The 72,089-nt window shown below is 34.9% G+C and overlaps 1 protein-coding gene and 1 non-coding gene across 2 annotated transcripts; one reads left to right on the top strand and one right to left on the bottom strand.

Moving 5' to 3' along the window:
- Window positions 1–23,132: 23,132 nt before the first annotated feature.
- On the bottom strand, window positions 23,133–23,239 carry LOC121213115 (small nucleolar RNA R71). Its single transcript, XR_005908483.1, has one exon. It is a non-coding gene; the product is annotated as a small nucleolar RNA R71 (small nucleolar RNA).
- A 6,221-nt stretch (window positions 23,240–29,460) lies between these two features.
- Window positions 29,461–30,003, top strand: LOC121212302 (uncharacterized). Its single transcript, XM_041084761.1, has 2 exons — window positions 29,461–29,758; window positions 29,915–30,003. Exons 1-2 carry the CDS (start codon window positions 29,461–29,463, stop codon window positions 30,001–30,003), a joined length of 387 nt encoding a protein of 128 aa, XP_040940695.1.
- Window positions 30,004–72,089: the final 42,086 nt, after the last annotated feature.

Consider the following 72,089-nt stretch of genomic DNA (forward strand, 5'->3'; position numbering starts at 1 on the left):
CAATTTTCGGTGGAAAAGATGGAGAAGAAAGATGACCCCTTTGATTTTATTTTTTTATTCATTTAGCTAATGTCATCAAATACCAACCCTACTCAATTTTTGACTTTTTGATTTTTCATTTATTACTCTTCATGTACATCCATACACATATATAATGGCCTAATTACTCATTAAGGGCCTCAACTTTTAAGTTCTATAGCTATTTAACACCTTTAGCTAATAGAAAACAACTTTCGCATTTATTGAGCTATTATACAATAAAATTAGCTCACGAAATTTTTACACCTACATATTCACATGCTATAAAAACTAAAAATAATATTAAAATAATTTTACAACCTCAGATTTGTGGTCCCAGAACCACTGTCCCGACTAGGCCCAAAATCGGGATGTTACATAAAAGCTATCTAAGAGGATGACAAGTATCAATAGTTAGTGGATAGACTTAACCGTATCAAATCTGTAATTAATGCACAATTTATAGGTGGAGTAGACAAACCGCTATTCCACTATATCAACAATCCTGCTGAGGATATGAATTATATCAGAAATAGGGGTGGGAACCCTTATTTAAATACTTACAATCCCGGCTGAAGAGATCACTCGAATTTGAGATGGAAAGGAAATAAAGGAGGAAGTAATAGTTTGAATCAAGTTAAAAATACTAACTATTAACCTCCTAATTTGTAGAAACCCCAGGATAGGGTCAACCTAAGTGACCATACTCCATGTGGTCAATGTTTGGATAGTATCAAAGGAGAAATGCAGTCAATAAGAACAAATGTAAAGCAGGTGTAGCTTGAGTGCACCAATTCAACTAGAAAATTGAAAAAAATTGATGATCAAATGAACCAATTAATGAGCATGATGGGTGACATCAAAAGACAAATTGGTATCGGTATTCCCAGTAATATATAAAATAATCCTCGGGGGGATGGTAAAGAGCACGTGAAAGTAATGGTGATCCGATCGGGAAAAGTACTGAGTTTCCCAAAAAACCCTACTCTGGAGGTAAATTTGGAGAATGCTGATGACCCTGAAGAGATATCCCTAGAGGCTAAAGATGAACCAAAAACAGAAGAAGAAACTACATCAGCGGTTGAGCCAAAAAAATAGATAACTAAAGATTTTGTTATTGTACAGATCCCATTCCCTTCAAGGCTAGAAAAAAAATAAAGCAGGATGAAAAAGAGTTTGTAAGTTTTCTAAACTTGTTCAAAACATTAAATATTAACCTACATTTAATTGAGTTAATTGAGAAAGTTCTTACATACGCTAAATTCTTAAAGGAAATTATGTCTAGGTGTAGGAAAATTAAGGTAGGTGAATAAGTTAATATAAACACTTCCTGTAGCATTATTATTTCGAGACAAGTTCCCCAAAAATCGAAAGACTCGGGATGTTTTACTATTTCTATAGAGATAAAGAACATTCATTTTAATAGAGCACTATGTGACTTAGGAGCTAGAATTAATTTGATGCCGCTATCCATTTTTGAAAAACTCGGGTTAGGGGAATCTCAAAGCTACTCAGATAATATTACAATTAGCTAACAGGTCTTCAGTACAACAGAAAGGTGTATTGGAAGATGTGTTAGTCAAGGTGTGCAACTTTATTATTGTAACGCCCCGTACCCAAGACCGTTGCCGGAGTCGAACACGAGGTGTTAACGGACTTAATTCATTTACTTACACAGTTCATTTTTAAATTTCCAGACAAGCTGGTTAACTGCATCACAGTCGCTTTAAAAATCATATCTCGAGTTCTGAAGCTCGAAAACCGATTCTGTAAATTTTTTCTGAAATGAGACTCACACATATATCTTCAAATTTTTTTCTAGAATTTTTGGTCAGGCCAATTAGTACAGTTTATTAGTTAAAGTCTCCCCTATTTCAGGGTTCGACTACTCTGACCTTCATGCATTAGAACTTAGATATCTCCCTGTACAGGGCTTCAATACTTATGCCGTTTGTTTCTAAAGAAACTAGACTTGAAAAGGAATCTGTACATATAGGGAATTACTTCTAATTATATTTGATTAATTTATAGTGAATTTTGAAAGTCAGAACAGGGGATTCAGAAATCGCTCTGGCCCTGTTTCACGAAAACTTAAACATCTCATAAAATACGGCTCATATGATCGTTTTGTTACTTTCATATGAAATTTTATTCATCAAGGTTCGATTACGTAATTTATTTACTATTTAATTCCATTCCTACTATTTTTACCGATTTTTCAAATCCACATCACTGCTGCTGTCAGCATCTTTTTTTTAAGGTAAACTTTACCGATTTCATGGTTTTCCATAGATCAACTAGAATTTTGTCATACATAGCACCAAAATGATCGTGATTAACCATTCCAATGGCTAATCGTTACCAAACATTTCCATACCACTCAATGAACAACATACAAAATGATTATAATGCTATGCTCAATATATATATAAGCCATTTTCGCATGGCTATCCAAATATATACATTACCAAAGGTACTTGACTAACAACAAAGGGCAGTCCTATACATGCCATTATCAGAGTTCAACTAAAAGAGTACCAAAAGGGCTTCGATAGTGTGGACGACTTCGACTTTGACAATCCCGAGTCCAATAGCTGACGAGCAAAATCTATAAAACGGAGAATCAAAGCAACGGAATAAGCATTTAATGCTTAGTAAGTTTGAGTAATGAAATTAGTTTTGACTAAAGTATAACATTCATATGGCTAAATGAATAACTTCATATATGCACATTCTCATAATCATACTTACTTCACGCTTCAACCAACATATTCATACACAAGGTATCAAACCTAACTAAAGGCCGAAAGTTCGTTAATCAATTGAACGAATACTATTTAAAACGAATCGACTTTTCCGATGCATATACGAAACATACCTTATCGTTTGGATTTTATGAGCGTATTAATTGAAATTATTACAGCAAGATCGCTCACTTCCAAGCCCAAGTATCTTCGGGATTTAGCCGGATATAACAACTCACACAAATGCCTTCGGGTCTTAGCCCGGATATAGCAACTCGCACAAATGCCTTCGGGTCTTAGCCCGGATATAATCACTAGCATAAATGCCTTCGGGACATAGCCCGGATATAGCAACTTGCACGAATGACTTCGGATCTTAGTCCGGTTATCATCCGAATAATCATGCACATATGTCCACAAATCATAACACATCTTTATTTCGTTTTCATTACTAGAACTCAGACACAAGGCACTTATCTACCATTACCATTTTCGGCACAATAACCACATACAAAGAGCATGGTTTTGATTCGCTATATAACATGATCTAATCGAATCATAATCTAAGTTCCATTACTCGAAAACTTACCTCGGATGTTGTTGAACGGTTTCAACGGCTATTCGATCACCTTTTCCTTTCCTTTATCGGATTTAGTTCCCCTTTGCTCTTGAGCTCCCTAAGGATTCAAGTGACCGAAATTCTTCCCCTCCTTTGTTTCTTCTATTCGGCCAAGTTGAACAACAAAGAGAGAACTTTGTTTTCATCACTAATTTCCTTTTCATTACTTTATTACTAACCATTTATTTTATTATTTCTAACATAAAACACTAACACAAAATGTTTATAATAGGCTTTAACCCATAGCATGGCCCGCCACCATCTTGGTTTTTGGTTAATTTGACATGCAAGTACAATTATTTGCAACATGCATAAATAGGCCACTTTACATTTGCCTAGCACATTTCTAAATTTTCTCACATAAGTCCTATTTAATAAAATTCACTTACAATTAACAAAATTCAAACATGAAATTTTCACACATGCATATATACATATAATAAGCATCAAATATGACGGTCAATTATTTTTATGACTCGGTTTAGTGGTCCAGAAACCACTTTCCGACTAGGGTCAATTTAGGGCTGTCACAATTATCCCAATAAATTTTGTGGTTCTTGACTTTGAAGAAGATCGAAAGATACTGATCTTATTAGGAAGACCTTTTCTAGCCACTTTAAGGCCCACCATTGATCTAGAAAAAAACGAATTAACCATGAAAATTAATTGAGAGACTGAAATCTTTAAATGTGGTAATCAAAAAAGTGAGGAAAGTAGAAGGAAGTTAGGAGAACAATGCAAAGAATTATTTGTTTCTAACACTCCCAAGTCAAGGGATATACTTCCTTTTATGTATATAGAAAGAATAAATAGGTCTAAGGAAAGGGACAAGCGAGCAAAGCTAGAATGGCACAACGGATGATAGACTAATACTGATAGAACAAAAGAATCGTCCATCAGTGAATTGATGATACTGTCAGATGAATTCGATAGTAAAACTTAAATTATTTGAATTGATGCTAAACTCTTGTAAATTATTGTATATGTAGCTAACTATTTAGGTCCCTATTGTTTAAGAGTTTTATGCATCCTTATGGGACCAAAAGTCTAGAAATACTGGAGGCCATGTATGGGAAATAGTATCTGTGTGAGGGAAGGAAGTGCAAATAACCACTACAATTATTTGTGATTTTTATAATGCTCCATATTATGAAAAAGATTTTATCGATGAAATTGATATAAAGTATTTTCAAGACATAGACATGGATAACATTATAAACTTTTTAACTGAAATAAGGAGTGAACAAAAATATTACCCAGGTACCAATATTCCCACATCCTTTCATCAAGCTATTATATTTCTAGAGGATAAAATATGGATCCAATTTGTATGCACACAAATCATCCTTGCTTTAAACGTCTCTTACATGAATACTTTTTGAGCTACTTTACTTAATGCTATTTTTCAGAAAAAGAAGGTATGTATTGGCAGATGGATCCACCAAAACATAAAAAAATGTATTAGTGGCCAGAAAGTGGGGGTTTTCTTTCCCTACTTAGTGACAGCTGTAATAGCCAGATTTTGGGCCTAGTCGAAACAATGGTTTTAGAACCACTCACCCGAGGTCAGAGAAAATATTTTTAATATTATTTTATGTGTTATAGCATGGTTTTATGAGTGCATGAAAATTTTGGTGAATTTATTTTAGCGATTGCATGCTTAATTGCGAAAAAAGACTAAATCGCATAAAGTGCAAAAGTCCTATTTTGATATCTAAGGGTGTCAAATAGCTAGAGAACCATAATTGAGGGTCTTTAAAGGGTAAATATACCCTTAAAAGAAGCTTGGCCAGCCATAGGGGACAAATTGAGGCATGTTGACTAGGTTAGGTGAGCTTTTAGTAACTTATTTGACTAAAATAAAAATAAAAGAAAGAGAAGCTATAGTGTCATCTTCTCCACCGATTTTTCAGCAACAAAGCGGGGTTTAGAGAGCTCAAAATATCAGCCATTTTTACCTCTTGCAAGGAAGTCATTTAGAAGGTTATTCTTAGTGATTTTTGTACTTTTAAACCCCTTGTAGCATGAGCTTTCTAAGAAAGGGACTATTTTGTAAAATGGTTGAAAATCTAGGGTTTTTCCATGAGAGTATTCATTATTTTTTTAGAAATTTTATGGAATAAAATGAATTATGGTTGTGAAATAAACAACTTTTGTGAAGTAGATTTCATGGAAACCCCAACTAAGGACCATTTTTGCATAAGCTATTAAATAGGTGATAAATGTGTGAAATGATGAGAATTGTGGGATGCTATAGTTATAAAATGAATTTGGTTAGGCTTGGATAATAAGGAAATTCGATAAAAATTGATTTTCGGGCTTAGGGGTAAAATTATAATTTTTGCAAAGTTCAAGGGCAAAACAGTCATTTTACCAAAGTATGAGCCTTAAGTTGAATTGAATGAATTGTTTATTAAGTAAGCTAATTTGTGACATTTTAGATCAAGAGAAATGTGATTCGAGTCCTGATTGAGGGAAGAACAAAATTTGCGAGGATTAGGCTCGTTCCCATCATTTTGTGCCGAGGTAAGTACATATGTAAATAATGTGTTATTGTAGCTTACTTTTAAATGTCCTATTTCTTTTATGTATCATAATCTTACTCGATACCATGAAAGTATAAATAGTGCGAAATAAGAGTAATCCACATTATGAACAAGTGCGACAACATCAGGTTAGACACGAGATCTCGTCGAACCTCGGAAATAGTATCGGATATAAAATATAAGTCATGAGAAATTGAGTGGTCTGAACTCATGAGTTGAGTCTGAGTTTATGAGATAAGTGAATTATGTAATGGGGGTCCGAGTACTGACTTTGTGTGCAGACCCGTTAGTAGCTCAATGAGCGGGCATTATATGATAGAGCTATAGGGTCCAGGCACTGACTTGGTGAAAAAGCCTATGAGTAGCTCAAATATGAAAGTATTACAAAGTACGGGGTAGCTTTGGCTGCTGGTATAGTACTTAAGAGTAAAATATCCGTGTATTCATTGGTATTTTCGACTGTTCAAAGGGGTAACATTATGAATGGATTGACGATACTTCCAATGAGGTATGTCAATAAAGAGAATGAACTTGAGTTATTTTATGGGTAATTACAGGTATGTATACTAAACTCTCGAATGAAGACCTTAGTATGTAATGAGATGTAGTAGGTATGCATAAAAGAAGGAAGAGCAAGATAGTGAGGTTAAAATGATATATCATTTAAGCATGATAAGCCATTGTTTTGTGATTGTGTTTCTAATAACACTTATTTGCATATATGTGATTACTAAGCTCCCGTGCTTACCCTCTTTCCTTTCCCTTTTCTTATAGTGCTGCCAAAGTAGTTCGAGGATCGTTGCCTACATATAGCTAGTTTTATCATTTTGATTATGGCATGTATAAGAACTTTTGATTTTATTTTTGTGTCATATTGTTTTGAGGCCAAAGGTGTTGGCTTGTTTTAGCATTTGACTCATTTTGTATAAGGCCATGAAAATGGCTAATATTGTAAAAGTCATTATATGAAATTTTTGACATGGTTAAATTTGTGAAATGTATATAGGCCTTAGCCATGGTTGTTGGTTGAGAACTTATATTAAATTAGAATTTGACATGTTGGTTGGTATTAAATTTTGTTTTAGGGTCACATAAGGCTTTGTAAATAGCCTTATATTATCTACATGGGTAGACACACGGGCGTGTGTCTAGGCCATATGTGACACACAGCCAGGCCCATGGGTGTGTTTTCTGGCTGTGTGTCCCCTACACGTAAAAGTTTCAAGTCAGTATGCATGGTAGTAAACACACGGGTAGAGAGACAACCGTGTGTCTCAGCCGTGTGGAGGAGACGGCCTATGGCCATAGGTGTGTGCCTTGGCTGTGTGCCCCTTATTGGATGCTGACGTTAGAAATAGAATGTCAAGGTTTTTGGACACGGGTGTGTGTTATGGCCATGTGAGGGACACGGGTGTGTGTTATGGCCATGTGAGGGACACGGGCATGTGTCAGGCCATGTGAAAACCCCTGTAGGTTCGAATTTATAATTTAAATTATATGGGTATGGGACACGGGCGTGTCCCTAGATGCTTAGGCTATGTGTGTCACACAGACCATCAGTACGGCCATGTTATGATGACCACACGGGCATGTGCCCTGTTTCAAGAGTCATTTTTATTTAGTCGATTTAAGGACTCGAGTTTGTTCCAAATGGTTTCCATGGAAAGTTTTAGACCTTGTAGGGCCATTTTAAGGAGTTTAAACAGAGTTAAAAATAGTTTTAAATTTGATTAAGTCTTGGTGACTCAAAAACGAATGTATGCATGTGGTTAAGTATGGTAATGCCTAGTGCCCAGTCCCGGCCTCGGACTCGGGTAAGGGATGTTACAACAGCCTTATGTAAAAAGGCAGGTGTACTTATAAAATCCACTAAGTAGTCATTAAAACCTTTCTGAAGTATTATCGGTGACACCTTGTTCGAATAGTACATAGAGCTAAGAGCAAAACAAATAAAAGACTGGAATAAACAACATCAATAAGTGACAACTACACCAACTTCATCATTGAGGTTGACATAAGCTCAACAAGAAATTGATAAGGGTAGTCATCCAAAGCTAGATTGGATGATACAATGGATGCAAGAGTCAGGGCCAACAATTCAAGAATTTTCTAGGTAAAATAACATCCGGGTCCCCAATTATACACTTTACATGTTTGGACTAAAACATCTGTAGCAGGAAGAAGAGGTGTATGACAGCAAAGAGGAAGGAGAAAATGAGGAAGAAAAGGGAAACAGAAGTGAGGAGATGGATTTTAAGAAGGACGATTGAAAATTAACTTTGTAGGAATATGATTCTTAGCTATATTGTGTTTTCTTTAAGTTTTCTATGTAGGAACCTGACACGAAGGAGACACAAAGAATTCGAGCTTCACATGACCGAAGGAGGAAACACTACCATTAGCAGTTGGAGCAATCACGATCAATCAGGTAATTTCTCTCATTATCTTTTTATGGCCAAAAATTGAGGACAATGTGCCAACTAAAGTGTGTAAGGGGTAACATAGAAAATTTCCTTTAAATTTTTATGTTTTTCTTTTACTTTTCTTGTCTTTTGTGTTCTTGAGCTTGTAGATATACAAGTGATTGGTTCAGAGCATGTACATAGGTTGCTTGTATTTACAAATAAAGTTGGCATGATGATAGGTGATTTTAAAATTTTATTATTATTATACTACTAAGTTCTATATGTCACACTGTAAATAGGCATTAAGTAATCAATTATACCAACTAACATAGAAAATACAAGGAAACGAGCATGCTAGTATAAATGATAAATGATTGAATTTGAGTTTGTTTGGTTAATTAAATTTGTGCAAAATGAGATATTTAAGGGGTGACCTAAGGCATTATTTGGAACATACCCAAAGCCAAAAAACTGACCCATAATTATTCACCTCTAAAACCAATTTTTAAGTCTGTTAAACACTTCTTAATGAACCTTATTATAAAACTCGAGCTTAAAACGTTAGTTTGTATTTGCCCTTTTGCTTTGGTCTTGAACTACATAACTTTAGATGTCTGGCCATATGTATTGAGGGTTAAGTAGATACATCACGATGGATTTTGTAAAAACAGAGTGAAATAGGAAAGATTGATGTTATATAGGAACTATAGGTTAGCCTAAAGTGCAAAACAAAAGAAAAATCCAAAAAGAAAATCAGTACAAGGGGAAAAATTTCTTGAAAAGCAAAAAGCATTCGTGAGTGAGATGAGTTGAAAGAGTAAGTGACAAAGTGACAAGAATAAGAAAAAAAAATGGTTCATTAGTGCACAAAAACTCGCAGGCTAGTCATAATTACTATGTCATGCTATGATTTATTATATGGAGAAACAATGAGGGTGAGAGAAGAAGAAATAAAGCGGTGAGCAGGTAAGGGTCACTAATGGGGAAGAATAGGGATTGATATGATGTGCCAAACTATTTTCATGTTTGTAACCCCTTTGATGCTTACTATTTTTGAATTCCATACCTATCATAAGCCTCAGAATGTTACAAGCAAAAAAGTCCTATGTGACATAAATATCCTTATGCATGGATGAACATTACATTAAACAATTGTATAAATGACTATTTGTATTCTACTAGGGTAAGCAAATTACTTGTATGATTTATTGATGGACCCTTACAGGTGAGACCCTTAATGTTTGTATACTTAGTAATTTATTGAACATAGATGGTTGTGGTCAAAAGTGGTAAGTTAATTATTCATCATGTTAAAGTTGTTCGTAAATATGAATTACAATTAATACTTGTATTATACTTCCTAACGGGACGTTTTTATTTCTTGTTTTTGTTTGTGTTGCTTGAGGACAAGGAATGACTTAAGTGTGAGGGAGTTTGATCTCTCATAATTCGGTGTAGCAGATTAAACTAATTTTCATTGTTTAGGAGCTTGAAAGTAAGCATTTTCATTAGGTTTTAATTATGCTATTGCTAGAGTTCTTGAACTTCATAAAATGTACAAATTGAGTCCTTTATTGACCTTAGGGGCTGAATGAGGCCTAAGGGGAGTTAATGAACTATGTAAGTGTGCAAGAGACCATTATAAGGCATAATAAATAGATGTTAGTCGCTATGTCGCAACATAGGGAGTAGAATAGAGAAATCATGAAACTAGCTTTGTTGTCCCGAAACAGACTAAGGGTGTTCTGAAATACCCTTAAAGATATCCCAAGAGGAGTATACTGACTCCTTCTTCATGACACAGGTCCTGGTGTCCCACGACATCGATTCTAGATAGAAACTAATACAAGATAGGGGGCATTTTGGTCTACACAATCAAACTTAAAGCTTGGGAATGTCAACTAACCTAGGGTTAAGGACGAAAACCACCTAAAATCTATAAATAGGCTCTTTTGTCACATGTTATAGACAACAATTCCTTAGTTTAGTTTTATTTTTACTTTTAATTCTAAGTTTAGATTTTCTTTCTTTTAGGTTTTTAGATTTATTTTCAAGTTGTTCTTGTTTTATCAGGAGATCTAATTTGTGAAGAGAATCAAACTCTATGGATCCATATTCATCTTTGATGCAAATCAGGCATTTTTCTAAACTATATACTTCAATTCACTCATCATGTCCTCTCTTTAGATCAATTCTATATTTTTGAAGAAAACCATGAGGAATTAATCCCTCTATGGGGGATTAACAAGTGAAGGTATGATCTATTAACTGTTTTGTAGGGTTACTGAATAGATCACTGTTTGAAAAATGAAGAACCTAAAACCCTAGGCCTGACAAGGAAGTCATCAAGGTGGGAATTAACCCAAAATTGGTATGGCCTATATGTGAACACTTTCACCCAAACCAGCTTGGACTGTGAGGTTGAAAGATAAGTTGTCCTTTCTGACTTATTATTTTGATTGACGAGGAACTCGAAGTGACAATTGATGTGGATTATCGAAGAGACCTAATCGCCCATAATCAAATTTGATTTTTTCTATTATTTGATCTTTTGAATTTTATTTCTTTATGTTATTTTATTTTATTTTATTATTATAAAAATCTGAAAAACTCGTTTTATTTTACCTTCGTACTATAATTAAATTAAAGCACTAACTAGGTCTTTCGATGTTTAGGTTAAAATTGACCTAACACTCACCTCCCTTGGGTACGATCCTCAGAGTACTCACCTGCTCCGTTATAACTATATTATAACTAGACCCATATACTTGTAGATACTGCCTCATATATCCATATCTTTTACTGCAGTATTCACACTTTAAATGTTAGTACATCCAGAGGTGGTCAAGTTGTTGGCGCCGTTGCTGGTGAGTCAATGTCAATAATTTAATTTTAACTTTTTCACTTCAAAGAATAATTAGGAAAGTTTTAGGTTGCAGACTTTGCGACCTTGTAACCAATCGATACTTTCATGCTCTACTGTTTGATGGCAAACACACATTCCGCCTTGTTATCGAACCGTTTCCCAATAAAAAACTCTTCCAACTATGAATTTGATGCCAATCTGTAAGCATGGACTATATCGACATACTTAAGGAACTCAGTTTCAGGCGTTGCATCTAGATCTACGCTCAACATGTTGCCGCTAGGGTCATTATAATGCCACGACTTGGGTTACTGAAAGAAAGGGCGTGAACATCTTCAACCTCCTCTAGGCCTTCATCATCAATATTGTTCAGATTCTTATCAATATCGAGGTAACTATAATCTTTAATGTTGTGATCAAAATTTTCACCAATATTGGACCCTTATTTGACATCTGCATCAGTGCTTATCACCTTCGGATGTATTTGCAGATGGGGACCTAGGATATGGTTGTTATACGAAATCCTACCATAATTTGAATTTTCAGGCATCTATAATGTCCCTCCATAGTCTTACTGATCTGTCCATCTGACATTAAGATCAAAGTCAAAACTGAAATGTTGACTTATTGGATCGACATTCTCAACGGGCCCTAATTTGGCTAACTCAGCAAATATCTTAACTAGTTGAGGGGTTCTCATTCCCTATCGACCATCATATTTCCAGTGTAATGCCCAAATCATCATCATCAAATAGTTGCATCTCACAAAATTTCAACGGATCTGTAGAGATTTGAATCTTGTAAAATAATTTGGACATCGCCCTTCCACAACAGTAGTTATTTTCGCATTGATCTTTCTTTTCATTTCTTTTAGTTTCATAGTTTTATTGAATCTTAACCCTACTCTCTGCCGACCATGAAATACACAACCAACTTTACCTTCTACAATTCCACCATAAAAAAGAACGTACACCAAAAAACTGAGTTGTTTATCTTCACCACAATTTCTGAGCTCTCCTACTAAACACAAAAATTTCTCTATTTTCTTCTTTTCCAATTCAATTGTTACAAGAATGATCTATATATGTAGCAAGACCAAGGTGGTCATGCAAAAGAGAATGGCTCCACCAAAATAAAAAAAAAAATCATTTTTATGGAAGGAGGTGGCACTATTCTCTATGGCACCACCAAATAAAAGAACAATTTGAATTTTGAATTTTAAAAAAACTTAAAAAAAAAAGGGTTGCATATTACACTGGTGGAGCCATTCTTTATAGATCAACCAAATAAAATAATATTTTGAATTTTGAATTAAAACAAAATAGTTGAAAAAGGGTGGCAAATTACACTGGTGGCTCCATTTTTTATGGCACAATCAAATAAAATAACATTTAAAAAAAGGTGGCAGATTACATGGGTGGCGCCATTCTTTGTGGCACCACCAAATAAAATAATATTTTTAATTTACCCTAATACAATAAAGTGGTGGCGCCATTCTTTATAGCTCCACTACCATTATTTATTTTTGGCCTTCTAATTAATGACAAATACAAATATTTCCTTAATATTTATATAGGTGGCGCCATTCTCTATGGCTCCACCAAAAAAATTATTTTTTATTGTAATAGCTGACGTGGCATGTTGGTGGCACCAAACTCTTTTGCTCCACCAATTTTTACTATTTAGTTCAAGTCATTTATGTACATAATCAAGAAAGTGGGTTAGTTTCATAATTTATTAAATTTTAGGGTCATTTTAATTAAAAGCCAACAATAACTGATTCACACTTATAAAACAAGAAAAATGAATGTGAAATTGTATTGAACATATCAAAGTGATGTTAAAATCAAAGTGATGTTAAAATGAACAAAATATCATAATAACAAAAAATACGCACTTAGATTAATACTAAACATAGTATTATGGCAAGTATAGGGACCTAAAACTTTAGCCCATAACCTTGCAACTTTTCTTTAGTAACTTGGTCTAGCTTTTCTATCATCGAAGGAGTCAAATGATTCTTAGCATCTCAAACTTCACCACATCTGGAAAATGCCTTGTACTCTACACCCGATGCCAATTTACTAGTTTTGGCAACCTCCAAATTGCTCAAACTCTCAAAGCTGCATAATATCAATAGACCATTGACCACAAAACTTGTCTTGTAACACCCCTATAACCCGTATCCTTTGCCGAAATGGGTTATGAAGAATTACTAATCTGAATTTCAACATTAGTACATACACATTTACATAATTTAATTAGCAGTTATACTTATAGCCAAACACCATCAAAGATAGAAATTCAACTTATATCGACATTCAAAAGTTGCCATATTCACATGGCATATATACAAAAACATCTCAAAATAACATTCAATTAAGTCTATTTATTACATGCCATACTAGTTCCAAAATATAGCAGTACAAAAAAGACAGATAGTGTGACGAGTTGCTGACAATCCCCTCCCCGAGCAGGTAACTGGAATCAACAATCTATAAAACAAATAAATATAACAAAAGGAGTAAGCTTTCATAAGCTTAGTAAGTTTTAAGTAATACAACAGACAAACTCAAATATACATCAATTATCCAATTTCTCAAAAGGTCATTTCCTATATATTTATTACCATTGGCCGAATATACACAAGCATATAATGCACACTTAGCATTCTAATTACACTTAATCTGAATTCATATGGCATAAATAAATCGAACATTTTCACATACATTCACACATTGACCGAATATATCATAATCATAGATATAAATTTATCATGTATTCACATATGTATCAAATTATACTCTTGTGATTCAATTTAAATCATACTCACATATAAATACATAATACGTACCTGGCGAACTTAACGTATAGAATGTATTCATTCGTCATTCTAACACTAGGTATCTTAGTTTTAGACTTTTATCAAATCACCGGCATTCAGCCTACTAGGTTTAAAAACCCGAATTCATTCACTGGTATTTCGCCTGCTAGGCTCAAGGCCCGAATAATATCTCACCGGCATTATAGCTTGCTAGGCTCAAAGGCCCGAATAATATCTCACCGGCATTATAGCCTGCTAGGCTCAAAGGCCCGAATAGTATTGTACAATATTCAAATCAACAAGTTTTATACAACACAATCACACCAATTTAGGTACAATCATCATACGAATATATCATCCTATACTTCATTCACTTTTATCTCATTCCATCACTCCCATTTAAATACATAATAGTTTACACGTAAAATCTTACTCATGTTCATCTAACACTATCATTTGATCATGAAAACATATCACTTTTTACTTCCAATACAAATTTCCATTCGGCCATGTACATATATGACAAGTAACACTTAATTCTCATAATCTGTCGTATCATTTTTGAATAATATTATATATATAACTACTTGAAACTTACCTCGAATATATTTGAACAGTCTCAGATCGGCTACTCAATTACTTTTTCTTTTCCTCTGCCCAAACTTGGTTCTCTATGCTCTTGAGCTAATTCAAACAAAAAATTAATTTATAAGGTCCCATTATGCTAGCTTATGACCGAATATGACAAGAAACTTAATAAATCATATAGCTATTCTTAGCTCAAATATAAAATGGTCATACACATTTTTAATCACATTAAGCCATTTAATACAATTTATTTAACATTTTCTCATGTACATCTTTATGACCGAATATCTATATTTAACAAGTAATTTGCCTTAACACATAATACATATAGCCTAAGTACAATATAACCTTAATGAACAAATATGAGCATTACCAAAATTCCTATGACTTAACTTATAACCTTCATAGCCGAGTATTCATTTCATATTTAGCTTACAATAAACGAACACAAAACTTATAAGACTGTTATAAAATTTGATAAACAATCACACATACAACTTGATATATATGTATATATATAGTGGCATGGTCGAATATACTATTATAATATCGGATACATATTGTATTCTTACCATAGCTTTCAATGCTACACTTAGCAATTGCATTTATTCCTATTAATAAACTTAAGCTATCATGGAACATTTTCCTAACTTATTACCTTACATTTTCGAATTTTCATAAATTAATATACATACACATCCAATTATCAAATCATGGACAAGTGCCGAATTACAAATTGAAATAAAATCAAAGCATAAATCTTGCTATGATATAATCATATTAAAACATTTTATTTATTTATTGATCAAATTCCGGTATAACAAAATAACCCTAATTACCAATTCTCTCTTACAACACATTGATTAAATACCACCACCTAATACACCTATATTATTATTCATGCATATCATAACCGGACTAGCCACAAATTCAACCCAAACATATTAACCTTTCTCAAAAACATAATACTTATCTCAAACTTACTCTATAACTATCTAAATCATTTGAAACATCCAACAAAAAATTCTTCTTTAATTTAACACATATTCGGCAATGACAATGGTAATTTAGCAAACCTTAATTTAACTTATAATTGTTCATAACACATTTAAAGCATCCACTCCATTCCATCATTTTAACCACAAGCATTACTCAACTATTATCTATGTTCACATTCGGCATTTTCACAATTATACAAGCCGATTTTTTTTCTATCATTCAAACTATCTATAAGAACATTACACTAGTTCAAACATCACCCATTCCTAATTATTCCTTAAATTTTCCCTTAAACATTTTCCATAGCCGAATACTCATATTACTACCAAATTCAAAATTTTGACATGGGCAAGTAAGGGGCTTAGTAACTAGCTTAATATATGAAAAAATTTCAAAAACTAACATGGATTTCATACCTTAATTCAAGCTCAAATTGACCGAATGCTATATCCCCTTTTCTTCTTTAAGGTTCGGCTACTAAGGAAGAAGATGAAACAAACATTTTATTTTTCTATTATCTATTCTTATTTTACTTAATTTTTTTATTTCATAAATTAAACCATTACCATTATAATATTATTATATAATACATATTTTACTTATCATCATTAAATGGCCGGCCACTACAACTAAAGTGGGAAATTTGACATGCAAATCCACTTATTTACACCATTAATTATTTGGCCACTACAAAAATAACCTACCATATTTTCACAAATTTTCACATAAGTCCTATTTAATAATATCACTCACAAATGACAATATTAAAGCATGAAATTTTCACACATGCACCTTCACATATAATAAGCACAGACTATAACATCTAATTATTTTTATGACTCGATTTTGTGGTCCCAAAACTACTTTCCGACTGGGGTCAAATTAGGGCTGTCACATGTCTCTTCTGCATCGAAAAATAGGCGTCTTAGGAACTGAGCTAGCTTCATCACCATTCGTTCAAGGTTTTCCAAACTTTTTTCTAATACCCTAAAACATCGTCCCAAAATGGTTCGTACACGCTCACACCTTTGGTAAACTTATCGAAGGCCTCTTCCAATGAAATGTTTTACATATCCTTGGTTCTCAACTTGTTTAAGTGCCAAAGTGATATAAAATTATCCTTTGGTTCCTACTTAAATAGAGTATTTGAGGAGTCAATCATTTTTTGATGGTGTCAATTTTTAACTAAAAAAATTAAAATAAATTAAATAGGATTTTATTAGATGACTGAGATTATTCTTAGATATTCTAAGAGTGTTGTTATATATAATTATAATATAAATAATCTGACTTGGGATTCAGCCCGATTTACCCATGATCCAAGTACTAAAAAAGGGATTTATCTTCATGACCAGGGAGAGGCTAGACCATCATTTTTGAGATCTTCTTGCTCTTTGCTACTTGAAATTCTCTCTCTATTTTCATCTTTTTTTGATATTATGTATCAACAATTGGTGCAATGAACGTTGATAGAATACTTGACCTTCAAATAGTTCCATGGAAAACCAAAAACAAAAGTCCCTTGAGCTCACGAAAACTCATATAACCTTTAATTTAGGGAAAATAAGTAATTGAAATTCTGACTCAACCATTATCGGAGCACCCATTTCAAATCCAACAAAATTATCCAAAGACTCGATAAAGACGATCATTTTAGAGCATTTTCGAACTGAAATCCAATCTGGAGGATCAATCGATGACCATTCAAGAAACATGCCCAACATTTGTTGATAAATTTTTTAGAGTAATTTAATTCAAAGGTTGAAGATGTTGTTTATTAGAGTACACATCCAAAATGTTTAGCTTGAAAATTTTTTATTTCTGCCACTTGCTCCTTTTTGGGGGAGGTTTCTTAAGGGGTACGAATGGCTTTATTCTGTCTATATTCATTCACTTCCATCATTCAAGGCTGAGTTTTCATCTTCTTCAGTATTTTACTGGAGGCAAATTGTAACACCCCAAAATTGGGCCTAGGAGTTTTGAGGGTAAATGGGGATTTTAGCTCCAGTGAGCTCGAGAATTTTGTTAGCATGGTATTCAGAAATATTTTTGTCTATGACATTTTGGAAATTAAAACAATTTTTCAAAATAATGTTCAAAAGAATTCCAATTTTGAAATAATGATTGGTTTGTAAAAGGGTCTAAATTATGAGTTTTTAAAAGACAATTAAACCGAAATTTAATTTTCACCCTATTTTCCCCCTTCATATTTATAAAACCAACATTAGTCCTTTCTCCATATTTTTGTTTTGCCGTCTATTGCATTCCAAAACTCCTCTTATTCAATTTTGATTCCCAAACTTAATTCTTTAGATTTCTATCATTCCCCAAGCCATAGATCTCCATAAAATTTCAAGAAAAACATCCAAGAACACCATAGATTTCTCTATTGTTGAATTTTTGGATTTTTCGAGTTTTTGTTCAAACATTCATTTTTTCATCAACTAAGGTAGCGACTCGAACCCTTATTAGTTTTTGATTTTATTTGATCCTTTAAATAGAATTTTTAGCCGTTAAATCGCATGTTGTAAATTAAAGCCAAAAATTGGATTGTTAATAGTGGATTTCTATATTTGGGTAAAAATATGGTTTCAATGTGTTTTTTAATTAGTTTTGACATGATAAGAAGGTTTCTATACTTGATTTAAATTTTTGTTGAATATTTCCAATTTTCTAATGAATTTTCGTGAAAATTACCATAAACATGTCGAAAATTTTAATACCATGAATTGGGTAGTTTTGAGTAGTTTAATGTAATAGCCCGTTTTTAGTCAAACCGAAATAGTGGTTTTGGGAAAACAAATCTAAGGTCAAAATATTTATTTTATTATTATTTTAATGTCTACAGTATGATAGTATGATGGTTTGAAAATTTCATTAAGAAATTTTATTGTTTAAATGCTTAGTTTGATAAAAAAGACTAAATCGCGTAACGTGTAAAAGTGGAGTTCTATTAGCTAAAGGTGTCTAATAGCTATGGAATCTTAAATTAGAGGTCCTTATGTGGTAATTAGCACATTTATGAGATAGTGGATGATAGTAGCCTGGTATTTGGTGTAATTAATAAGTATTTTAAAGTTTAAATATGTAATTAGGTTATTAATGATAAAAATAAATAAAACAAATTTATCATCATCTTCAATTATCATCTTCCACTGATTTTCATAAGGGAGAGAAGCCATTTTTGTACTTGATATTCGGCCAAGCTTCCATTACTCATATTGGTATGATTTTTGTCTCGTTTTTAATGATTTCTATGTTTTTTAGATCGTTGCAGATTAATCTAGCTAGCCCAGGGACTAATTTGCAAAACTGTTAAAGGTTCAGAGTTTTTCCATTGATGAATATAGGTACATTTTGATGTTTGATGATAGAAAATGTATGCTTGTTGTTAGATAAACAACATTTGTAAAGTGATTTTTAGTAAAATTGTCAATTAGGGATTAAATTGTGAAATGTGTAAATTTTGTGGCTAAATTGTGAAATAAATGAAAAATATGGGCTGCTATGGGTCTATATGGAATTCGAATAGCATGGGTAGGAACCTAATTGCATGAATTTGTGTTTTTATGAGATAAGGACTAAAATGCAAAAATGTTGAAATATTAGGGAAAAAAGTGTAAAGTTGCCATAATATGCATTTTGGGCTAAATTGAATAGAATGAAAATTAAATAAATTAATTTTTATTACATATAGATCAAGAAAAGTGAAATTCAGATTTAGATCGGGGCAAAACAAAGTGTTGGACTAATTAACTCATTTCATTATTTTTGCATTCAAAATAAGTTCGTATGTTAATAAGCATTAATATAATTGTATTTTAATTGCTTATTATTGAATTATTTGTGAAATACGACCTTGCAGGTATATTTGACAAAGATTCGGCATTGGGAAATCCCGGTTGAACCTTAGGAATAGATTAGGATACAAATGACATGTCATTAGGGGTTATGTGATTTGGGTGCTGGTCCGTACATCCAACCGGTGACTGAGTTATCCGACATGTGTTGCCGATTCTCATTAGCTTGTGTGAGCAGCACTGTGTAGCTACGCCATGACCGTCAACTTGTGTGAGCAAACCCATTGATAGCTCGAGAGTGAGAATTATATGTTATATAAGATTGAGATAGCTTCGACTATGTATTGGCACTTAGGGTGAGAGATTCCCGAGTATCTGATAGTATTCCAAATGGTTCAATGGGTATATCAAAGATATGAAATGGTGAGAAATAGATACGTATCAGTACAGGTATGTGCGGAAACTATACGAGAATTAAAACTATGGAAGTTATGAGATCTTGATTAAATTATGTGATTGAATATATGTTAACCTTATAATTACATGATTTTGAAGTTTACTATGTTATATTACTTGAATGGTGATTAAATGGTGAGTTTCACTTATTAACTATACGAGCTTACTAAGCTTTATAGCTTACTTTGTTTACTTTTCCATGTTTTATAGTGAATTTTGAAGCTAGCTCGAATTAGGAGTAGTCGGAGATTGCATCACACTATCGAGCTTTTACTTTGGTAGTTTTGAGTTTATGTATTTGGTTATATGGCTTGTATAAGAATTATGGTCTTTTTTGTTTATGGTTTGGTAATGAATTTAGCCATTTGAATTGCCTTGTAAATGTTAAGTGTTTGGTCTTATGTATAGCCACGAGAGTTGGCTTATTTTGGTATATTTGGTGATGTATATATATGTGCAAATGACCTTTGTTATGCATTTGGTAATTTGAGTATCATATAGTTGATAATTGAAAATTGGTATGTTTGTGATTTAGGTAAAGTGATGTATAAATGAAAGTGCATATATGAAGTTAACTAGTTAAGTGAATTGAGAATGTGAATTTTGTATAAAATTGAATAGCCTAATGTGGTACTTGTGTGCCTTGTTTTTTTTGGTATGGAGATGGTATGAATTATATTTGGTTGAGGTTAGTTGAATGCATATTTATGCCATATTACGTGCCATTTGAATTGTATAGGTGTTGTAAACGAAAAAATATATAGGATTTTTCCTATGTAATTTATCACCTTTTTACTTAAATTTTTTGTTAAAACTAAGTAATTATTTAATAAATTAATGAAATATGTGAAAATATGAAATTAGGACATAGAAATTATTAAAATGTGATTTTATGCTTTATTATATAGTTTTCATGCAATAAATGGCGTATTTTATATTAATTTGAATATATTATATTTTTTTAAGATATAAAGTGGGTCATGCATGATTAAATTAAATAATAAAATATAAAATTATATTTGATAATTCATTTTAAAATATTTCATTAATAATTTGGGTTTTAAATTAGTTAATCAAATTGGATAAATTTTATTCTTTGGTCCTCTAACTTTTTGATTTATTCTGGATAGGTCTGATAGCTTTGATGGATTACAAAATTGTTCAAATTGGGGACCAAGTCAACCTAAAATTCAGCTGCATATGGCTGTCCATAAACCACTTTTTGGTTTAATTGCACAAGGTCCTTGAAGATTTGAAGAAATTAGAGATTTACCTGAAGATTTGCACTTGACCGAGTTTCAGTTCTGAGTTGTTGTGACATTCAAATTGACCAAAAATCAAGCAAAAATCGGCTCAACTTGCTCAATTTATGGCCGGCCACCCATGGAAGATGCTTTAAAAGATGAAAACTCCTATTTTTACTAAACTATCCCCCTCTCCTCACTTATAAATAAGACCATCATTCTTACATTTCTAATCATCCCTCATCATTCATCATTCTCTCCATTCTAAATTCTCTTAGCATTCTTCTTTTCTCCCCACGCCTATCATCATCTTTTCATAAGGATTTTAGCATTTGAGCCTCTTAAAGAACCCTTGGTCGGCCACCTTGGGGAGCCATCAGCAAAAGAGTGAAGCAAATGAATGAAAGAGCCTCGTCAGTCAGAGTCTTGGGTGACAGCCACTCTGAATTGGGTTTAATCTTTCTTTTCTTTAATTTAATTTAAAAATGTTTGCTATGTGTTCAATGTTCTTGTTTACAACAATGATAGCTTAATTTTATTCAAGCTACGATGATTGCTTTGATTAAATAATATTTATTAGATTCATGCTTATAATGTTTGTGCCTCAATCGATCATGTTTTCAATTAAAATCAAGTCTATATTTCGTTCATACGTGATTGAAATGCACCTGAATTAGCTGAGCAATCCTAACCAGAAGACGACTAGTGGACGCATAATTAAAATGTGCATGATCAATTTAGATCAGGTTATTGCAGGTTGCATAACAACCCTAACCAAGCTCTGTTTCTACATAGTTTTTAGATTTGTGTGATTAAACTATTTCAAACCTAACACGTCCCTGTTACCTCGAACGAATACTAAGAAACCCTTAGTAAATAAGGATCAGTAAAATGCATATTTGCTAAGTAAAGGATTCCGAAAGGGCCTAATGTGGTTTCCAAACTCATGAAAGATCGAGTTGTCATGGAATGTTTTTCCGAATATTATTAAGCATGTTGATAATAAATTGAGTTTAATTAAAGTAATTGTCCTAGTTTATTTATGTTATAATTGTTGCAAATTGTGTTTAATTTTGCTAAAATCTATTTCATTCATATAGTTTGCATACTTAGGATAATTTGTGTCAGGGATCATTGCATTTAGTTTAATATATTTTAATAATCACTTCTCAACTATATTGTGTTTTTATTTACCAAATTGTTAATATGATTTTACAAATTAAGTGACTTATCACAAATACAATCCCCGTGGAGACGATAACTCGATACTTACTTATTACTTGATAACGACTGTGTACACTTGCACAAACCTAAGCGTTACAAGTTTTTGGCGCTACTGCCAGGGAATTGTCAACTGTTGCCATAGTCATTTCTTTTGTGAAATTATTTATTTTCAATTTGACTTATTGCTAACATTACTAACTTATTCTTTTTAATTTTGTGATTTTCTTTTCAAGGGTTTATGAGCATAGATAGAATTATCAATTTACTCCATATAGACCCTGAAATTGAGTGAACTTTCAGACAAAGAAGACGTGAACGAATAGCTCAAAGACAAGTTGAGATGGACCTTGGAAATCAGAATCAAGACCAAGGTGACCAAGGTAATGAAGCCGAAGATGTACGAAATCCTATCCTCATTGCCGATGATAGGGATGAATGCATCAGAAAATATGCTGTGCCACTTTTCAGTGAGTTAAATCTAGGAATTAAAAGGCCAGCTATTAAGGCAACCCAACTTGAATTGAAAGTACTGATGTTTCAAATGCTCCAAACAGTGGGAAAATTCAGTGGTATGCCCACGGAAGATCCACATCTCCACCTTCGATTGCTTACGGATGTGAGTGATTCATTTAAGATAGCTGGTGTAACTGAAGATGCACTGAGGTTGAAGTTGTTTCCGCACTCATTGTGAGATCAAGCACAAGCATGGCTCAATTTATTACCACCAAGTTACATATCTACATGGCAAGAATTAGCAGAGAGATTTTTGGTTAAGTATTTCTCGCCTAGCAAAAATGCTAAGTTGAGGAACGAGATCACAACTTTCTAATAATTGGATGATGAGTCTTTGTATAAGGCTTGGGAATGATTCAAGGAGTTACTTCATAAGTGTCCTCATCATAGATTCCTCATTGTATCCAGTTGGAGACATCCTATAATGGTCTCAATGCACATTCAAGATTGATGGTAGATGCTTCTGCGAATGGTGCAAATTTGTCTATGTCTTATAATGAGGCTTATGAGATCATCGAGAGGATCGTGAGAAATAATGGCCAACAAATCGAATAGCTTCAGGAAGACGTGTAGCCAGAGTTCATGAAGTTGACGACCTCACATCGTTATCAGCTCAGGTATCATCTATTTCCTCTATGTTAAAACAATTTACCATTAATAGTGCTAATAATTTTGCAGCTTAACCACCAAGTCTGTATAAAGTAGTTTTCTCTGTGTACTATGGGGAAGGTCGTTCTTTTGAGAATTGTCTATCAAATCCCCAGTCAGTGTACTATGTGGCGAACCAATATCAAAATAGGAGTGGACAAGAACCCCAATCCAACTTCTACAATCCTTTACGGCGTAATCATCCTAACTTTTCTTAGAGTAAACAAGGAAACAGACTAAATAACAACTTATTGCAGCATAAACCCAACCAATCTCAAGGGTTTAATCAGCAACCTCCAAAACCATCTCAAGCTGAGGTATCAAATAGTTTGAAGAACTTGTTGAAAGCGAACATGGAAAAGAATGACGCTTTGATCCAAAGCCAAGCAGCAGCACTGAAAAATTTGGAAAACCAAATGGGTCAGTTAGCTATGGAGCTTCGTAATAGACAAGAAATTTGGGTAAAGAACATATCAAGGCAGTGGCATTGTGAAGTGGAAAAATTTTGGAACCCCGATTGATTGGTGTTGAAGATAAGTCCGTTGAGAAGAATCAACCAGTTGTTGAAATTCCTACACCAAAAGAATTAGAATCTGTAAATACTGACAAGGTAAATCCTAACTTAGTGCATTCAGATACTTTAACATCTTCTTTGGATATAGGTTTACCTACTTAGAAAAGTTTTTCGATTCAACCGAAAGTTCCATCACCTCCATATCAGCAAAGATTGCAGCAACAAAAGTAGAAGCAGGAGGTGCAATTCAAGAAGTTTTTGGATGTTCTGAAGCAGTTACACATCAATATTCCATTGGTGAAGGCTTTAGAAGAAATGCAGCATTATGTGAAGTTTATAAAGGATATATTGTCCAAGAAGAAAAGACTGAGTGAGAGTGCAGTGCGTTCTTGTAGAACAAACTGCCACCGAAATTGAAGGACTCGGGAAGTTTTGCTATACCTTGTAACATTGGTGAATCTTACTTTGGTAAAGCCTTATGTGACTTAGGAGCGAGTATCAACTTGAGGCCTAAGTCTATTTTCAAGATGTTAGGGATAGGTGAAGTAAGACCTACAACTATGACGCTTCAGCTAGTAGATCGATCTTTAGCATATCCCCAAAAAAAGATCAAGGATATTTTGGTAAGAGTCGATAAATTTATTTTTCCTGCTAATTTCATTGTCTTAGATTTTGAAGCAGATAAAAAAGTGTCGATCATCCTTGGGAGACCTTTCTTAGCCACGGGAAGAACTTTAATTGATGTGCAGAAAGGTGAACTCACCATGCGAGTTCAAGATGATCAGGTAACCTTTAACATTCTTAAAGCAATGAAATTTCTCGATCCGGTAGAAGAGTGTTCAGTTATGGAAGAGATAGAAACCTTGGTTTCTATGGAAAGAAATTTTGAAGAAGATCCATTGAAAAAAGCTTTAGATCTTGACCTTTGGAGGATAAAGAAGGTGAAGAAAGCATGGCTTTGATGGAATCTAATCCGAGAAGTTTTATTCAATCCACACAGTTTGAACAGTTGAAGTTAGAAGTCGAAGAAATTGTGCAACCCAAGTTGTTAATCGAAGAACCACCCATTTGAAATACATTTATTTAGGTGATTGTTCTACTTTGCCTGTGATTATTTTAGCAAAACTGACGAAAGATCAAGAGGAGCAACTAATTGCTGTTTTAAAGAAATTTAAGAAAGCCATGGGTTGGACCATAGCTGATATTCGAGGTATAAACCCTTCTTTTTACATACATAAAATTATTTTAGAAAAAGGAGAAAGAGCTCGATTTGATGGGAAAATGAGGCTCAATCCTATTATGAAAGAAGTTGTGAGAAAGTGATCAAATGGTTAGATGCAGGAATCATCTATCCTATTTCAGATAGTTCATGGGTAAGTTCGGTGCAGTGTTTGCCAAAGAAAGGTGGAATAACAATTGCTGAAAATGAGTGTAATAAGTTAATTCCAACGAGAACTGTTACTAGTTGGAGAATCTGTATTGATTACAAAAAGTTGAACAAAGCCTTTCGGAAGGACCACTTTCCGTTGCCTTTTATGGATCAGATGTTAGATCGACTGGCAGGTAATGGATTCTATTATTTTTTAGATGGCTATTCTGGATATAACCAAATAGTTGTAGCCCTGAAGGACCAACATAAAACAGCCTTTACTTGTCCATAAGATACATTTGCTTTTAGGCGAATGCCTTTTGTCTTATGCAATGCACCTGCAACTTTTCAACGATGCATGATGGCAATATTTACTAATATGGTCGAAAATTTTGTTGAGATTTACATGGATGAGTTTTCTATTTTTGGTAACACTTATGATATTTTTTTGAGTAATTTGGCTAAGGTACTGAAGAAATGCGAAGAGACAAATCTTGTCCTTAATTGGGAAAAATGCCATTTTATGGTTAAGGAAGGGATTGTCTTAGGGCATAAAATCTCGAAAAGAGGAATTGAATTCGATAAAGCAAAGGTGGACGTAATTAAAAGATTACCGGCCCTAATGAATGTGAAAGGAGTCAGAAGTTTCTTAGGCCATGCTAGTTTCTATCGAAGGTTTATCAAAGATTTTTCAAAAATTTCTAAACTATTGTGTTTGTTGCTAGAGAAAGATACAGTAACAAAGCATGTTTGGAAGCTTTTGAAGATCTAAAAAAAGGGTTAATCTCAACCCCAATAATCATTACACCTGATTGGAACCCACCTTTTGAGTTGATGTAAGATGCAAGTGACTATGCTATTGGAGTTGTGATGGGTCAAAAAAGAAACAAAATGTTTCGCCCTATTTACTACGCAAGTAGAACTTTGACAAGAGCCCAACTCAATTATACGGTAATCGAAAAGGAACTCTTTGCCATAGTTTTTACTTTTGACAATTTCCGCTCATATCTTATTGGTACCAAAGTTATAGTATTTACTGACCATGCGGTCATTAAATACTACTCACGAAGAAAGATTTGAAATCAAGGCTAATTCGTTGGATCCTTTTACTCCAAGAATTTGGCCTTGAGATCCAAGATAAAAAAGGTGTCAAAAATCAAATAGCTGATCATTTGTCAAGGTTGGAACAAGATGAGGTAACTCAGTCATGTGTGCCTATCAACGAGAATTTTCCAGATGAGCACTTATTTGAGGTAAATCGAATTCATAAAACACATTGGTTTGCTGATTTTTCCAATTATCTTGCATGTGGAGTAATTCCTCGAGAAATGACATACCAACAAAGGAAGAAATTCCTTTATGATAGTTGGTATTATTTTTGGAAGGATCCATTTTTGTTTAAACAGTGTGCAGATAATATAGTTCAAAAGTGTGTAGCTAAAAGTGAGATTGCTGATATTTTGTATCATTGCCATTCATCCCCAAGTGGGGGACACTATGGTTGTTCACGTACTGCAATTAAGATTTTGCAAGCAGGTTTCTTTTGGCTTACACTATTTAAAGATGCTTATGCTTATGTGAAGAACCGTGATAAATGCCAAAGGACCGGGAATATATCAAGGAGGAATGAGATGCTCTTGACAAAAATTTTGGAGATTGAATTATTTGACGTATGGAGCACTGAGTTCTTAGGCCTGTTTCTTTCCTCGTATGGGAACAAATACATCTTAGTAGCTTTGGACTATGTATCCAAGTGGGTTGAAGCTGAAGCATACCCTGCAAATGATGCTAAAGTAGTCATGCGATTCCTATATAAGCATGTGTTTACATGATTTCGGACACCAAGAGCTATTATTAGTGATGAAGATTCTCACTTTGTGAACAAATGGCTTAAATGGTTGCTTGACAAATAAGATGTGAAGCACAAGATTGCTACTGCCTATCACCTCTAGTCCAATGGGAAAATTAAGAGAGTAAACCATGAAATCAAAGATATCATTGAAAAGGTAGTACACCTAGCAGAAAAGATTAGTCTCGAAAGGCTCGATAATGCATTATAGGCCTATCGAACAACATTTAAGACATCGTTAGGAATGACTCCTTATCGATTAGTTTTTGGAAAGCATGTTATTTGCCATTAGAGTTGGAGAATAGAGCTCACTGGGCCTTGAAGCAATTGAACTTTGATCTTAAGCAAGCCAGTGAGAGAAGGATGTTACAACTAAATGAGTTGAAAGAGTTGAGGTTGTTTTCCTATGAGAATGCTAAAATGTGTAATGAAAGATAAAAAAAGATGGCGTGATGGTCATATACAACCTCGCGAGTTTAAAGAAGGTTAAAAGGTTTTGTTGTTTAATTCAAGGTTGAAGTTCTTTCCTGGGAAGCTTAAATCCCAATGGAAAGGACCCTATACCATCTACCGAGTGTATCCTTATGGAGCTGTTGAATTATATGACAATCACAGAGGTACGTTTAAAGTTAATGTTCAGCGTCTCAAACATTATTGGGATGGTGGAGTTGAGCGAGTTGAATCCTTGTTCAAATTAACAGACCCTTGATTTTTCATGAACTTGTTTTGTAAATAAATAAATAGTTAGAATTTATTTTCTTAATTTAGTACATTTAATTAATTCTGTCTAAGGAGATTGGAACTTAAGCGAGACTGCTGCGACCCCTCCAACCTTTCCTGGGAATTAATTTAATGTAAGTTATTGAGAAGAAATTTTTTAATTGAGATTTAAAATTTTTAAGTTTAATTTGTTTTGTTTAAATTTTAAATTTTTAAAGATGGTCAAATTTGGCCCAAGTAATAATCAATTTTTTTTCTTGAGTAAGCCTGAAAATACAGTCTGAATTTGATGCCAAAACAGCAAAAAAAGGGGAAAATCCATACCTATTGCCTCCACTCCCATTACTTGCCGCCCAAGTAACCCTAATGTAGCTAATTTTTTGCTACATGTTACCCTAATTTTTCCCTATATAAACCCCTCTCCATTCCACTAACTTTCATATCCCTCAAAGCAATTTTCTTACACCCTAAAAATCCCTAAATCTCCCTTTTGTGCCGTCAACCTCAAATCCTGAAGGAAACCCTAGTTCTCTTTCCCTTTTTCCCGAAATTCCCTATTGTCGTCGCAAAGAGATTGCCAAAGTACCGTCGTTGTTACTGCATATAGCCGTTGTCGTCGCCACACACTGCAGTTGCTGCCCCACATCACCATCACCGCCCACCATTCTTGCCATCGTAAAATTTTTTCCGTAGTAAGTTCTACCCATTTTCCGATTTCTCTTCTTCCCCAGTAAGCAGAAACTTTGCCAAATTTTTGGGAAAAGATCCCATGACTCGTAAAAGAACTAGATCGTCAAAGACTACTCCTAAAAACTCGATTTCGATCGATGAAGAAGTGAAAGAGAGATTTGATTCAATTTTCAAGCATCAACCTATGATGCCAAAAAAAGGCTTTAACTTGAAGAGTAATGATTTGATGGTTGTTCCTGTGCCGATTAGAAAGATATCAATACTCTCAAGTTGGAATAATTTTGTGATGCTCATTCACTTCTCGATGATGAACTAGTTCGAGAATTCTATGCAAGTTTGATGACACAAGATGCTACTGAGGTCATTGTTTGAAAGAAAAAGGTACCTCTTACTTTTAAGTCCATCAATGACTTGTTTAACTTACCTGATGTTGATGAAGATGAGTACTACCCTATGATGAAAAATATCAATTGAGATTTTCTTCAACAAGTGCTTCATGTTGTGACAAATCCAGGATCCCAATGGATTATAAGGAATTATGGGAGCCATTCTTACCGAAGGGAATACCTAAAACCAGTAGCAAAGGTATGGTTTTGTTCACTACAGTTTTATGCCTATCTCTCATAGTTCCACCATCTCGGTGGAACGAATGCTCTTGTTATATGAAATCTTGTCAGAAAAGTCCATTAATGGTGGGAAAGTTATTCTCAAGGAGATTCACGATTATGCTAAAAATAAGGCAGGAAGTACTTTTTTCTCATCATTAATCACTTCACTTTGCTTAAAGGCCCGTGTTAAAACACAAGCAAATATGAAAGGGCGATATGTTCAAGGGTTGCATTTCAAATTATGATCCTGAAAGGTTAGTAGAGAGGGTGCATGAGCTGAATCAAGGCGAGCAAGAAGAGCCAATTGAGCCGGATACTGAGGAATCAACAGATGGAATTGAGACTGAAGCTAATTTAGTTACAGACACTGAAGAGGAAGAATCTGATAAGGAGCTAAACAGTCCTAAACCAATTGAAGGATCTGAAATCCCTGAACCAAGGGTTGAGCCAGAAGAAGAACCAGTCAAGTTAAGTGTTGAACCTAAATATACAACTCCCATGCCGACTTCTGCAAGTACTTCAAGGAAATCGGAGTTGTCAATTTTGATGGATATGTGGAAGTTCACGCATAATCAACAACAAACTTACTGGAAATATGCAAAAATTAGAGATGACTCAATTCAAAATTCTTTTAAGAATATCTCTAATACTTTTGTTCCTGAGTTCCCAGATGCTATCTTTGAGTCATGGACAAAATATATTGATGATGCAAGCAGAGATGGAGCTGAAAAAGACAAGGGGAATGTGTCAAGAAAATAAAAGGGGGGATTCTTATCTTATTATTTATTTATTTTTAGGTCTTTAGGAATTTCTTTCTTTCGTAATTAGAATTTAATTTCTGCAAAATAAAACATAGCAAGCATGAATAAACTTAACACTTCTTTAGAAAGAAAAAGACTAAGTGATGTGGTATTGGGTTATTAGGAAAGACTTGGTATTTAAGCAGTCTTAATGACTCACCTCTCATTCTTTACAACCCTACATGGTGTTCAGTTTTCATTCATTACTTTGTTCTTGCAATGAGGACACTGCTTCTTTTTAAAGGGGGTAAGGCAAATAAATTGCTCAAACTTTTAAAATTTTTTTTCTCAAGTATGTTTCAATCATTTCTTTCATAAGTATGTTTTAATAAATGAATGTTTAAAGATATTTTTTGTTAATGAGATAATTTTTATGCAAGTATGAATGATGATTTTATTTGAGTGAAAGTATGTTATCATGAAGAATGGAATGCTTGTATGATCTTAGCCTTAGTAATGTTTGCCATGAAAACTTAGTTTCTTTTGAGATTAGACATGCATGAAGGTTTATATCTTTAGAATTGACTTAGTAACTTTCTTGAGGCAAAATCCTAGGGGACATAAAAATCTAAAATGATATAGGCACTATTTCTTTGGACCTTGTAGCCTTTTCAAGCCAACCCTATGATATTAGACCCTTGAAACTGAAATTTCGAGCTTAAAGGCTTGTTTATTGCAATGAACCTACATAATAAGCCACATTACCATATTTTAAAGTTATCCTAATTTTTGTGCACCTATCTTCACTAAAGTTGTCTTGGTAATCAACATTTGAGGAAGTTTTCATAAAGATGTATGTGCTCATGCTTAAAAAAGAAAAGAGCGAAGAAAAGTTTGCTCGGTCTCCAAAAAGGAAAAATGTATGAGCTTGAGTTCAAGATAAGTTTGGGGGTGTTCCAAAGGTTCATTTAAAGAAAAAGGTTGTATAACAACCTTATAAAAGACCTAAAAAATGCTCATTGATTTGATGATTATGTCACCTACATTAGTGGAGAGGAAGTCCTAAGTTGAACATATGAAGATCATAAATAAGCTTTGTGATTGTTTGCTTGATTGATAGGAAATTATGTTGAATGAAGAATATTGTCCATGGCTGTGACGTACATGCAAACTATGATTCATATTGGCATATTTTGAAGCTTAGTGTAATCTTAAGGAATGTTTGCATATGAATTACTTGTTAATAAAGAAGATCGAAGAGCATGAATTTATTAATGCATGATTATGGGATAAAGATTGATGCTGCTTACACAATTTGCAATTTTTGCCTTAGCAAGACCTTTTGCTGTGCATGAACATTACTCGGGACGACCAATGATTTAAGTTTGGGGGTGTGTAAATGGAAAAATATATAGGATTTTTCCTATGTAATTTATCACATTTTTACTTAAATTTGTTGTTAAAACTAAGTAATTGTTTAATAAATTGATGAAATATGTGAGAATATGAAATTAGGACATATAAATTATTAAATGTGATTTTATGCTTTATTATATAGTTTTCATGCAATAAATGGCTTATTTTATATTAATTTGAATATATTATATTTTTAAGACATAAAGTGGGTCATGCATGATTAAATTAAATAATAAAATATAAAATTATATTTGATAATTCATTTTAAAATATTTCATTAATAATCTGGGTTTTAAATTAATTAATTAAATTAGATAAATTTTATTCTTTGGTCCTCTAACTTGTTGATTTATTCTGGACAAGTCTGATGGCTTTGCTGGATTACAAAATCGTTCAAATTGGGGACCAAGTCAACCTAAAATTCAGCTGCATATGGCTGTCCATAAACCACTTTTTGGTTTAATTGCACAAGGTCCTTGAAGATTTGAAGAAATTAGAGATTTACCTGAAGATTTGCACTTGACTGAGTCTCAGTCCTGAGATGTTGTGGCACTCAAATTGACCAAAAATCAAGCAAAAATCAGCTCAACTTCCTCAATTTATGGGCGGCCACCCATGGAAGATGCTTCAAAAGATGAAAACTCCTATTTTTAGTAAACTATCCCCCTCTTCTCACCTATAAATAAGACCTCATTTTCACAGTTCTAATCATCTCTCATCATTCATCATTCTCTCCTTTCAAAATTCTCTTACCATTCTTCTTTTCTCCCCACACCTACCATCATCTTTTCATAAGGATTTTAGCATTTGAGCCTCTTAAAGAACCCTTGGTCGGCCACTTTGGAGAGCCATCAGCAAAAGAGTGAAGGAAATGAACGAAGGAGCCTCGTCAGTCAGAGTCTTGGGTGACAGCCACTCTGAATTGGGTTTAATCTTTCTTTTCTTTAATTTAATTTAAAGATGTTTGTTATATGTTCAATGTTCTTATTTACAACAATGATAGCTTAATTTTATTTAAGCTAGGATGATTGCTTTGATTAAATAATATTTATTAGATTCATGCTTATAATGTTTGTGCCTCAATTGATCATGTTTTCAATGAAAATCAAGTCTATATTTTGTTTATACGTTGTTGAAATGCACTTGAATTAGCTGAGCGATCCTAACCTGACGACGGCTAGTGGATGCATAATTGAAATGTGCATGCTCAATTTAGATCCTATCCCGATTAAATTACAAGTTGCATAGATTTTAGATTTGTGTGATTAAACTGTTTCAAACCTAACACGTCCCTGTTACCTCGCATGAATGCTAAGAAACCCTTAGTAAATAAGGAGCAGTAAAATGCGTATTTTCTTAGTAAGGATTCCGAAAGGACCTAATGTGGTTTCCAAACTCATGAAAGATCGAGTTTCCATGGAATGTTTTTCCAAATATTATTAAGCATGTTGATAATAAATTTAGTTTAACTAAAGCGATTGTCCTAAAATCTATTTCATTCATATAGTTTGCATACTTAGGATAATTTGCATTAGGGATCACTACATTTAGTTTAATATATTTTAATCATCACTTTTCAACTATATTGTGTTTTTATTTACCAAATTGTTAATATAATTTTTCAAATTAAGTGACTTTGCATAAATATAATTCCTGTGGAGACTATAACTCGATACTTACTTATTACTTGATAGCGATTATGTACACTTGCACAAACCTACGCGTTACAGGTGTATGCAAATTTGGGTGAGTAAGATGGCTTGGTAAATAGCCTATTTTTTTCCACATAAGAAGAGACACGGGCATGTGTCTCAGCCGTGTGTGACACACGGTCAGGTGACACGGCCGTGTGTCCCCATGTGTTTAATTAAAACCTAGTTAGTATGCTCTACACTACCTAGCACACGGGCATGCATCTTGGCCCTATGGCATAAGTTAGTATACCTTATAGGTTTGGCACGGCCTGGCACACGGGCATGTGAGGCCATTTCAAAGGGCACAGGAGCTGGTCACACGTGTAACACCCCAAGTTTCAGGTTTTCTATGTTTCTATGATTTTTAAAATTTTTGTGTGTTCTGGTTGGTTAAAATTTATATTTTAGTAGGTTAGTGGGCATTTGGGAGGCCCAAACTTAAGTTAAATCCGTGGTAGTATTCGGAATTTTAATTTTATGAACAGGTGATGCAATTGGCATTTGGGCTTTTAAGAGTAAAGGGGTAAAAGATGACACAAAAAGGAGTGTGGTGTAGTGGCAAGGTGGCGCCACTTAGGGGACAAGGAAGTGACGCCATAGAGGAAGCAAGGGGTCCAAGGTTCAAGTCTTGGCTCTTGCAATATATTTTGGTTTTTCTTTTTAATAAATCTGGAAGCAAGTAGGTGCGCTTTAAAGTTTAATGTGTTGGATTTATGACACAAATGAGTTGATGGCCTAGTGGTGGTGGCGTGAGTTGGCATGTGAGAGGACTTTGGTTCGAATCCCTTGGCACGCAAAGGTTAATTATTTTGCTATGTTGGGACGGCAAGAGTTGGTGTTGGTTTTAAACTCTAGTGATGGAGGGATCCCACATCGGGAAGCTAACATAAGAGTAGATGGAGAGCTGGCTTTAAATAGAGCAAACCAAGAGGAGAGTGGGCATACCCTTCTTGGCTGATCCCTTTCGCTTTCTGACGTGCTCGTTTGGGTTGGGCGTCAGCTAAGAGTGTTTGGAGCGCGGATTAACTGCAGTCTCCTAACAGGTGTGTATTTCTCATTACTCTAGCAGTAGGACGGCTATTTCGGGCCGCGATGGGCTGAAATGGGCCATGTGGTCCCAATAGGTCCGTAGGCCCAAGTGGATAAGTTGTAGAATTACTAAAATACCCTTGTAGGGTAGGACTACCGATTTACCCCTGGAGGGTAAAATGACTATTTTGCCCCTCGTGCGTAAATGACTAACTTGTGTGATGACTGGGTTAGTTGACGTGGATTTATGTTAGTTATCGTTAAGTCGTAAGTCTAATGTGTTAGTGATCGATTGGAGGATTATCGCGTGGGAGATATCGTCATCAATCATCATCAACCAGGTGTGTAAACGACACCCTCCCTTAGACTGAATCGGTAAAAGCTGAAATACCAAAACGTTGGTATTTTGTAAACTCGCAAGCGTGCGAGCGCTCGTGACACAGTTGTTAATGAATATGGTGCATTTGGATGATTAGAGTGCAGAGTGTGCATTTTCGTGCACAACGGTATTTTTGGGCTTAATGGGCCGAAAATAGGCCAATGGGCCAACGGGCCCATTTTGGTAAAAAGACAAGGTAAGTACTTCTGATTACTTGGTAAACGTTAGAATGAGCATGAAACCTTAGTAATAGGTAATAATTACTAAATTACCCTTATGCATGCAAAATTACGATTTTACCCTTAGGGTTTTTTTTTTTGAAAAGCATGATGTTCTGTTTCTGTATACGTATGCCATGACATATTATTTCTGTTGTATGGGACATGGGTTTATATTGATGGAGGAAGCGTTCTGGCAGCCTCGCTGCAATCTGGTGGCCTCACCACATATATCTGTTCTGGTGACTTCGTTACAATATCTGGCAGCCTCGCTGCAATCTGGTGGCTTCGCCACACATATATATATCTGTTCTGGTGGCCTAGCCACAATATCTGTATCTGGTGACTTCGTCACAATATCTGGCAGCCTCGCTGCAATTTCTGTGGTGTGTAGCGGTTGGGTGGGTCGAGTAGTCTCCCCACATGGTGTAAGGCTGGTACGGGGGTGTTATGGATGGCTCTGGGTTGGGATTTCTGCATTCATGATATATTTGTTCTATATCTGCTATGGGCCTATGGGTTTCATTCTAATTCATGTACTGGGCCAAGGCCCAGATAAGTTTGACTTTGAGGTTTGATCTGTTTTGGGCTATGGTTGAGTTATGTTACACACTGAGTTTGCCGAACTCACCCTTTATTTTCATCTCTGCAGGAAATCCCCAACCATAGTGGGCTTGGAGCCGTGAGGGATTCGGAGTGGCCACATCATCTGCAAAGTTGGTTTTTCTAAGTTAGTTTATTTTTATTATTTTATATTCTGATTTAATTTTGGGTTTTAAGTTGTAATAAGGCTGCTATTTAAATTTCTTTTTCCGCTATGGTTTTATTTTCTGATTATATTTATACTATGTCGAAACTGCTAGTGTTAGGCTGCGCGGGTTTTCAAATTAATGAACGTTTTCCAAGACTTAACGAGCACAACAAATGGATAGCCTAAAGATTGATAAATCGGCTTTTCATTCAACCGCTATTTTTACAAAGAGCACCCCAATCACTTAAACCAATGAATGCATACTAAGTCGTAAGTGCATGTGACACGTCAAATCTGGCCATAACGTCTGGGCCGGGTTTGAGGTATTACAACACGGGCGTGTGAGGCCATTTCAAAGGGCACACTAGCTAGTCACACGGGCGTGTGATTGGCCATGTGACCCAATTTAGAGAGTTACACAGGGTCAGACACGAACTGAGACATGGCCATGTGATCCCATTTCGAATGTCCACACGACCTGTGACATGGACGTGTCTTTGGCCGTGTGAGACACACGGTTGGGGCCCCTGTATTTTGAAAAATTTTCTAGGTTTTCTAAAAATTTCTTGAGTTATTGGTTTAGTCCCGAACCACTTCTAAACATGTTTTGGGCCTCGTAGGATCGTATTAGGGACTTGATGAATGATTATGAATGACTTGTATTTGAATTTGATAATTGTATGAAAAATGTATGTTCAATTGTATAATAAGTCCAGTAATGCTCCGTAACCCTATTTCGGCGACGGATATGGGTGAGGGGTATTACATTTAAAGGTTAAGAACTAGTTGTAGGTGAATAATCAGATGAATGGAATCAGCTTTAGCCAAAAGATTTAGTATAGACTGAGATAATTGAAATTCAAGTCTGCTATGTCAAAGGTTTCGTTTACAAGAGAATTTAGCTTAGACATTTGTTTTGATTGTTTGAAATGAGTCTTTGGTTGAATGTTGGTTGTGTATATTGTGTGATTTACCTTGTTGAAGCTTTGAAATTGTGACAGTCCTAATTTGACCCTAGTTGGAATGTGGTTTCGGGACCACAAAATCGAGTCATAAAAATTTACTTTAATTTTTATTGCATATATTTAATGTGTGATAGTGTGTGTATGAAAATTTAATGTTTTAATTTAGTATTAGGAATGTGAATTTTCTTGAAAGGACTTAGTTGAGAAACTTAGAAAAGATGATAGGTAAATCGTAAGGATCAAATAACATCAAGGTGAGAAAGCTTGGGTTTGCATGTCAAATTGCCCAAAATTCTAGTAGTGGCCGGCCAAGCAATGATGCTTCTTCCACTAAGTTGAATTTTATTGTAATTTTTTATATTAGTTAATGGTTAGAATAAATTAAAGAAAGGAATTAATAGGAAAAAGATGAATAAAATAATAAAGGGAGAGAAAGTATTCATCTTCTTCCTCTTGCAAATGTCGTAAGCTAGGGAAAGAAGGAGAAAATTGTCTAAGACATTCGGCCATCCTAAGGGGTTGATTAAGGTAGGACTCATGTTAATTTTATTAAATTTTTGTGAAAATCTAGTTAGTAGCCAATGTCTTATTATATCCCATATGTTAATTTTCTACCTAAATAGGCGACTAAATGGCATACGGTTAGAGGGAGGTAAATGCTAAGAGTATGGTGCTTTCAATGTTGTGAATGGAAATAGTAGAAAGGTGAAAGAAAATTAGGGTAGATATGTAGATATATGTGGATTTATATGATGTTATAAATAGATGTGAAGCTATGCTAGTTTAGGAAAAATTCGGTCAAGTGTTCATGAGATGAAACTATGTGTGTAAATGAATTAAAAATGATATTATAATTGATATTGTATATTCGGCCATCTAATTAAGTACATAGGTGATGTTGAATTTAATTTTTGCACATCCGGCTATATAGGTATGCCCATTTGTGATATTACCTTTGATTATATATAATCGACTAAATGAGTGACGTTGGCTTATAAGTCGAGTTTGATTCATGATTATATATATATTTGAATGTAAACCTATTTGAGAAAATGTTATGTTGAGAAGTGACGATGCATTCGGCCTCGAGGTAATAGATGAATATTTGTTGAAGTTTTAATGTCTTGAACAATTACGGTTGTAAAATGTAATGAAAATTATTAGACTATATATGTGAGAAATCAGCAAGGGTTGTTGCCGTATATACAAATATATATGTGTTATATATGTATGTGTAATTGGATTATTGATAGTAAGGTGATATTATATGGTTATTAGCCGAATAGCTCAAAAGCATAAGGTAGAAAGATAAAATTTTACCATGTGTTTCTTATGATATAAAATCATTAATATTTTGATATAAATATCTAGCAAGACGGTTAAACTAGTTAATTTATTTGATTAAGCTCAAGAACTTAAAGGAGGGGAATCAAGCAAAGGCAAAGCAAAGAACATCGAGTAGCCCAGTTGGAACCGTTTTACCCAACACAAGGTAAGTCCTTAAGCATTTTGTAAGGTTGATTAGTTTGTGCACAAATAATTATAGTGAATCATGAAAGAATACCTTTTGTTAGGTGTTCTTTTGAAGCGATATATATTATTAATGTGACCGTATATGCTATTTGAATTAAGTAAGTTGCCATATTATAATGAGTTAACATTGGTACTATGTGTGCGAAATTAAATGTCACTTTGTGTGCAGATTTTATATGCTATTTGAATTAAGTAAATTTCCTTATTATAATGAGTTAACATTGGCACTATGTGTGCGGAATTAAATGTCACTTTGTGTGCAGATTTTATATGCTATTTGAATTAAGTAAATTGCCTTATTATAATGTGTTAACATTGGCACTATGTGTACGGAATTAAATGTCACTTTGTGTGTAGATTTTATATGCTATTTGAATTAAGTAAATTGCCTTATTATAATGAGTTAACATTGACACTATGTGTGCGGAATTAAATGTCACTTTGTGTGCAGATTTTATATGCTATTTGAATTAAGTAAATTGCCTTATTATAATGAGTTAACATTGGCACTATGTGTGCGAAATTAAATGGCACTATGTGTGTAGATTTGAATGTCGATGCATGAGTGAAATTTTCAGGCACTATGTGTGCGGTTTAGTATGGCACTATGTGTGCGAGCTTGTTTAGCACTATGTGTGCGAATTTGGTTGATAATATAATATGTGCATGAAAAGAATAAAGTGATAGAACTATTAACTAAAATATCGAATTTGAGACATGAAATGTATATGTATGAATTTATCTAGTGCATCATTGTTTCATGCTTTGAGGAAATGGATCTAGATCAATTGGGTTATTTTGATATTTGATTGGGTAGAAGGACTTGGCTTAAGATTGAACCAATAATCTAAGTAATTATGGCATAGTTCGGTATGGATGGAGTAATAGATCTTACATTATTTTTCTTATGATCTTTTATCAAAGGAATGTATTATATTGCTTATGACTTACTGAGTTGAATACTGATTTGGTGTGTTTACTTGTCTTTTATTTAGATTTCTTCGATCCATTTTGTGTGCTCGGGACCATCGTCGATGTCATCACACCAACTTGCAACATTTTGGTACCCTTTTCTTAGTTGGTCTAAGTGAACATTTCGGCATGTATAGGCTAATATGTATTTGTTTGAACTTTGATATGTATACTTCTAGCCATGCGAATATTGCTTAAATACTAAGTTTGAATTTGGTTATATTTAATCATGGTATAATTTGTCTTGGCTATAATGGTTAATGCTATTAATGAATGATAAATATATATATCTATAAAAATTATACATATGGTTGAGGGTTGATAATGCTAAGAAATCTTAACTAAGTGTTTTTGAGGTGGTTCGATTTTGACACATTTATATAAGTGATTAATTGCAACGTGACTATTGTATATGATCTTCGTATCTAAATTGAGAGAGCATAATGGGTCGTCTGGTTATGTCTGAACATAACATGCAATCGTATGATATGGTTGTTATATGATGTAAACTTATGTAATAGTTTTGATTGAACTTGATAATGATTAACTATGTGTTCCGGCTATGTATGAATAAGGGTCGTATATGGGAGTATAATGAATTATGCATTATTAAAGATGAACTTAACGCAATGAAGATGATAGAAGTAAATGCATTGAAATTTTACGAATAAGTATTTGCTTCGGTAATATCTTGTAACCCATTCCAGTGATGGAAACGGGTTAGGGGTGTTACATTTTATTGGTATCAGAGGTACGGTTTAGTCGGTTCTAGGACTACCGTAGCGCGTATGAGTCTAGCTATACATGCCTTAATGTTAGTATTTGATAGTGTGATGACTTCTGATGGTTGGAATTATTGTTTTGATTAGTAAATGGAACCCAATTTAGAGAGAACCTTAGAGGATGACGTTGAAAGTGTAGCGGTTGCTCCTGCGCAAGGGACACCACTAGTTGAACCTCAATCATCCGCGAATAATCAAGATGATGGGGCAAACAAGCCTTCTTTACCATGATGAACGAGTGGGTCGCACAATATGCCCGAACTAACCCGGCTGCTCAACCATTCCCGAATTTAAATAATCTGCCTCAGGTGCCTATAATACCACCAATTACTGATCCTGTGAGGCCGAGTAAACCTCCTATGGATTTGATTAGGAAGTACGGGGTCGAGGAATTCTGAGCTACAGCTACTGATGATGCTGAAAGGGCCGAGTTTTGGCTTGATAACACCATCCGAGTTTTTGATGAGCTGTCTTGCACACCTGATAAGTGTTTAAAGTGTGCCATATCTTTGTTACGAGACTCGGCCTACTATTGGTGGAGAACCTTGATTACTATTGTCCCGAAGGAACGAGTTACTTGGGATTTCTTTCAGACGGAGTTTCGAAAAAAGTATATTAGTCAACGGTTCATTGATAAAAAACGTAAAGAATTTTTGGAGCTTAAACAAGGCCATTTAACAGTATCCGAATACGAACGTGAGTTTGTAAGACTCAGTCGATATGCTCGGGAGTGTGTAGCTGATGAAATTGCCATGTGTAAAAGATTTGAAGAAGGATTGAATGAAGATTTAAAGCTACTAGTGGGTATTTTAGAGATAAAATAATTTGTAACACTAGTTGAACGAGCTTGCAAGACTGAAGAACTTGGAAAGGAGAAAAAGAAAGCTGGATTTGAAGCTAGAGACTTTCGTAAAAGATCGGCGGGTAAAACTTCATTCTCGACTGTAAAGAAGTTCAGGGACGATACTAATAAATCGAAGACGACTGTAGGAATTTCTATTAGAGAGCGACCATCAACGGACTCTCGAGCTACTTCGGTTGCTAGTGTGGGTAACAATCGTCAAGAAAAACCTGAATGTTCACAATGCGGAAGACGACACGTAGGTGAATGTTGGGGTAAGTCTACTAACAGAGCCTGTTACAGATGCGGTTCGAAGGATCATTTCATTCGAGATTGCACGAAACTTGACGAGAAAAATAAGATGCAAGGTGCGAGACCTAGTGGTACAATGACTAGAGGTAGACCACCGAGAATTACAGGAGGTAGGGGTGGTAGTCAAAGAGGGACTTCTGATACGGCTGTTCAATCTGAGACTCATGCTCCTGCCAGAGCTTATGCCATCCGCGCACGAGATGAGGCATCCTCTCCTGATGTTATCACTGGTACTTTCACTCTCTTTGATACTGATGTGATTGCATTGATTGACCCTGGCTCTACTCATTCATATGTATGTGAGACTTTAGCATCCAGTAAGACTCTACTTGTTGAGTCTACTGAGTTCGTAATTCAAGTGTCAAATCCCTTGGGTCGATATGTACTTGTTGACAAAGTGTGTAAGAAATGCCCTCTGATAATTCGAGATTCTTGTTTTCCGGCCGACTTGATGCTTTTACCTTTTGATGAATTTGATGTTATTCTTGGTATGGATTGGTTGACCGTACATGATGCAGTTGTGAATTGCAAAAGAAAGACTATTGATTTGAGGTGTGCAAATAATGAGATAGTCCGAGTTGAGTCTACTGACTTGAAGGGAGTGCCAGCAATAATATCCTCGATGATCGCTCAGAAATATGTGAGAAAGGGGTGTGAAGCATATCTTGCGTACGTACTTGATAGCAAAGAGTCAGAAAAGAAACTTGAATCAGTACCAGTGGTTTGTGAGTATTCAGATGTTTTTCCTTAGGAGTTACCGGGATTACCACCCATTCGAGAGGTAGAATTTGGCATCGAACTTGCACCTGGTACCACACCAATTTCGATAGCTCTGTATCGTATGGCACCAACGAAATTGAAAATTGAAAACTCAGTTGCAAGAGTTGACGGATAAAGGTTTTGCTCGACCAAGTTTCTCACCTTGGGGTGCACCAGTATTATTCGTGAAAAAGAAAGATGGAACCATGAGAATGTGCATCAACTATCGTCAATTGAATCAAGCAACAATAAAGAATAAATATCTGTTACCACGTATTGATGATTTTTTTGATCAGTTAAAGGGAGGATCAGTATTTTCAAAGATAGATTTGAGATCGGGTTATTATCAGTTGCGAGTTCGAGACTCAGACATACCCAAAACTGCTTTTAGAATGAGATACGGTCACTACGAGTTCTTGGTGATGCCGTTTGGGCTCACAAATGCCCCTGCGGTATTTATGGACTTAATGAATCGAATTTTCAGACAATATTTGGATTGGTTTGTGGTTGTGTTTATAGATGACATCTTGATTTATTCATGAGATGAAACTGAACATGCCGAGCATTTGAGATTGGTATTACAGATTTTACGAGACAAGCAGTTATACGCGAAATTCAGTAAATGCGAGTTTTGGTTGAGAGAGGTTAGCTTTTTGGGACACGTAGTATCTGCATCGGGTATTAGAGTTGATCCGAGCAAAATTTTGGCCATACTCAATTGGAAACCTCCGAGGAATGTTACTAAAGTTAGGAGCTTTTTGGGACTTGCTAGTTACTACCGACGGTTTGTAAAGGGTTTTTCGATGATAGCTACACCGATGACGAAACTACTTCAAAAAGATGTTGAGTTTGAATGGTCAGAAAAATGTCAGAAAAGTTTCGACCGATTAAAAACCTGTTTAACTGAAGCTCCAATGCTAGTACAGCCAGAATCCAGTAAAGAGTTTGTTATTTACAGTGATGCATCCTTACGTGGGCTGGGTTGTGTGTTGATGCAAGAAGGTCGAGTTGTGGCTTACGCGTCGAGGCAATTAAAGCCGCATGAGAAAAACTATCCAACCCATGATCTTCAATTAGCGGCCATTGTATTCGCCTTGAAAATATGGCGACACTACTTGTTTGGAGAGAGGTGTCATATTTATTCGGACCACAAAAGCCTCAAATATTTGATGACTCAAAGAGATTTGAATCTGCGACAAAGACGTTGGTTTGAGTTGTTGAAAGATTATGAACTCGTCATTGATTATCACCCGGGAAAGGTTAACGTGGTTACCGATGCTTTAAGTCGTAAATCGCTGTTTGCTTTGAAAGCGATGAATGTTCACCTGTCCGTTTCATCTGATAATGTGCTAGTAGCAGAATTAAAGACCAAACCATTATTGATTCATCAAATACTTGAATCCCAGAAAGTCGACGATGAATTGGTTGCTAAACGAGTTGAATGTGTTTCAAATATGGACTCAGAGTTTCAGATTGACGACAATGATTGCTTGACGTTCAAGAGTCGATTATGTGTTGCAAGAAATTCAGAACTTATTTCGATGATTTTGAGCAAGGCTCATAGTAGTCGAATGTCAGTCCACCCGGGGAGTACAAAAATGTACAACGATCAGAAACGTCAATTTTGGTGGCCTGGTATGAAACAAGATATTTCCGACTTTGTTTCAAGGTGTTTGATATGTCAACAAGAGAAAGCAGAACATCAAGTGCCTTCAGGATTACTTCAACCGATCATGATACCCGAATGGAAATAGGATCGAGTAACGATGGACTTTGTATCTGGTTTACCGTTGACATAGAGTAAGAAAGACTCAATCTGGGTTATTGTTAATAGATTGACGAAGTCTGCTCATTTTATCCCTGTCCGTACGGATTTTTCGCTCGATAAATTGGCAGAATTATACGTCTCCCAAATTGTCCGATTGCATAGAGTACCTATTTCTATTGTGTCGGATAGAGATCCGAGATTTACATCGCGATTTTGGAAGAAATTGCAAGAAGCATTGGGTACCAAGTTGCATTTTAGCACTGCTTTTCATCCCCAGACTGATGGTCAATCTAAACGGGTAATTCAGATACTCGAGGATATGTTGAGATGTTGTATCCTAAAGTTTTGTGGTTCATGGGAAAGGTATTTGCCTTTGATTGAATTCGCTTACAACAATAGTTTTCAATCAAGCATTAAGATGACACCTTACGAGGCTTTGTACGGTCGTAAATGCCGTACACCATTGTTTTGGACCGAACTTAGTGAAAGTAAAATCTTTGGGGTTGATTTAATTAAAGATGTTGAACAGAAAGTAAATGCGATCCGTGAAAGTCTGAAAGCAGCTTCGGATCGTCAGAAGTCGTATGCGGATTTAAAAAGAAAAGACATTGAATATCAGGTTGGAGACAAAGTGTTTCTTAAAGTTTCACCTTGGAAAAATGTGCTCAGATTTGGCCGTAAGGGAAAATTGAGTCCGAGATTCATCGGGCCGTATGAAATATCCGAACGAGTTGGACCATTCGCATACTGATTGATTTTACCCCCTGAGCTTGAAAAGATTCACAATGTTTTTCATGTTTCGATGCTTCGACGTTATAGATCCGATCCATCGCACATAATTAATCCATCTGAGATCGAGATTCAATCTAATTTGAGTTACGAAGAAGAACTGGTTCGCAATTTAGCACGTGAAGTAAAAGAATTACAAAATAAAAAAATCTCATTAGTGAAGGTACTGTGGCTTAAGCATAGGGTTGAAGAAGCTACTTGGGATCTTGAAGAATCTATGAATGAACGTTATCAGAATTTATTCGCTGGTAAGATTTTCGGGGATGAAAATTTTTAAGTGGGGGAGAGTTGTGACAGTCCTAATTTGACCCTAGTCGGAATGTGGTTTCGGGACTACAAAACCGAGTCATAAAAATTTACTTTAATTTTTATTGCATATATTTAATGTGTGATAGTGTGTGTATGAAAATTTAATATTTTAATTTAGTCTTAGGAATGTGAATTTTCTTGAAAGGACTTAGTTGAGAAACATAGAAAAGATGATAGGTAAATCGTAAGGATCAAATAAAAACAAGGTGAGAAAGCTTGGGTTTGCATGTCAAATTGCCCAAAATTCTAGTAGTGGCCGGCCAAGCAATGATGCTTCTTCCACTAAGTTGAATTTTATTGTAATTTTTTATATTAGTTAATGGTTAAAATAAATTAAAGAAAGGAATTAATAGGAAAAGGATGAATAAAATAATAAAGGGAGAGAAAGTATTCATCTTCTTCCTCTTGCAAATGCTGTAAGCTAGGGAAAGAAGGAGGAAATTTTCTAAGACATTCGGCCATCCTAAGGGGTTGATTAAGGTAGGACTCATGTTAATTTTATTAAATTTTTGTGAAAATCTAGTTAGTAGCCAATGTCTTATTATATCCCATATGTTAATTTTCTACCTAAATAGGCGACTAAATGGCATACGGTTAGAGGGAGGTAAATGCTAAGAGTATGGTGCTTTTAATGTTGTGAATGGAAATAGTAGAAAGGTGAAAGAAAATTAGGGTAGATATGTAGATATATGTGGATTTATATGATGTTATAAATAGATGTGAAGCTATGCTAGTTTAGGAAAAATTTGGTCAACTGTTCATGAGATGAAACTATGTGTGTAAATGAATTAAAAATGATATTATAATTGATATTGTATATTCGGCCATCTAATTAAGTACATAGGTGATGTTGAATTTAATTTTTCCACATCCGGCTATATAGGTATGCCCATTTGTGATATTACCTTTGATTATATATAATCGACTAAATGAGTGACGTTGGCTTATAAATCGAGTTTGATTCATGATTATATATATATTTGCATGTAAACCTATTTGAGAAAATGTTATGTTGAGAAGTGATGATGCATTTGGCCTCGAGGTAATAGATGAATATTTGTTGAAGTTTTAATGTCTTGAACAATTACGGTTGTAAAATGTAATGAAAATTATTAGACTATATATGTGAGAAATCAGCAAGGGTGGTTGCCGTATATACAAATATATGTGTTATATATGTATGTCTAATTGGATTGTTGATAGTAAGGTGATATTATATGGTTATTAGCCGAATAGCTCAAAAGCATAAGGTAGAAAGATAAAATTTTACCATGTGTTTCTTATGATATAAAATCATTAATATTTTGATATAAATATCTAGCAAGACAGTTAAACTAGTTAATTTATTTGATTAAGCTCAAGAACTTAAAGGAGGGGAATCAAGCAAGGGCAAAGCAAAGAACATCGAGTAGCCCAGTTGGAACCGTTTTACCCAACACAAGGTAAGTCCTTAAGCATTTTGTAAGGTTGATTAGTTTGTGCACAAATAATTATAGTGAATCATGAAAGAATACCTTTTGTTAGGTGTTCTTTTGAAGCGATATATATATTATTAATGTGACCGTATATGCTATTTGAATTAAGTAAGTTGCCATATTATAATGAGTTAACATTGGTACTATGTGTGCGGAATTAAATGTCACTTTGTGTGCAGATTTTATATGCTATTTGAATTAAGTAAATTTCCTTATTATAATGAGTTAACATTGGCACTATGTGTGCGGAATTAAATGTCATTTTGTGTGCAGATTTTATATGCTATTTGAATTAAGTAAATTGCCTTATTATAATGAGTTAACATTGGCACTATGTGTACGGAATTAAATGTCACTTTGTGTGTAGATTTTATATGCTATTTGAATTAAGTAAATTGCCTTATTATAATGAGTTAACATTGGCACTATGTGTGCGGAATTAAATGTCACTTTGTATGCAGATTTTATATGCTATTTGAATTAAGTAAATTGCCTTATTATAATGAGTTAACATTGGCACTATGTGTGCGGAATTAAATGGCACTATGTGTGCAGATTTGAATGTCGATGCATGAGTGAAATTTTCAGGCACTATGTGTGCGGTTTAGTATGGCACTATGTGTGCGAGCTTAATTAGCACTATGTGTGCGAATTTGGTTGATAATATAATATGTGCAGGAAAAGAATAAAGTGATAGAACTATTAACTAAAATATCGAATTTGAGACATGAAATGTATATGTATGAATTTATCTAGTGCATCATTGTTTCTTGCTTTGAGGAAATGGATCTAGATCAATTGGGTTATTTTGATATTTGATTGGGTAGAAGGACTTGGCTTAAGATTGAACCAATAATCTAAGTAATTATGGCATAGTTCGGTATGGATGGAGTAATAGATCTTACATTATTTTTCTTATGATCTTTTATCAATGGAATGTATTATATTGCTTATGACTTACTGAGTTGAATACTCATTTGGTGTGTTTACTTGTCTTTTATTTAGATTTCTTCGATCCATTTTGTGTGCTCGGGACCATCGTCGAAGTCATCACACCAACTTGCAACATTTTGGTACCCTCTTCTTAGTTGGTCTAAGTGAACTTTTCGGCATGTATAGGCTAATATGTATTTGTTTGAACTTTGATATGTATACTTCTAGCCATGCGAATATGGCTTAAATACTAAGTTTGAATTTGGTTATATTTAATCATGGTATAATTTGTCTTGGCTATAATGTTTAATGCTATTAATGAATGATAAATATATATATCTATAAAAATTATACATATGCTTGAGGGTTGATACTGCTAAGAAATCTTAACTATGTGTTTTTGGGGTGGTTCGATTATGACACATTTATATAAGTGATTAATTGCAACGTGGCTATTGTATATGATCTTAGTATCTAAATTGAGAGAGCATAATGGGTCGTCTGGTTATGTCTGAACATAACATGCAATCGTATGATATGGTTGTTATATGATGTAAACTTATGTAATAGTTTTGATTGAACTTGATAATGATTAACTATGTGTTCCGGCTATGTATGAATAAGGGTCGTATATGGGAGTATAATGAATTATGCATTATTAAAGATGAACTTAACGCAATGAAGATGATAGAAGTAAATGCATGAAAATTTTACGAATAAGTATTTGCTTCGATAATATCTTGTAACCCATTCCAGCGATGGAAACGGGTTAGGGGTGTTACAAAAATCGTTAGGACCTTCAAGTGAAGATAAAAGCAAGGAAAAGCTAGTTTAACCTTTTGACAATTAGGCGAAAGTGTGATCAGTGAGTGTTTAGAATCGCTACTCGTAGACATGATTCATAGTGTTAATTGGGAGCATAGGAATAGCCTAAATCTCTTAAATATGTGATTATGTGAATAATTGTGGATTGATTATTTTGATATGATATTGTGATATGAGATATGTATGATGACTATTGTCAATTGTGTTGTGTTGTAGGCATGATATACATGCCAAATGACAGTAATAATGATATGCTAATAATGCAAATATGTAGCGAAAGCGAGTAGAATTTCTGTAAGTATATATATGTTGAATTGTGGAATGTGATAGTATTATGATAGTAATATGTGATAATACTTGTATGTGATATATGATGTTTTGATTTTAATGCACACATATGTGGTTGGATATGTGATGGCTCAATGAGCATTATAGTGTCACCTAATGTGCAATTAAATGTGAATCTGATAAGCATGCATCGTGTACAAGTTGTGTTGTATATTGATGAATATGAACATAGCTTATGTGCACTAAATCAATAATTAAAAATGTGTAATTGTGGATATTTTGTCCTTGTGATCTCTTGAAACCGTTTGATGATCACTAAACTAACTATAATTATGACAAAGGTAAGCGCACTTATCGAACAATAGTATAGCTATGGTGAGTGGGGAATATCGTATCCACGAGGACTAAAAGTACTAGTAATTACTGTTTTTCTATTACTTAGATAATAAATTGAAGTGATTGCTTTTAATCTAATTTAACTATGAATGCAACAGAGAATGAAATGGGAAAAATAACCGAAGACAACCAATGAGAAAGACAATACCCAGGAAAGAATCCACCTAGACTTCACCTACTATTTTGAATCTGAATTAAACGATTTATTCACTTGTGTCTTGATCCGTAGAAATCCCTAAATTATATTAATATCTCTTTCGAGAGTGAGAACAACTAACTCTAGGTTGATTAATTGAAATCTCTTTCTAATTAAAACTCATATCGTTGCATTAACTCTATCTATGGATTCCCTTATTAGATTCAACTCTAACTCGATAGATTTATGTCATCCTATTTCTAGGATTGCATGCAACTCCACTCAATTATGCTAGATTTACTCTTAAATAGGGACTTTTGCTCCACTAAAATAAGCACATTAAACATGAATTAATATCCCAAAAATATTAAAACACGAAATAAGCATATATAATTGAGAACAAGAATCAAGTATTTATCAAGTAAATCAGAAATCAAATAATAAGATTCATCATAGGTTTCATCTTCCTTAGGTATCTAGGGAATTTAGTTCATAATTTGGAATGAAAACATCTTAAAGTTAGGATAACAACAAGACATAAAGAAACTCAATAAAACTTCAAAGGAAATTAAGCGAAGATCTTAAATCTCGAAGGAGATTTGCTTTTGAGTTGATTCCGATGACGTTTTATGAGTGATTTACTCAATTTTCTCTGAGTGCCCCTTTAGATATTCTTTTAATTGATATTTATAGGCTTTAGAATACTCAGAAAACCTAAAAATTAGGTTTTTTCACGTGTTTGGCATTACCGAACATAACGAAAAATTTTATAACCAATTTACAAATATCATCCACACATCATAGCATCATAGCCAAACATCATCATAAAAGTCCCTTTCTTAGGTCAACGAGACCTTAAACATGCTTTAGGAAGGGGTCGGGACTAATCCAAGTACATACAAAATTTTTTGAAACATAATAAAATTTTCAAACCTATAAAGGTCACACGCCCGTGTGAATAGGCCATGTGCTTTACACGTAGACCGTGGCAAAACAGGGCATACATACCGACTTATTCACACGGCAACAAGACACGCCTGTGTGCCAGGCCGTGGCCGAAACAGACTTTGGCCACACGGCTAACCACACGCCCATGTGTCAGCCCTTGTGCCACTCACATAGCCAGTAGACATGCCCCTGTGTCTAAGCCGTGTGAACCCTGTAGGGTATACTGACTTTAAATTGAAGGGTACCCTAGGGGACACACGGCCATGTAACATGACCGTGTATCACACACGGCTGAGACACACGCCCGTGTCTCTACCCGTGTGGACAAAAATAGGCTATTTGCAAAACCAATTTCCCACCTTTAAGGGTCACCCCTACAAGCACCAACCAAAGCACAATTCATTACCAAATAGAAATCAAAACCATACACAAACATGCATATTTCAATCCATAGTATCAGCAATCAATTTCATATCAAAGCAAACCAAATTCATATACTAGAATCATTCATTCATACATGTCATTATCCTAATTTTTCACATCCATTCTCATATCAAAATTATACCATTTCCATAACTAATTCACATAACTAACTTACCAAATTGACCATTTGGTCACTAGGCCATTATGCACATCAAAACATACCATTTCTTAACACAACTTATATACCAAAAACCAAACCAAATAGCAACTTTAATCTAGCCATATCACATGGCATAATATACACTTCACGAATCATATTCAAATACTCCTCATCTATACATGTCATACTTCAGTAGTCACTTTTCATAAGGTAGCAAAATAGAGGTCGATAGTGTGGTGATAATCCTTGGCGATCCTCGAGCTTCTAGTAGCTTCGATAATCTAAAAACCAATTGAAAGACACACAAAGTAAGCTTTCAAAAGCTTAGTAAGCCATATACAAATGAACTTATCACATAACACAATTCTAAACCAATCCATTCATGTAGCTCATGGCAAAATACAATCACATATCCATATGTCTTATATAACTCATTTGATCATAATTCATTCACATATAACATATGTCCACAAATGTGCATATATTTACCTTTCATTCTCAAACATGATATACATTTTAAACGTACCTGAATTGGATACACATTCACATAGTCATTTGTTTCTTGGAATGCCCGTTGAACCGTACGAAATCAAATAGGATACGCGGATGACTCAGAAAACTTGTACAATGCCAACATCCCAGACCTGTTCTTACATGTAATCAAATATCGATGCCACTGTCCCAGACAGGGTCTTACACGAAATCAAATACGATGCCGATGTCATAGACATGGTCTTACATGTAAATCTCAAATCGATGCCAACGTCCCAAACGTGGTCTTACACGAAATCACATATCGGAATCCTATGTCATGACGTATGTATCCTAACTATTCTTATGGTTCGTACTGGGCTTTTCGGACATCGTCACATTATCAGAATTTTCTCGGATTTCTCATATTCAACTCAAATAGCCATTCATCACTATTCATCAACATATAAGCAGTAATAGTTCAATGCAAACAAATTTATTTATATATCGACTTACCTCGTACGGGAATGAACGGAAACGAACGGCTATTCAACTACTTTCGACTTTCTATACACATTCAAAATTTAACTCCTTTATTCACCAAATCATTCAATTAAACCCATTTACTCATATTTAGGGTATTTTACAAATTAGCCCTTATATTTTCACATTTTTACACTTTAGTCCTTAATTACAAAAATCACAAAATATACAACATTTCTATATACACATACTTAGCTGAATTTTCCCTTATCTTTTATAAGCCCACATATTTCATTTATTTCATATTTTAGTCCCTTAAAATATCATTTTCACAATTTAACCAAATGTACTAAAATTCATCAAAAATCCAAAGACAAAACATATTTATCAAACACATTTCTTTCATTTTTCACCAAATAACATCAAAAAGCTCACAATTCCACCAATGGTATAAGTAAAAATCATCATCAATTCCAGAAATTGAGACATGGGCTAGATAGAACACTAAGCAACAATCACAAAAACATAGAAATCATCGAAAACGAATCAAAATACATATCTAAATTGTGCTTGACAATGGCCAAATGAACAAAGCTTTAAAACCCTTTCTTTTCTTCTATTTTCAGTATGAAAAGATGAACAAAATGGACACATTTTTGTTTTGTTTTAATTAATACATAATAATACATCAATTAGCATTTTATCCATGATTAATAAACATATAAAACATTAACATTAAGGCCATTAATTTCCACTCACCATGTAAATGGAATTTTAACAACATAAGGACCCCTCAATTAAAGAGACATAGCAATTAAACACTTTAACAATTAAAAAGGCCGCTTTTACACTTTCTGCGATTAGGTCCTTTTTCTAAATTAAGCACACAAACGATCAAATTTTTACACGAAACTTTCCCTCATATTAATTCACATATTATAAGCATGAAAAATAATATTAAAATAATTTTTGACTCAGATTTGTGGTCCTGAAACCACTATTTCGACTAAGGTCTAAACCGGGCTTTTACAACTCTCCCCCTTAGGGATTTTTGTCCTCGAAAATCTTACCTTTGAACAGATTCGGATATTGCTATCTCATAGCATCTTCAGGTTCCCACGTAGCTTCTTTGACACCGTGTCGATGCCACATTACTTTTACTAATGGAAATTTTTTATTTCACAGTTCTTTAACCTCGCGAGCTAAGATAAGAGTCAGTTCCTCTTCATAAGTCATATCATACTGAATTTCTATTTCGGTCACATGCAAGGGGTCGGATCTATATCGTCGAAGCATCAATACATGAAATACATGAAATACATTACTTAACTTGCCTTTTCTGCCAAATCGTAGTATTTTCTTCCACGGAGATACTTTTAGAAACACTTTGTCGCTGATCTCAAATCCAATATCTTTTCGTTTCAAATCTGCATATGATTTCTGACGATCAGAAGCTGTTTTCAGACTAACTTGGATTGTTTTTACTTTCTGTTCAGTTTTTTTAATCAAATCAACCCCATGAATCTTATTCTCACTAAGCTTAGACCAGTATAACAGTGTTCGGTATTTTCTACCATATAAGGCTTCGTACAGTGCCATTTTAATTCTCGATTGAAAACTATTATTATACGCGAATTCAATTAATGGCAAATATTGTTCCCATAAACCTTCAAACTCAAGAATGCAACATCTCAACATATCCTCGAAAATCTGAATAATTCGCACGGATTGGCCATCGTCTACGGGTGAAAAGTAGTACTAAAGTAAAATTTCGTACCTAAAGCAAAATGAATCTCAAATCTCTATCTGACACAATAGACAATGGCACCCCATGCAATCTCACAACATCAGAAATGTATAACTCAGCTAATTTATCAAACGAGTAGTTAGATCGTATTGGAATAAAATGAGTTGATTTCATCAATCTATCAACCACAACCCAGATTGCATCTTTCTTTCACGGAGATAGAGGCAAACCCAAAACAAAATCGATCGTCACTCTATCCCATTTCCACTCCGGAATCATAATCGGTTGCAACAAACCAGATGGTACCTGATGTTTAGCTTTAACTTGCTGACAGATCAAACATTTCAAAATAAAGTCAGAGATATCTCTTTTCATTCCAGACCACCAATAATGCTATTTCAAATCATTATAGATTTTCGTACTACCCTGATGTACTGATAGATAATTGTGATGTGCTTCTTTCAGAATCATTTGTATCAACTCTGGATTTCTCGAAACACAAATCCGATCTCAGAATCTCAGACAATCATCTTTATCAATTTGATATTCAAAATTAGATTCCGAATCACACTGAGCTCCTTTTGCTATAATCTCATTATCAACCTTCTGAACTTTGCAAATGTGCTAAATAAATAACGCTCTTGCTTTCAATTCGGCTAATACTAAACTATCATCGGACAGAACTAAATGAGTATTCATCGAACACAATGCAAACAATGATTTCTGACTCAAAGCATCAGTAATTTCCCGGATGATAATCAATAACAAGCTTGTAGTCTTTTAGCAGTTCTAGCCATCTTCTCTGAAACACCCCAAACCTGACCTGGACATTATGGCTGAATCTGGTGATGTCACATTGAAGTATTTTTCGTAAAGTGTGATACCGTTGGACAACCTATTCTATATTTAACCTCTTTTGATCTTAATGATGATTTTAGGATGTCTCGTTCATTTTCAAAATGTAAGTCATTTGGAAAAAAGTTAATCACATTAAAACATCATTAATTTTTAAAACGTTATTTCTTGTGGAAGCTCTTAAAACAGGTTACGTATTCGTGGTATTTTTGAAAAGCATTTATCTTTTTGAAAACTCGCGTCTTTCCCTAATGCTAGAAGTTATAAATCAAAACAAATAGCAACCTAATTAAAGTAAAAATCCATAAAGGCCTTATTACAGTAAAAATACCCAAAATAAGACCAAATTTATAATTAATTACTAAAATAGAACGAAATGAGTCGTATGGCCACCGTCGAGTCTTTCACAGCACTGATCCGCCTGTGTCTGGGGATTACCTATACAGTTAAAACAGGAGGGTGAGTTTACGAAACTCAGTGTGTAATCCCATATAAGCAAACAGACAAAAAATAAGCATAGTCTGGGCCTAAGCCCTTTTTAGTACCAGTGACAATATCAGTTTGGGCTTTAGCCCATCTCAATACAGAAACAGTCATGTGTTTGGGCGTTGGCCCGTTACAGTAACAATAATCAGTGCAATAATAGTTTAAATAGTATATAAGTCCTACCCAACTAGCCTCTACACTCTATCTCCGCCCAACCCTGCACTCCATGTGGGAATATAATCAACCCACTCATCCCTACACTCCAAATAGTACCGGTTGCGGCACTAAATAGTATTTGTAGCAGAGCTGCAGTATAATACACTTCCTCCAATCATAATAAAACATATCCCCATGCAACATATCATGCATCATGTCATGTCATGTCATAGTATCATAAATGTATTCAATATGTTTAAAATGGCATGCTCACATATAATCATACATCTCATAGGGGCATAACAGTCATTTTACCACACAAGGGCATAATAGTCATTTTATCAATTAGGGGTCCAAGTACACTTACCAACCCAACAGTAGGTCCATAGTTGTCTCGGGCGACCAGTACAACCTTAACAGTCAAACAGTGAAAATGGGCCCACGGCCAATATTGCTGGCCCATGTAGGCCCAAAATCCTTTGTGGCCCACATAGCCCAGAAATAGCCTTGGCCGTGTGGATTACACAGCCTGGCCAATATTCTCCACAAGTCCGTGTGGTTTACCCGTGTGGGGCCCACATGCTCGTGGGGCCTACATGACCCAACTTGGCCTAATAAGGCCTCGGCCCACAAAATCGCTCATGACTGCCTCGTCGACCATCCGCCCATGTTCAGTCACACAGGCTACCACACTGGTAGCCGCACCCCCATGTGGTGTCGACTAATTGCACTTTTCAGCTTTTTGTCGTTTTATGATTTCAGAGTTGTGTTTACACACATGTGTCCTAAGCACTTCAAAAGAATCCCGAACCTAAAGATTGATCAGTACACACCCCATTAGTCACCTTAATGGTCAAAATAAACCAACCCAACAACTTTACTCAATTTACGAGCGATCGAAACATACCCCTAACGCCTCAACTCTCTTTGCTTATGAAAAGGTATGGGAAGGGTCTCAATCCACACGGTTTGCTGCTGAAAACAAAGCGTAGTCACTAACGGAAACACGAGAAATAAAAAGAAACGGCTTATCACCAAGCAACGACTACCCCAAATCATTATAACCTACCCTTCACTTACCGATGTATAACCAGCGGATGAGGAACGCACTCCTTGTCTTGAACAATCGAAAAGAATACACTAAGATGAGAAAATTTTAATGGCCAAATCAGCAGCACCAGAGAAAAAGGAGAAAAGAACAGTAGGGATAAAGGAAAGCGTCAGAAAGGGAAAGCATAAAGCCGCAAGGGGATAGAAGTAAAGCAGAGACTTACCTATCAATATTCAGCCAAGAAACATGCAAGATGAAAAGAGGAAAGAATTGAGTGAGAGGGAAGAAGGGTTTTCGGCCAAAGGCAAAAGGGAGAGCACGCTTGGTAGAAGAGTAGAGGAAGAAAAGGGAATTGACTAACAAGGGAAAGATAACCGAAAGGGAGAATAAATTCGAAAAGCAGAGAAAAAAAACCCGAACAAACCCCAACACTATTAGGCCTCCAAGAAGTGAAAAGAGCCAAAAATGTTGACAAAAACTAAAAGTGAAGAGAGACACCAACCCAATGCTGAAATCCCTAAAGCCAAGAGTTCAAATTCGGCACTACTCTCCCATTCTTTTCAAAATCTCACAATTTCCTCCCAAAATCACTCAAAACCGACCACTCCTCCCTCAACCACCTAATTCAAATTCCACTATAACTCTTCAGTAGTTCGGGTTGATTGAAACTCCCCCACGACCTTAGCAGCAAAATAAAACACGCCATTGCTCTAAGCAGGACTCGAACCTCAGACCATAGGTAACAACAACACGCCACTTATCCCCTAGACCAGCAGGCCTTTTCTGACATAAAATACCCACATTTATTTAAAAGCCTACTGACTAGAGATAGGGGTTTATCCATATAAAACAAAACTTTTTGCACAAGCTAAGGCTTGAACCTGAGACTTCTCAGACTCTTTCCAGAACACTTAACCACTAAAATAGATACATAGTTGTGTCACTTTTTTGCACAACTAAACATTTATGTGTAGCCTCCTAACTGTTCCCATGCTCAAGACCTAATACTTCTAGCCCAAAACTCAGGGCATTACATTCTCTATCACAGGTTCAAATATTTCTGAGTTATTAGATATTTCAGGCTTTTATGAACTGAAAACACGTGACATTTCTCACCAAACAGATAGTTTCGTCAGATTTTTAAAGCAAATACAATAGCAGCCAATTCAAGATCGTGTGCCGAATAATTCTTTTCATGCGGCTTTAATTATCACGAGGCATAGGCTATAACTTTTCCTTCCTGCATCAAAACGCATCCCAGACCGTTTAACGAAGCATTACTATATATCACAAATTCTTTACCTGATTCTGGCTGTACTAACACTGTAGCTTCAGTCAATAAGGCTTTTAACTAATCAAAACTTTTCTAACACTTTTCAGACCATTCAAAGTTCACATCTTTCTGAAGCAATTTCATCAACGGAGTCGTGATCATAAAAAAGCCGTTTACAAACTGTTAGTAATAACTAGAAAGTCCCAGAAAACTGTGGACTTCAGAAATATTCCTCGGAGGCTTCCAATCCAAAATAGCTGAAATCTTGTTCGGATCAACTCGGATACCAAATGCTGACACAACATGTCCCAGAAAACTGACTTCTTATAACCAGAATTCACATTTGCTAAACTTCGTATACAACTACTTATCACGAAAAATCTATAACACTATTCTCAGATGTTCGGCATGCTTGGATTCATTACGAGAATATATCAAGATGTCATCTATAAACACAACTACAAATTAATCCAAATACTGTCTAAAGATCTGATTCATTAGGTCCATAAAAACAGCAGGTGCATTTGTTAGTCCGAAAGGCATAACTAAAAACTCATAATGTTCGTACCTCGTTCGGAAAGCAGTCTTTGGCATATCAGAATCTTTAACTTGTAACTAATAGTAACTCGATCTCAAATCTATCTTTGAAAACACAGTAGTTCCTTTCAACTTATCAAACAAATCGTCAATTCTGGGCAGCGGATATTTTTTCTTGATAGTCACTTTGTTCAACTGATGATAATCAATGCACATTCTCATTGTGTCGTCTCTTTTTTTCACAAACAGAATAGGAGCACCTCAAGGTGAGAAACTCGGTCTTGCGAATCCTCTATCGGTCAAATCTTGCAACTGAGACTTTAATTCTTTTAACTCGGTTGAAGCTATTCTATACGGAGCTATCGAAATCAGAGTAGTCCTTGGCATTAATTTAATGCCAAATTCAACCTCTCGAATTGGAGGTAATCCCAGAAGTTCTTCAGGAAACACATCAAGGAATTCACAGACAGCAGGCACTAATTTAATTTTCTTTTTTGTCACTTTCGTATCTAACACATAAGCAAAGTAAGCTTTATAACCCTTTCTCACATATTTCTTAGCCAACATCGATGAAATCACTAATGGCAAGCCATTCAAATCATTAGACTCAATCTGAATAATCTCATCATTCTTGCATCATAAAACAATAGCCTTCTGTTTGCAATTTGCAATAGCATCATGCAAAGTTAGCCAATCCATACCCAGAATTTATCAAACTCATCAAAAGGCAATAACATCAGATCAGCCGAAAAGCAAACTTCTCGAAACATCAATAGACAATTCTTACACACTTTGTTAACCAAAACACACTGGCCTAACGGGTTTGATACTCTAATTACGAATTCAGTAGACTCTACAGGCAAAGTCTTACTGCAAACTAAGTTCATGCATATATAAGAATGCATTGATCCTAGATCTATCAATGCAATCACAGAAGTATCATAAAGAGTAAAAGTACCGATAATAACATCTGGAGACGAAGCTTCCTCGCAGGCGCAAAAAGCATAAGCTCTAGAAAGTGCACGAGCCTCAGATCTAATAGCTATTTCTTTAGTCATTCTCTGGCTACCACTCACATTACTCGTGTTTCTGGGTGGTCTACCCCTGGCTGTATTACCACTCAACCTCAAATTTTGCAAATATCTTGCTCAACAGACTCGGGAAAATCACGGATAAAATGATCTAAAAATCCACACTTGAAACAAGCCCGATCAAACGTTCTACAACTGACGGGATGTCATTTACCATAATGTTTGTACTTAGATTGATTAGGCCTGATGTTACCAACACTGGTTACTGAGGTAGCTTTCGAACTCACAGGTGGTCTATCTCGATCACGTCTAGAATAACCCGCAATATCTTTTGAACGACTAAAATCATCTCAGAATCTCTTTGATGCTGACTGAAATGACTTACTCAAATATCATTTTCGTACCTTTCTAGCTTCTGAGACAGCTTTTCCTTTCTCTTTACTCAATTCTTCAGCCTTACATGCTCGTTCAACAAGCACCACCATCTCTTTTATCTCTAGAATTCCGACTAACAGACGGATGTCTTCATTTAAGCTATCTTCAAGCCTTTTACACATTATTGCTTCAATCAAGACACATTCTCGTGCATATTGACTCAATCTAACAAACTTTCGCTCGTATTCTGTAACAGACATACAACCTTGTTTCAGTTCAAGAAACTATTTGCATTTCTGATCTATGAATCTTTCACTGATGTATTTCTTTTGGAATTCAATTTGGAAGAAATTCCAGGTGATTCATTCTCTCGGAACCACTGATACTAAAGTTTTCCACCACTGATACGCGGTATCCCTCAAAAGTGAAACAGAATATTTAACACATTCTTCTAGAATACAAGATAATTTATCAAATACCCGAATTGTATTCTCGAATCAATTTGGAGGCTTATTTAGACAAATCGAATCTACTACTTGAGAAGCTATGGGAACTAGTGGGGGCGTAGGTTGGGGAGCACCCGTGTTTATTCTAACATACTCAGTGAACCACTCATTCATCATTTGGAAGAAGGCTTGCTTACTTTCAACATCGTCAGCTACAGCTCTTTCAGGAACCATTTGCTATATAAAAACACATTTTCATTGGTAGGAATCATCACACTATCGCGGTTAATAGATATATGGCATGCATAGCTAGATTCACAAACTCTACATTAGTCCTAGAATCAACTTAACTGTAGCTCTGAGACCAACCAAATGTAACACCCCTAACCTGTATCCGTCACTGGACTAGGGTTATGAGACATTACCGAACATAATGAAACTTTTTATAATCAATTTACAAATATCATCCACACATCATAGCATCATAGCCAAACATCATCACAAAGTCCCTTTCTCAGGTCAACGAGACCTTAAACATGCTTTAAGAAGGGGTCGGGACTAATCCAAGTACATACAAAATTTTTCGAAACTTAATAAATTTTTCAAACTTAAAGAGGGGACACGCCCGTGTGAACAGGCCGTGTGCCTTACATGACATTAGACACACCCGTGTGTCTAGACCGTGGCAAAATAGGGCATACATACTGATTTATTCATACAGCCACAAGACACGCCCGTGTGCCAGGCCGTGGTCGAAACTGACTTTGGCCACATGGCTAACCACATGCCCATGTGCCAGCCCGTGTGCCACTCACACGGCTAGTAGACACGCCCGTGTGTCTAAGCCGTGTCAAACCTGTAAGGTATATTGACTTTAAGTCGAAGGGTACACTAGGGGACACATGACCGTAACATGACCGTGTGTCGCACACGGTTGAGACACAAGCCCATGTCTCTGCCCGTGTGGAAAAAAATAGGCTATTTTCAAAGCCAATTTGCCACCCTTAAGGGTCATCCCTACAAGCATCAACCAAAGCACAATTCATTACCAAATAGAAATCAAAACCATACACAAACATGCATATTTCAATCCACAATATCACCAATCAATTTCATATCAAAGTACACCAAATTCATATACTAGAAATCATTCATTCATACATGTCATTATCCCAATTTTTCACATCCATTCTCATATCAAAATCATACCATTTCCATAACTAATTCACATAACTAACTTACCAAATTGACCATTTGGTCACTAGGCCATTTATGCACATCAAAACATACCATTTCTTAACACAACTTATATACCAAAAACCAAACCAAATATCAACTTTAATCTAGCCATATCACATGGCATAATATACAGTTCACAAATCATATTCAAATACTTCTAACCTATACATGCCATACTTCTACATTCACATTTTCAAAAGCTACCAAAATAGAGTTCGATAGTGTGGGGATAATCCTCAATGATCCCCGAGCTTCTGGTAGCTTCGATAATCTAAAAAATAATTTAAAAATACACAAAGTAAGCTTTCAAAAGCTTAGCATGCCATATACAAATGAACTTATCACATAACACAATTCTAAACCAATTCATTCATGTAGCTCATGGAAAAATACAATCACATATCCATATGTCTCATATAGCTCATTTGATCATAATTCATTCACATATAACATATGTCCACAAATGTACATATATTTACCTTTAATTCTCAAACATGATATACATTTCAAACGTACTTGAATTGGATACACATTCACATAGTCATTCGTTTCTCGAAATGCCCGTTGAACCGTATAAAATCAAATAGGATACGCAGATAACTCAGAAAACTCGTACAGTGCCAACGTCCCGGACGTGCCTTACATGTAGCCAAATATCGATACTACTGTCTCAGACAATGTCTTACATGAAATCAAATACGATGCCGATGTCCCAGACATGGTCTTACACGTAAATCTCAAATCGGTGCCAACATCCGAGACGTGGTCTTACACGAAAACACATATTGGAATCCTATGTCATGACATATGTATCCTAACTATTCCTATGGTTCGTACTGGGATTTTTGGACGTCGTCACATTATCGAAACTTTCTCGGATCTCTCATATTTAACTCAAATAGCCTTTCATCACTATTCATTAACATATAAGCAGTAATAATTAAATTCAAAAAAAATTATTTGTATATTGACTTACCTCATACAGGAATGAACAGAAACAAACGGCTATTCAACTACTTTCAACTTTCCCCGATCAAATTCTGTTTTCTTTGGTTCTTGATCTATACACAATCAAAATTTAACTCCTTTATTCACCAAATCATTCAATTAAATCCATTTACACATATTTAGGGTATTTTACAAATTAGCCCTCATATTTTCACATTTTAACACTTTAGTCCTTAACCATAAAAATCACAAAATATAAAAAATTCCTATATGCACATGCTTAGCCGAATTTTCCCTTACCTTATATAAGCCCACATATTTCATTTATTTCACATTTTAGTCCCTCAAAATATCATTTTCACAATTTAGCCTAATGTACTCAAATTCATAAAAAATTCAAAGACAACACATATTTATTAAACACATGTCTTTCATTTTTCACCAAATAGCATCACAAAGGTCACAATTCCACCAATGGTATAACTCAAAATCATCATCAATTCCTGAAATTGAGACATGGGCTAGATAGAACACTAAGCAACAATCACAAAAACATAGAAATCATCGAAAACGGATCAAAACACATACCTAAATTGTGCTTGACAATGGCCGAATGAACAAAGCTTTAAAACCTTTTCTTTTCTTCTATTTTCAGTATGAAAAGATGAACAAAATGGCCACATTTTTGTTTTGTTTTAATTAATACATAATAATACATCAATTAGCATTTTATCCATGATTAATAAACATATAAAACATTAACATTAAGGCCATTAATGTCCACTCACCATGTAAATGGCATTTTAACAACATAAGGACCCCTCAATTAAAGAAACATAGCAATTAAACATTTTAACAATTAAAAAGGCCACTTTTACACTTTCTGCGATTAGGTCCTTTATCTAAATTAAGCATACATACGATCAAATTTTTATACGAAACTTTCACACATATTAATTCACATATTATAAGCACAGAAAATCGTATTAAAATATTTTTTTGACTCAGATTTGTGGTCCGAAAACCACTATTCTGACTAGGGTCTAAAGCGGGCTGTTACACGAATCTCTACCATTATAAAATGAGATGATACACAAATTAAAATGTCTTTAAGAGGTTGTAATGGGGCTTAGGTTAAAGGTGTAGTGAAAGGTTGAAAAAGATTGTTAAAATAGAGATTGAATTGATAAATTACCAAACTAGAAAAATAAACAAATGCTGAATTAAAAACAATTACATCAATCGAAAACTATTCAAAAACAACACGAGCTTCTTCTCTTCAATTTTTTTTACTTTACTTTTTTTTTACAATGAGAAATAATTTAGCAAAATAAACAAAAGGGCTTAATTAGGAAATTAACCAAGTCAAATCTCGATAAAAAGGGAGTTAATAAAATGAGAAATATTCTCAACGAGCAAAAGAAAAATGAGTTATGGGTTAACATTAATAGGTAAAACAAGAAACGGTATCTTAGACTCAATGGGGTTCAGTAAGGGTTAATTATATAGGTAGGCTTTTTATGGGATAAGTGAGTTAAAACCTAAGTTCCTTTATCATCTTAGTATATCAAATCAAATGTGTGGTGTCGACATGCATAATCGAAGCAAGTTCTAGAATAACAAATCAAATTGATACATTCATAACCAATAATAAAAAATAAGCAAGAAAAATGTATTCTCTAAAAGTTCAAAATCTCACACAAAAAATTATGGTTTCTGATGTCAATCTTGCAAATTTCAAACTTCAAGGTAATACCTCAATTCAGGGAAACTACCTAAAATTTTTAATTCTGAAAATAAACTTATCATGTTTGATTCTCTCATGTCTTAAATTTTAAATTAACCAATACACAATTATCAGCAAATTAATCTAAAAAACATCAACAAAAATCGCAAATCGATAAAAATTCATTCTAATAGGAGTGTGAGAAAATTACTTAAACACAAGATATGATTCAGGTATTTTCTAATATTAATATAAATAACCTCCCCACACTTAAGATGTACATTGTCCTCAACGTACAAACATAGATAATCACAGTATAAACAGAATATCATAAGTGAGGGAGAAAATTGAAACTGCCCTGAATATTGGATGAAATCCCTAGAATAGTGAAAAGTGGAATTGTAGTCAAATCTAAATGTAGAGCATGATTCCGAGCAAACTAATAAGAAAATAAATATAAATAGTGAAGAATATTAAAGATTATAACTCGATTAGAAACAACCATAATAATAATAATATAGTTCAAAAGATAAAAATGAAATAAGTCCAAGAAAATAATAATGAACATAAAACTAAAAATAAAACAAATAAACTTAATGGTCCTCATCATAAAAAACGTTGGTAACGTGAGTCATCGGTGCTGAGGAGGAGATATGGAGATGCTGACAAATCTATTGCAATGTCGTGTCAATATTGTCTAACCTCTAAAAGCAATGCTGCTCAAAGCGAGTGAACCGCTCAGAGAGGTCACTAAAGTAGCAGCAGAAGAAACAACACGGTGATTCGAAGGTGGAGATGCAGTGGGTCCTCGTGATGCAAAGGAACATCATCAATGAAGTCCTCATTTCATTCTGAGAGTCAAAATGAAATAATCGGTACTGAGAAGGATCTACTCCACGAAGTCGCTCGATCACCCTCATATGTGTCATGCTCGAGATTCCCTGTAGGGACATCTGGCCGATGAGTGTATACGTAAAGGACTGCTCTAGTGTGTTGAAGACCAAAGTGTCGAGCAAGTCGAGTCACATAAGGGCCTAAACAAATAGGACCCTTCCTCTTGCGGTATGTTTGATGGAGGAAAGGCTAGGGCGATGAAGTAGACTAAATAAAAAATATGCCCAGTGGCCATACTGCATAAAAAATATGTATCAGTAGTACTGACTACTCCGGTGCTCTCTCTCCTACTGGTCAAAGGATGAACTAAAAGGGCATGAATATACCGTAAAACTGGACGGAGAGAAGTCGCTCGAGTCATAAGGTGTCAGACTCATTTTAAGATCTATCCAACAACTAGCTGGCGAGTAGTGGATGTGCTGATGTATGCGGAGGAAGTTCTCGACACTCATAAACTCCTCAGTGTATAGTCCCAAAGTAGTGCCAAACTCAGGGACACTCATATGGTGCACCAAGCCACCGAGTTTGAAAGTGATGGTGCCTATGTAACAACCCTAACCCGTATCTATCGTCGAAACAGGGTTATGGAGTATTACCGAAGTTTATAGTTCAATTACAGTTAGTTCATGTCATTTACTATTCATTTTCAAAAATCAATCATAATCAATCATAATGTCCCTTATATGGGTCCTTGAGGCCCAAAATACATAATAGAATCAAGTCGGGACTAAACCGGGATCAAAGAAATTTTTTCACGAAATCTCAAAATTTTTCTTAGGTACAGAGGACATACGCCTGTGTGGCCAGGCCGTGTGGCTTACACAGCAAATGACACGCCTATGTCTCAGGCTGTATGGGCATTCAATGTGAGGCACATGGTCATGTTCCAAGGTGTGTCCTTACCCGTATAACTCTCTGACTTGGGTCACAGACCAGCCACACGCCCATGTACTAAACCGTTTTGACAATTTAGTTTTCGAAAATTAGGTGCAAGGGTTACACGTCCAGGACACACGCCCATTTGCTGGGCAATGTGACTCACACGGCTAAGACAAATGCTCATGTCTTTGCCCGTGTGCTCAATTCTGAGCATTTTTTTCTCTAATTTTAAGATGCAGGGGACACACGGCCAAGCCACATGCCAGTGCGCAGAGCCGTGTGTCACACACGGTTGAGACACACGCCCATGTGTCTGGCTATGTGGACAAAATAAGACCATTTTTCCAAGCCTTATTTTTTTACCCTTTTCACCTTACACCTACATGAACACTTCAACCTATTTTCAAGCCAATTCGGCACTTATAAACCAAGCCAAAAACAAGTATTATATATGTTATATTAACACATATGACCAAATGTTTAAATTTCCACAATTAAATTTATTTTTGTTTGCAAGTTATTCAATTATACTGACTCAAATCCATTCATCATTTGCTTTATATATGTATCTTTTACCATTTAGTCATTCCAACACACATCAAACATGATATGGCCTTATATAATTACATCAAAATATACTTTCCACTAGCCATTCAAATGGCTAGTTACAACCAAACATTTCATCATTTTACCTAACTTACCTTATACATGCCATTATACTAAAATAAGTTCGCTATTTGTACCAAAACGAGCTGGAGGATAGTGTGATGATGCTCCGACCGATCTTCAACCTTTACGAGCTTCCAAGTACTATAAAATAGAGGAAAATAAAATAGAGTAAGCATTTAATGCTTAGTAAGTTCGTATAACAGTAATTTAACTTACCATGTATTTACATTTAAGATTATCAAACAAGACATGCATCCAATCATGTTGGCCAATTGCCTAATCACATATACTCATCAAAATAGATAGTCATGTAATTCACATGAATTTCAAGAAAACAGAGATGAGCTCATTAAACATATATTTACAATTATTTTAGGAATTTTTGAGATATAATTCATTTAATTCTTATATTTTCTCACATCAGAAACTTTATCCGTTGAATTATGGAAATGTCAATGGATACCCATGTAGTATACTTGAGGTATACAAATCAATGATCTGTCAACTCATGTTCAGGAGTACCCATAAGGGCACATAATCAGGAAGTATACTCTCGAGCCATATTTCAAGATGCTCAGATGAGTCATGTAATAGGACACTTATCTGGACTAAACAGAAAACTCATAAGAGTTTAGCATAGGAAGCTCATTGAGCTTAACAGGTAACTCCGAAGAGTTATTGTTAGGGAGCTCCAAATAACATAACAGGGAGTTCAAGCGAGTCATATTAGGAAGCTCATAAGAGCCTGTATCAGGACACTCACGAAGAGCTGTGTTTGTGTCCGTAATAAATGTTGGATCACAATCGATCGAATCGTGTAACAGGATGCTCACAAAGAGCTGCGGTAATGCATAACACATGCAAAATCACTACCGATCACGATGCTCGCAGGAACTATATAACAAGGTGCTCAAGAGGGCTTATAATAGGATGCTCGTCTGAGCTATATTCTGTCCACAACATATGTAGGACCACATTCAATATGGGAAATCATGTATCCATCGAATTTCATTCTTCAAACGAAACTTAACATTTTCTGGTCATTATCGGACATGTGAATATTTCATTCATTTATAAAATTTATATAATTCACACAAATGCATATCACACTCAATTTTATTGTAAAAATAAATACAATTTAGTTACACGAACTTACCTCAATACTTATTCATATATACAAATCTACTAATCTAGCACTTTTTCTTTTCCTTGATCTAACTTCGTATTTGAGTTTTTTGGATCTATATAAATGAATTTAGCATCAATTTAATACTCAATTAAATTCAATTCACATCTTAGAAAAAATTACCATTTTGCCCCTATAATTTTCATAAATGACAATTTCATCCCTAAGCTCGGAAAATGAAATTCATGTAATTTAATCCTTATTTCAAGCCTAACCAAATTTTACATGTTGCAATAAAAGCCCATAAATTTAATAAAATAAAAAAATTTCCATGGGTTTTACATTTTTACAATTTAGTCCCTAAATCACAATTTCATCAAAATTCTTTTTTGTAAAAGTTGTTTATCTATCAACAACCTTTCATTTTCTACCATAAATTTCAAAATTTTAGGATTTACATCCATGGAAAAATTTCTGTACTTTGATATCTTTGCAAATTAATCCCCAAAATAGATAGATTAAACTATTCTGATCTCAAAAATATAAACATTACTACAAACGAGACAAGAAAACTTACCTAATCAAGCCAATCAAGTTTGCTTAAATGTTTTTCTCTTTCTTAGGGTTTTCATGTATTTTTGGGAAGAAGATGATAATAATAATATGTTATTTCTATTTAATTTAATTATCATCCATTAATTTTTAACATTCCAATTTAGTCCTTTTCTTTTTCTAATTTTCCATGGATGATTCACCAAAAATATCTACTTACTTTTCTTAATGGTCTAATTATCATATAAGGATCTCAAGTTTTGAATTCCATAGCTATTTGATACTTATAGCTACTAGAACTCAACTTCTGCATTTTATGCAATTTGTTCCTTTCCACAATTAATCATGAAATCGGTAAAATTTTCTTAATGAAATTTTCATAAGTCATTTCTATCATAATGAAATTCATGCAATAATATTAAAATAAAATTTCTTTCTAACTCAGATTTGTGGTCCCGAAACAACTGTTCTGATTTCACTGAAAATGGGTTGTTACAGCCCAACTCGTCATGACTCGTCATTGCATGCTGGAGAGTAAAGGTCAAGCAGAACTCCAAAGTCAACTCCATGTAGGTGGGCTCAATGATAGAGAAAAACTGATCCCACGAGGCTGTGGTAATAAAGGCACGAACAAGATCAACTAATTAGACCTACTCCAAAGCGGCCCAATCAATACATCGACCTAACCGAGGGTCGTAATCTAAGTAGCTGAAATAATTCCTCCTGAGGACCTGCTAAAATCAAAGATAAGGGTGGTGGGTCTCAACAAAGGCACTAGAAGAGGAGGTCATGCCAGATGTCTTCCGTTTTTCAAAGCGGGGACGACAACTTTGGACTTCCTGCGAGTGTTCGTCATGGTGTACCTGAAGAAGAGAATATTCCAAAATTAGAAAAGCAACAAACCAATAAAAGTAACAAGAAAAGAGATAAAGGGACTGATAAATTAGTATGGAATATTGAACTAGTAATCCTCCCATTAAAATCGAGTCTTCCTAAATTGGGAATTTACTCTAAAAATAATAAAGGACTAATACCGAAATAGACAAAGTCCATGAACTCAACTATGATGATGAAAAACTAATATGCAAATAATAATAATTAAATAAATAAATAAATAAGAAAGAAAACCCTAACATAATCGATGACTAACTGAATCCACAAAAAATACCAAAAGGACCTAAAATTTGAACAGTAGTGAAGTGAATGAATGATAGAAACCAATAGAGCAAGATGATTAATCGACAAAAAACCAAACTGTTCTTAACAATGGTAAAATGATATTAATAAACAGAAGCAGAAAAATACTAATAAAAAATGAATCATAACAATAAAATAATAAAACTAAAATTAAAAAATTAAGAATATGAATAAAAAATAAAAATAAAAATAATCAAAAGAAATAGACAATAAATAACTAAATAAATAAAATAATAGAATAAATAAATAAAGAAGATAAAATAAATTGGAAAATGGGCAAAAGACCGACGGTGGGTGGTCAAAGCTCGGAGGGACGAGCGGCGTTGGTAGTTGGCGCAAGGGGGAAGAGTGCGACAGGAAGGTGTGGTGGTTGGTTGTGGGGTAGTTCAACGGAGAAAAGAGAAGGGAAGGGATAAGGGAAAGAAAAAAGGGGGCAGTGTGCAAGCGGCTTGGGTGAGGGAGAGGTGGCCAGACGGTGAGAAGGGCAAAGGAGAAGAGAGGAGAGGGGTGTGGCTGGTGGGTCATGTGTGTCGGGGCGATGGGGGAAGGGTGCTGGTGACAAGATGGGAAAGGAAAGAAAAGGGGCGAGTGGTGAGCGGTGTGGGTATAAGGTGTTAAGTTTGGGGAAGGGATAAGTGAGGGGAATCGGGGAGGAGAAGATGAGAGAGGGGATGACGATGGTGGCCGAAGAGTGGAGGTAAGAGAGCAGCAACAGTTAGGGTTGGGGAATTTAGGGAAGAAGAAAAAACAAAAAAAATGAGAAGGGAGCTAGGTTTTTAAGGGTGACACGATTGTGTAAGGGCCCATGTTGGACCACACGACCGTGTTACACGCTCGTGTGAGGCCTTTTTAGCCTATGTGTATTTTAAAAATATAGGTCTAGTACGGCCATGTCGTAGGGCCGTGTGCAACCTCCTTCACTTCTTGCACACACATGTGACCTCCCACACGCCTCTGTGGCTCGGCCGTGTGCCTTGCCCATGTAACTCTCTAACTTGATTTTTAAATGAAAAAAAATTAGCTCCAGGTTTCACACGGCCTAGGATATGCCCGTGTATCCAAGCCGTGTGGCCCACACAGCCGTGTCACACGCCCATGTGGACTATTTTAGGCCGTGTCTCTGTTGACTTTTGGAAAAATTAAGTCATTGGATCCACATGGCCAAGGATACGCCCGTGTGTTTAGGCCTTGTGGGTCACACAGCCGTGTCACTTGGCTGTGTAACTCACTATCAATTTTCTTAAAATTTTAAAATTAAGTCTTAAGATGCACACAGCCAAAGACACACCCGTGTGTCTAGGCCGTGTAGGTCACACGGCTATATCGTTAGGCCGTGTAACTCACTGTAAAAACCCTTTTAGTGCACACGATTTGGGACACGTCCGTGTGTCCAGGCCGTGTGGGTCAAAAAACACACTTTTTTTATTTTAAAAATAACATGAAATAAATTCAAGAAAATTAGCAATGTTAACACTTAGGTTGCCTCTCGAGAAGTTCTTATTTAAAGTCTATGCTCAACTTACCTTTTTCGTACAAATAGAAAGGTTCACAGAGTCGAAGCTCCTCTCTATCATTTCTAAATTCATCACCACTATAAAGTTTGAAATGACCGTTCACCTTGAATGTGTCATATGCTGGATGGGTTACCTCTATCGTACCGTATGAGAAAACATATTGTACTATGAATGGACCTAACCATCTTGATTTCAGCTTTCCAGGAAACAACTTAAGCTTTGAATTGTATAAAAGGACAAGATCTCTAGCTGTAAATTATTTGGGCTGCTTCAAATGAGCATCGTGGCATCGCTTTGTCGCTTATTTAAAGTCACAGGTTCTCGTAAGCATTCGCTCGCCACTCATATAACTCGTTCAGCTGCATCAATCTCTTCTCACCTGCAAGTTTAATATCATAATTTATAAATTTTATTGCCCAGAATGCTTTGTGCTCGAGTTCAAGAGGTAAATGACAAATTTTTCCATATACAAGTTTGTAAGGAGATGTTCCTATGGGTGTTTTATAAGCAGTCCTATAAGCCCATAAAGCGTCATCTACTCTTATCGCCCAGTCCTTTCTATTTGACTCTACAGTTTTTTCTAGGATATGTTTGAGTTCTCAATTTACAACTTCAACTTGTCCACTAGTTTGAGAGTGATAAGGGGTAGTTGTTCTATGATGCAGCCCATACTTCTTAAGAACTTTATCAAATTTAGAGTTACAAAAATGCGTACCCCTATCACTAATAATCACTATAGGTGTTCCAAATCGATAAACGAGCTTCTTAATAAATTGAACTACTACTCTAGCATCGTTAGTAGGTAAAGCTTGAGCTTTTACCCATTTTGACACATAATTGGCTGCTACTAGGATGTATTTATTACCAAAATAGCTAGGAAATGGGCTCATAAAATCAATGTCCCAGATGTCAAAAATCTCACATGAGAATATGTTTGAGGCATTTCATCACATTAAGAAATATTACATGTTTTCTGGCATTTATAAAGTGTTTTATGTGTTGTCCTAGTTCCACTGTAATATCCTCCTGCTGGTCCTGAGTGGCAATGTTCTAAGATTTTACTTGCTTCTGATTTTGTAATAAACCTCTGAAATACTTGATCTGCACATACACAAAAAAGAAAAGGATCCTCCCAAAAATAATTTTTCACATCGGCAAAGAATCGCTTCTTTTTATGATGTGTCAACCCTTTCGATAGGCTGTAAGCAGGTAAGTAATTTACGATATCCATAAACCAAGAGACTTCAGAATCGATTATAACCAAGAGTTGCTCCTCAAGAAACAAGTCATTTCTCTCATTCTCATTAAGCTCCTCAAGATGTGAACTCTCTAGTCTGGAAAGGTGGTCTGCTGTAAGATTTTCAGATCCCTTCTAATCTAGGATTTCCAAATCGAATTCCTACAATAATAAAATCCATCTTATAAGTCGAGGTTTTGCATTCGATTTAGTTAGGAGATAATAGAGAGCTGAATGGTCAGTGTAAGCAACAACTTTATCTAATATCAAATATGGTCTAAATTTATTGAATGTAAAAACCACAGCTAGCAATTATTTTTCGGTAGTAGTGTAATTTTCTTGTACATTTGTCAACGTCTTGCTAACATAATAAATTGGTTGAAAACGCTTGTCTCTTAGCTGCCCAAGAACTACACCTACTACAAAATCACTCGCATCAGACATTAGTTCAACAGGTAAATTCCAATCAGGTGCAACCATAATCAGGGCATTAATTAATTTTTCCTTAAGAGTATTAAATGCTTCTAAACATTCTTGACTAAAATAGAAGGGTACATCTTTTTCTTCCAAATTCGTTAAAGGCTTAGCAATTTTCAAAAAATCTTTAACAAACCTTCTATAGAACCCAGCATGTCCTAAAAAGCTTTGAATAGCCTTAACTGAACTAGGGGAGGTAATTTTTCAATGGTTTCAATTTTCGCTCTATCAACCTCAATCCCTTTACTAGAAATTTTATGGCCCAACACAATCCCTTCTTGAACTATAAAGTGACATTTTTCCCAATTAAGCACAAGGATTGTTTCCTCACATCTCATTAAAACTTGTTTTAAGTTTTTTAGAAAATGATGAAAAGAATTACCGAATACCAAGAAGTCGTCCATAAATATCTCCATAATGTCTTCTACAAGCTCATTAAAGATGGCCAACAGGTAATGCTGAAAAGTAACAGGAGCATTACATAATCCAAAAGGCATTCTTTGATAAGAAAATGTACCATATAGACATGTAAATGTCTTATTGTTTCTTAGTCCTTATGAGCTATCGAGATTTGAAAGTAGCCAGAGAGTCCATCTAGGAAACAATAATACATATGCCCAGATACTCTTCCCAGC

The sequence above is a fragment of the Gossypium hirsutum genome, chromosome A13, assembly GCF_007990345.1.
Source record: "Gossypium hirsutum isolate 1008001.06 chromosome A13, Gossypium_hirsutum_v2.1, whole genome shotgun sequence".
NCBI lineage: Eukaryota > Viridiplantae > Streptophyta > Magnoliopsida > Malvales > Malvaceae > Gossypium > Gossypium hirsutum.

What these genes read in the sequence shown, in the direction of transcription:
- LOC121212302 (XM_041084761.1), top strand. Translation starts at nt 29,461, where the DNA reads ATGTTCAAGGGTTGCATTTCAAATTATGATCCTGAAAGGTTAGTAGAG. An exon ending in TCCCATGCCGACTTCTGCAA is followed by an intron (nt 29,759 to 29,914) that starts GTACTTCAAGGA and finishes CTGAGTTCCCAG; the next exon opens with ATGCTATCTTTGAGTCATGG.